Source organism: Oncorhynchus masou, chromosome 16 (genome assembly GCF_036934945.1).
Source record: "Oncorhynchus masou masou isolate Uvic2021 chromosome 16, UVic_Omas_1.1, whole genome shotgun sequence".
Classification (NCBI taxonomy): Eukaryota; Metazoa; Chordata; class Actinopteri; order Salmoniformes; family Salmonidae; genus Oncorhynchus; species Oncorhynchus masou.
This window is the reverse complement of record NC_088227.1, coordinates 22,831,577-22,900,904: the sequence shown is the minus strand read 5'-3', so window position 1 is coordinate 22,900,904 and position 69,328 is coordinate 22,831,577. Positions and strand designations below refer to the sequence as shown.

General features: G+C 41.2%; 2 protein-coding genes, 1 non-coding gene and 1 pseudogene across 5 annotated transcripts; 2 read left to right on the top strand and 2 right to left on the bottom strand.

The window, feature by feature from the left end:
- Positions 1-9,271: 9,271 nt before the first annotated feature.
- Positions 9,272-9,343, bottom strand: trnae-cuc (transfer RNA glutamic acid (anticodon CUC)). Its single transcript has one exon. It is a non-coding gene; the product is annotated as a tRNA-Glu (tRNA).
- Positions 9,344-11,609: 2,266 nt separating this feature from the next.
- On the top strand, positions 11,610-39,996 carry LOC135557692 (nuclear receptor coactivator 7-like). Of its 2 annotated transcripts, XM_064991210.1 has the most exons (17): positions 11,610-11,764; positions 14,858-15,004; positions 22,090-22,250; positions 31,222-31,283; positions 31,749-31,856; positions 31,931-32,032; positions 32,125-32,250; positions 32,331-32,515; positions 32,956-33,110; positions 33,290-33,925; positions 34,006-34,168; positions 34,284-34,434; positions 34,625-34,753; positions 34,884-35,036; positions 35,113-35,208; positions 35,336-35,409; positions 36,649-39,996. In XM_064991210.1, the coding sequence occupies exons 2-17, from the start codon at positions 14,967-14,969 to the stop codon at positions 36,782-36,784; spliced, it is 2,475 nt and encodes an 824-aa protein (XP_064847282.1). In that variant the 5' UTR covers positions 11,610-11,764; positions 14,858-14,966; the 3' UTR covers positions 36,785-39,996. The 2 variants fall into 2 exon arrangements, with proteins under 2 accessions (XP_064847282.1, XP_064847283.1); XM_064991211.1 differs by lacking the exons at positions 11,610-11,764; positions 14,858-15,004; positions 22,090-22,250; positions 31,222-31,283; positions 31,749-31,856 and having other exon boundaries at positions 31,931-32,250; positions 32,989-33,110.
- A 6,290-nt stretch (positions 39,997-46,286) lies between these two features.
- On the bottom strand, positions 46,287-47,650 carry LOC135557694 (ankyrin repeat and KH domain-containing protein 1-like; annotated as a pseudogene).
- A 7,569-nt stretch (positions 47,651-55,219) lies between these two features.
- On the top strand, positions 55,220-63,891 carry LOC135557212 (adenosine 5'-monophosphoramidase HINT3-like). Of its 2 annotated transcripts, none has more exons than XM_064990415.1 (5): positions 55,220-55,644; positions 62,431-62,548; positions 62,657-62,726; positions 62,868-62,984; positions 63,689-63,891. In XM_064990415.1, exons 1-5 carry the CDS (start codon positions 55,507-55,509, stop codon positions 63,741-63,743), a joined length of 498 nt encoding a protein of 165 aa, XP_064846487.1. In that variant the 5' UTR covers positions 55,220-55,506; the 3' UTR covers positions 63,744-63,891. The 2 variants fall into 2 exon arrangements, with proteins under 2 accessions (XP_064846487.1, XP_064846486.1); XM_064990414.1 differs by having other exon boundaries at positions 62,868-62,994.
- Positions 63,892-69,328: the final 5,437 nt, after the last annotated feature.

Here is a 69,328-nt window from a genome sequence, read left to right as displayed (position 1 = left end):
GGGTTAACAGGTGCAAGTTGCGAAGAGAGACGGGTAGTGGGAGGTTAAGGTGAAAGTGGCAAAATCTCACGTCATTGCTTGCAGGTGCAATCCTCCCCAAATACACACTTTCACACAAGGAGGTGCCTGCAATTAACAACTTATGCACTGTCCTTAATCTTTTCAGTGACTATCTCACAAGTCCTAATCACCTGAACACTGAACCAGTCTTCCACAAAGCCTCACAGTGTTTTCTGTCTCCCATCATTACACTCCTTTCTCCTCAGTGAAAGGAGTGAGAACATCAATCTCTCAGTCTCCCCATATGTTCAGGCCCAGCTCCGTCCGGGTCTTCGGGTCCGGGAGATGTTTTCGGAGATGGATCTGTCGGATGAGCGAACGGAGACAATGTTATCTGTGTGTTGTCCTCGATAAGGGGGAAGATTTGTAACGGTTGCCCTGGTACTGTATCAGTCCCTCTGACCTTTTCAGACAAACAGGGAGGAGGAAGAGAAGTGTGGCCTTGAACAGCTAGCCGGAGAGAGGGAGAGAATATACAGAGGGGGAGGCAGAAGGAGGGAGGGAAGGTCAAAATACAGAGTAAAAGAGAGGAAAGGCAGCAATTGATAAAGAAACAGAAAGGGGGTGGAGGTGGAAAGAGGTAACAGGGAGGTAGAGAGAGAGAGGGGGAGAGAGGGAAGGAGTTGTGTCTCAGAGCTGCTCATTTCCTCTTCTCCACCTCCACCTTGTTCTCTCTCACTCTCTTTGTCAGCGGCCACCGCGGCCTTGGGTGTAAATAATTGTAGAAGAAGTGAGAGAAAGAGAGGAGGGAACCATAGGAGAGGAAGCAAGGGAGGAGAGAAGAGGTGAACTGGAGGAGCAGAGTAGCCTCCTTTTCTTCTCTTGTTCTGTTTCTGACATTTTTCTAGGCGCAATTTCTACTGTATCTGTTGCGATGACTAGCAACAGACATCTAAAGGATCCGTTTAGATTTGACAGGGCTTGCATGGTATTGTATTTACACTTGCATTGCTTTAGTCTTCTTTTGCCCAAAATCTTCAAGTAGATGTTTCTAAACTCTACTTGGTATGCGTGGCATACGCGTGCATCACAAGAATAAAGATTAGTCACCTCTGAATCCACCACCCTCTAAGACCCTCTTTCTGCCTGTTGAAGTGCCCCCTCAATGCACTCTGTGTGATAGGATAAGCAGGGGCCTCATTAGGCTTTTTAATTGGTTGGTTTATTTAGAATGGGCTGTCTGTGGTCAGATCCCGGACCCCGGGCCTCACGCCAATCTAAAGTAAACTGACATTACGCAGGCCAACTAACAGATCACGGAGTACAACATCCAAACATCATAACCACTATAACAAAGGTGTGTGTGTGAGTGTGTGTGGTGCATGGTGTCTCTCTGAAATGTATAGTGGATTATGTAACATTGTCAAAGACATTCCTCTCTGAATGTGTCTTCTGGGCTACGAGGTGACTTGCAATATGTAATGTGTGTGTGTGTGTTTTAGCGGTCCGTGTGTGCCTGTGGGGCTGTGGCGTCTATAGCTTGCGGGGGGATCCATCATAGCTTATCATTGTAAGTAAACATGACAGGCTGGACAAAACATCTTGTAAGCCGGCAGACCTGCTATCTACCCACAAAGCATATCTGTGATGATAGAGTGATGTGGCGCTAGGATTGACTAGCCAGAGTCTGAGTTTGTGAGTGGGGGGGGGGTACACACAAACACACACGAACACAGACACACAAACACAAGGAGTTGACAGACATACGCACGTATACACACATGTAGACACTCAGACAAACAGTAAGTACACATTGTGTTACCTGTAAATTCTGACCTACTACTTTTACATTACATGGAAAGATTCATTATTGTACTGCAGTAAATTCAAAACCCAGTGATAATTCATTTTCTCTGCAGGGATTTATGACTGTGATTTACTAGCCAGCGGTTGACAAGTCTGCAGTTTTACACCTGAATTCAGATGTACAGGACTTTTTCTCCTGGAAAAATTCATTTTTTTAAAATGGGGGATGAGGTTACGCATCATTAGTGACATGCGGAGGTCTGGTAGCTTTAGATCATTCACATTAGCCAGATAGCTAGCGTGATCCTGAGGATGTCTGTACGGTTCGGGACATCAGAGTTTAGAGGCTGTATTTGTCACACTGGAAAATATGGTCTTTTCATAACCAGCTACTGAAAGAAAAATCATTGACCTGTAGGCAACTTAGTCCAGTCAAATATGAAACAAACCGAACAACACCATAGGCACACCACAGGTGTGTGTACATGCCTATGCGCTTGCGTGCACTGTGGTAAGTATGTGTGTGTGTGTATCCTGGGGTCAGAGTCTGTGTGTCATCTGCTTGTTACAACACCATTGATAAGCCGGGTAAACAGCATGGCTCTGATTGCTTCACCACCGTCATGTGACCAAGAACACAGAGGGACACGTCGAGACGCCTTGACACACATACAGAGACAATGGGTGTGTGAGAGTGTGTGCGTCTACCTATGGGTGCCTATTTTGTCTCTGTGTTTGGCTGGATATTTTCAAGTGCAGGCGGGGAATTGCCAGTTATCATACAAGACAAATACAAGACATGACTCAGCAAATAATACTAGAAGCGGAACCCAGAGTTAAACACAGCAGTCCACAATTCCGCCTCATATTGATGTTTTGTATTTGAGAGGGGGGAACCATCACAACAGTTCCTACAATATGTCTCACTCACCTGTGGTAGACTTCAAAGAACTACACTCTGGAAGGAATCTGTACAGCGTAGAATTCAATATACATGTAATATATTAATATTGTTTACTTCCTGGGTCAAAGGTCACATGCTGCAATGCTTCAGCTGATTGGCAGATTGACGTTTGGGGTCGTGTCACATGTCAGGATACAGTAGGCTTGTATCTGCATCTGTTATGATTAGGCATCTCTCTATCTATCTCTATCTTTTACCATGCACTCCGTCTATGCCATCCCTCTCTTTACCCACCTATATTTCCCACCTTGTTCTTCGCTCTATACATCTATGTGGGTAGTCTGACTGTCTGGTGGGAGGGGGGCCCAGGAGATGCCCCTCTTTATCAGTCAGAGGCACATCAGACAGGACACTCCCAGACCACCGGGGGAAAAAGACCACTATGGTCAATCACAGACTACCTCTCCCACTACTCTGACCCACCACAAACCACTGTGGCTCCCTACAGACCACTAAGGCCCACCACCCACCATGAGGGCTTCCACATGTGTCACTCAGGCCTGTGCTTCCACTATGTTTTATCTGCTCTATTCAAGCCATTTATCCCTCCCTCTCTTTCTAGCTCTAATGCCATATTTACTAGCAGTGTGTTCTCTCTTTCTCACTGAGGGTCTGCAATACTGTGTATTTGACTTCTTATCTCACTCCATCTCTCTCTATCACATCTCATTACCTCTGAACACACCGCTAGTAAATCTGTCACAGTTGTATGTTTATGTTGATAAGTGGGGCCACACAAACAGTCTTAATAGAAACCCTTGTCATTGGTTCTCCCTGATCCCCTCTTGACTAGGGTAGCGTGTTACCTAGGAGAAGTACAAGAAACAAAGTACACTAATTATACATATCAGTATGCCATTTTTTCATAGATTTATTTCACACAAACATAATTTCACAGCAATTCACAACATACTGATTGTAAGCATATTATGAAATATGCATAGACTAAATCATTTTACTACAATCTCTACTGGCAATGAGGTTATGAGTATGAATGATTATGGTAACATTGTGACCTCAGTCCTCTTTGTGACATGTCTTTTTGGTCTGTTTAGGTTTTTTTGGCCTCTTGTTGCCACAATGTACTTGAAGTTATCAGTGGCTGTAGTCTAAGCTCTGTGAGTGTGACGTCTGAGGAAAATTATTTTAAAGGTTTTCAAGGTTAACATTTCTGTCTGTCTTCCCTGGGTCAGACCTTGGTGTCTATAACATAATGCTTCGCATAAAGGTCATTTTCGGAATTGAGACTTAGATGTCAGGGGTAGTTTTCCACTGTCTCAAAACCATGTACAGCAGCACAGAAGCTTTGAAGTCTTCCTCTCTTCTCATCCTCTCCATCATTTATCTCTCTCTGTCTATCCTTTATTGAAGAAATGTGATGGTTTCATAATAAAATCCCCAAAGAACATTAATGTGCCTTTATATTATCACATGCCTCTATCAATCAACTATCATTCCGGATGATAAAAGAACATTATTTTCAGTTCTAAAAAGATGCTACGTTTGCCCTTTTGTCCCCCTGTCTCCCCTTACTCAACTCCACTCCTCTCCTGCAACATAAATTCCTGTGTGTGTATGTATGGCTTTGATCTCATACTGTATTCCCTTCGAAGCAATAATCCTAAAACGCTAGCTCTGTAATGGTACCAAGCTGTTTGTGAGCCCTGGTGGGATGGTACCGTAAAATTCAAATATCAGAGCCCACAACAGGACCAGCTGTATGTATACTGTTCTTATGACCCGTGTATAGACATGTGTAGACTAGGGAGGCAGAGAGAGATTATAGGGGAGATGGGCTTGGACTATTGAACGGAATACAGATGTAGGATCTTAATTTGATCACTCTTTTGTTGATGAGAATTTTTCTGCTCAGCAGGAAATTAAAAATTGTAGTGTATTCAAGGTTTAAAAAGTCTTGTAAGTTTGTAATTTCCCCTTAAAAATGTCAGACTTGATCATATCCATTAATTATAGTCCACATAATGATTAACATTTCCTGTTGTTGCAGGATTCTTTCATGCTTTAGCAAATTGGGTCAAATTAAGATCCTACATCTGTACTGTAGGGGCCACATCTTGAAGGCATTACTCAGCAAAGAGTCAAAAGTTTACAGGAGCTCATCCTTGTCTTTTTAGTACTGTTTGCTTACAATGCAGTTGGGCTATGTTCTGGTCTGGCTTTCGCTCTCTCTTTCTCCCTACTTCTCATCTTTATCTCCATGCAGACAAACTATGGTTCAATTGCCTCTTGGGTGCTCAAATGTTTGGAGCCATGAGACAAACAGCAAGAGAGAGAGCATTGTTGACAAGGTGGCAGGGAGAGAGAGGTTTTGGGGGTGTGGTGTGTGTGGGTGGCGGGTGGCAGTGGTGGGGTTATTGTAGGGTGTGGACAGGCAAGGGAGGTAGGGGTGTATGGTATGATTTTTGAAGAGAAAGTCCAAGAGCCCTAGGGTCTTGCCAACACAAACCCTGCTCCCTACCACAATCCCCCACAATCCTCTGCTGCAGTCAGGGGGCCGGCCGTCTGAGCGGTAAGGGGAAGGGACACACCGGCGCCATGGCGATTCCTTAGACAGCTTATCTCCCCCCCACCCCCCTCTGTGATAGTGCTGTCAAAATAACTGCCAAGATACATAGCAGTCAGGAACTGGTTAAAACCTACATGGCCAGCCGACTGTCTGTCTCCGTCTCTCTCCAGAATCTGAGGGCTCTGAGACCCAAGTTCCACAAACACAGGGAATCTCTGTCTCAAGGCTACTCTCTCACTGACTGTGGCCTAGGTCTCTCTCTCTCTCTCTCTCTCTCTCTCTCTCTCTCCCTCTCTCTCTCTCTCTCTCTCTCTCTCTCTAATGAAGACACTGCTGCTGTGGCAATGATTTCAAACTCAGAGATTGAAGTGATTTAGGAGTTTGTCATTGTTTGACTTTTTAACTAATTTCATGCAATTCTAATAATTTTGCCATGGGGCGGAGAGAAAAATGTCAAGTTGTACAGCTTTTTTCCTGCACTTCTACAAATCTTGCCAAAGGGTGGAGGGAAATATTTGAAGTTTTTTAAATTACTGACCCAATGTTGTTAACTGCTAGGCTACCAGCTGCTCTATACTGGTCGTAGCGCTGGTAAATTGACACCGCTCTGATATCCAATAGTCTTTACTGTGTATGTGTATGTAATAACACTTAAGATTTTCTGGGATAACAATGTAATAAATAATACACTAAAAAACAAAATACTGCAAAGTTTCCTAAGGACTAGAAGCAAGGCAGCCCTCTTTGTCGGCCCCATTTTATCTTGTTGAGAGTGACTAACAAATTCAGTGGACCCCACAAAGTTCGGTAATTCGATCATGATACAAGTTTAGATAGCTGGCTAGACTGACTTACCAATCTAAAAAAATGTAGCTGACATGGCTAATTGTGTGACTGGCAGTGACTGACGTAACAAGATAAAAACTGCTGATGCACAAACACATTTTGAAATCACACCTTTTGTATTGTACTATTGTAACTCTCAACAGTAAGTTGAGACACCAACTCAGTTCCCCAAAAATGACAATATACATACATATATATATATATATATATATATATATATATATATATATATATATATATATATATATATATTACCAATCAAATGTTTGGACACACCTACTCATTCAAAGGTTTTTCTTTATTTGTACTATTTTCTACATAGTAGATTACAGTTTTTCTCAATTGCTAAAACACCATTTCTGAAACCTTGCTCCATTTCCTGAAAACATTAAACACAAAACCTCATCTTCAAGCACTATTTACATAACCTCTGACTGACAGTTTTACCTGTGTTCAAAATCAAACACTGCTCTCAAATCATAAACAAAGTGATCAAAATGATATACACTCTCAAGCAGTCAGTAAACAATACACCGAAAAATAGAAAACACATTGTTCAAAACATACAATTCTCAGGGAGAAGTAAATTTTTAATCAAAAAGAATATTCACATGTTTCCCTCATTGCCCTTTGATGAACGGAAACATGTTCTATCATAGTAGCTCAAAATTGATCAGAAATTACTACTCTGCTTTGCTCTTTGCAATTTAGTTTTTTGTTCTTCATCCTCCTTGTACCCCTATTTTTACAGTACTGTACCCTGCATCTCACAAACTTGTCCTTTGTCTCTGTGATACTGTAATTCTTGTTCTTTGTTGATATGAACCTGCAACCAGTCAAAATCTATTGAGCAGTCAGTACTGTTAGTAAAAGAACAATGTTCAGGGTCATACAATTCATCCATTGTACAGTATACAGCCTACAATGCACTGTACTACAGTATCCATTCTCAGACTTTCTCCTTCCCACCTTCAACAACCTGTTTGCTCTCTGAACTGGCTTATATTGGTTGTGTTGCATCATTTGAAACAGGTTAGATCAATTTTGAGTGGTTGTGTTCAATCAATGACATATGTTCTCTATTTGTATTTGATTGTTGCCACTTGTGTTTACCAGTATGGATGACATGTTCATTAGAGTGCAGAATGTGTTTTGAGAATGAGAATGTGTTTAGAGTTTTGCTAAAAAGTCTAAGTGAGATCTGCAAATTGTGTTTTATCATGTGCAATTGTTTAAAGTATTGACAACAGACTGCATAATTAGCTAAATGAGTCCAGGCAACTGAGAACTTTGTTCAGCTAATGGGTTTTAGTGTTTTAGCAATTGAGAAAAACTGTAATAGTTAAGACATCACAACTAAGAAATAACACATATGGAATCATGTGGTAACCAAAAAAGTGTTCAAATCAAATCCACCCTTTGCCTTGATGACAGCTTTGTACACTGTTAAAATTCTCTCAACCAGCTTCACGAGGTAGTCACCTGGAATACATTTCAATTAACAGGTGTGCCTTGTTAAAAGTTCATGCATTTGAGCCAGCCAGTGGTGTTGTGAAAAGGTCGGGGTGGTATACAGAACATAGACCAAGCCCATATTATGGTAAGAGCAACTCAAATAAGCAAAGAGATACAACAGTCCATCATTACTTTAGGACATGAAGGTCAGTCAAATGTCAAGAACTTTGAAAGTTTCATCAAGTGTTGTCGCAAAAACCATCAAGTGCTACGATGAAACTCTAGGAAGACCCAGAGTTACCTCTGCTGCAGAGGATAAGTTCATTAGAGTTACCAGCCTCAGAAATTGCAGCCCAAATAAATGCTTCACAGCTAACAGACAAATCTCAACATCAACTGTTCAGAGGAGTCTGCGTGAATCAGGCCTTCATGGTCGAATTGCTGTCAAGAAACCACTACTAAAGGACACCAATAAGAATAAGAGACTTGCATGGGCCAAGAAACACAAGCAATGGACATTAGACCGGTGGAAATCTGTCCTTTGGTCTGATGAGTCCAAATTTGAGATTTTTGGTTCCAACTGCCAGGTCTTTGTGAGACGCAGAGAACTGTAGGTGAACAGATGATCTACGCATGTGTGGTTCCCACTGTGAAGCATGGAGGAGGAGGTGTAATGGTGTGGGCGTGCTTTGCTTGTGACACTGTCAGTGATTTACTTAGAATTCAAGGAACACTTAACCAGCATGGCTACCACAGCATTCTGCAGCAATACGCCATCCCATCTGGTTTGCTGGCCTCCATAAGCACCTGACCTCAACCAAATTGAGATGGATTGGGATGAGATGAGTGAGTGAAGGAAAAGCAGCCATCAAGTGCTTAGAATATGTGGCAACTCCTTCAAGACTGTTGGAAAAGCATTCCAGGTGCAGCTTGTTGAGAGAATTCCAAGAGCGTGCAAAGCTGTCATCAAGGCAAAGGATGGCTACTTTGAAGAATCTCAAATATAAAATATATTTTGATATGTTTAACACTTTGTTGGTTACAACATGAATCCATATGGGTTATTTCATAGTTGTGATGTCTTCACTATTATTCTACACTGTAGAAAATAGTCAAAATAAAGGAAAACACTGGAATGAGTAGGTGTTTCCAAACTTCTGGCTGGTACTTTATATGTATTATAATAAAAAAGAAAATTGGGGTCGGGGGCGATTGATCATTCGGCCTTAAAAGGGGACTTGCAGACTGCTGGCTGCCAGTTGCCCATCCCTGTACTAGATATTCAAGGTCTTTAAAATCAACAATCCAATGTAAAATCATGGCGCTCATTGTCATCAAAAGCTGGGACATACTTCATATTATATCAACTGTGCAACGTTCTGTTTGTGAATAACAGCAAGGGGACATTTATAATGACTGAATTCATGAGCTCATCAAGCGCCACGCCTTTTGATTTCAGCCGAGTAGCAATTGCTGTGATTAGACCGCCATCTAACGGTGAAATCTGAAAAGGAGACAAAAAAATGAACCCAAATCCATCGCTGGGTAAAGGGGATCGTACGCGTTTTTCAATGTTCAAGTATGTGTTAGTTAGCACTGTCTAGCACTGTCAAAAGTACTGTCAAAAGATAAGATGAGAAATTCTACAATAAACAGCACTACCAAAACGCATATTCCCTGACCGGGAATCGAACCCGGGCCGCGGCGGTGAGAGCGCCGAATCCTAACCACTAGACCACCAGGGAAGGATACTTACGGCTACAACTTTAGATTACTTAAATAGTGGTGTTAATGATTATTATAAGTGTACATTGAATCCTTGGACAATACAACTTTTACATTACCCTATAGTTAACCCATAAAATGGGCTGATGGTGACGTAGACATACTTTGTATTCATATCAAAAAATCACAACTCCTGATGATTCGTTTTTCAAATTATTTGAGCAAAAATATTTAGCTTTATCTGGGACGCTTAAACCAGACAAAATAAAACGTGCCTATCTATATAATGAATATGAATTGGGTGGGTTGAGATTATTAAATATAAAAGCACTAAACCTCTCTCTAAAAGCTTCATTCATTCAAAAGTTTAATTTGAACCCTAAATGGTTCTCAAGTAGATTACTAAGAAAAGCTAAACCATTGTTTAAATTTGGCCTTTTTGCCTTTGTGCAGATTGCCACGTCTCATTTTCGATTAATTGAAAATGATACTTTGATACTCTCTTTTTCAAGCAAGCATTGCAGAGCTGGCTACAATTTCAATTTCATCCCCCTGAAAAGATAGAACAAATGTTATGGCTGAACTCAAATGTGCAGGTTGATAAAATACCTGTATTTATGGGAAAGATGTTTGAAAAGGGTATTTTGTTCTTAAATGATACTGTAAATTGGCATGGTAGAGTTATGTCCTTCATGGAGTTATCAGAAGTGTACGGAAAGGACTGCTCAATCCAAGAGTACAACCAATTGATTACAGCATTGCCCCCAAAATAGAGGAGGTGGGTGGTAGCGTGAGGAGGTAGGGAACTGGTCTGTCTGCCCAATATAAAGGATCAAAACTGGCGGAGGAATGAAGATAGCATAAATAGGAAAGTATACCAGTTTAATTTGAGGACCAGGAATTTGAGGGAAGAGATTTTTGATGTACCGATTCCATTGTACAGGGTGTATGCGTTGATAAATAAAACACAAGATTCAAGACTTTGTGCTTTTCAGCTAAAATTATTATATAGAATTCTTGCCACCAACAAAATGTTGAATATTTGGGGCATAAAATCATCAAAGCGCTGCAGATTTTGTTGTGAGGATACAGAATCAATAGACCATTTATTTTGGTATTGTCCTCAGGTAGCCTGTTTCTGGTCTCAGGTTCAGGAATGGCTGAAAATGCATAGCATTGATCTAAAATTGACCCTAGAAATAGTACTGTTAGATCTGGAGAGACCGGGTCAGTCAATTACTAATATACTAATACTTTTAGTAAAATTATTTATCTTCAACTCGCAATCTGTGGATTCAATTCGATTAGATAGATTGAAATGTATGTTAAACTTCACAGCATAGTTGAAAGATCTCGAATGATTGAGGGACAGCTATTGGTTCACGGGTTTTGGCCTGGTGGTATATTGGTCAACATGCCCTTGAGCAGGGCATTGACCCTGGATGCTTGTGTGTCGCTCTGAATGGGAATCTGTTGGGTGACTGGTATGATGTAGTTATTGAGTGGCTTCACTGCAAGTATATTGTATGTTTTTCGAATATTCAATAAATAATAAATAAATACATGTAAAAAAGTAGTGGTGTCCCATCCTTTCAGGCTGTTGGCCTGAAGTAGGCCTAAATAGATTAAAATAGTGGAGTATGATATGTATTATAACTTGAGTGTAGTGTTAGATGATTGGGTAATGGCTGTGTTTTTTTATATGTTTTTTTTTAATAGAAAAAGCAAAGTATAAGTGAGTTATAATCCAGTCTAGTAGGTGGCGATAATACATGTTTTGGATGCCAACCGCGGTTAAACTTCATCGAAGAGGGTTTGTACCCCAAAAAATGTAATTGCACATTTTCTACGTGAGCCTCATTTGGTTAGGTTGTTACTAATGCGGTGACATAAGTGGATGCACGTGGCATTTCGGCAAATATGGAGAAGGAAAAGAAACGACTAAATCGAAGTTGTAACACACATCGACCATCTTATTGGCTAGCATGGGCTCACCTGTCTCCCATCTGAGGACCTGCGTTTCCTTTGTTATAGAACATATTTGTCAGGACTGGTCGTATTTGCGTTATTTAGAATTATGAAAATGCATGGTTGCACATAGCTAGCTTAGATAATATATTTTAATGGCGTTATGCATGTCCACTATTTGCAAGTCGTAACTAACGTTAAAAAAGGAAACATTGTCAACCACGCTACTGAATCCATATTTTTTTCTCCGCCTTTGTCACTATAAACAAACTGTCTGTAATGACATCAGCTGTGAGTGTTGTCTTGTGTGGACCTTGTCCCGTCTGCGTAGATAACTCTCCAGTTTTGCAGACAGCATACGTTCATGCAGACAAGACAACAGACTCCGGTTGCATCCATAGTCATCGGGAAATCTCAGTTTTGCTGCATCACTGCCAGGAACAAGTTAAGCAAGAAAAGCAGGATTCAGAAAGGTGGGTAACGTTAAGTAGCTCGCTTTAGCATGACTGAACTAACTACGAAATAGATTGACTAGCTACACAACTAGCTCTCATTATAAACCCAACAAGCTAGCTAACGGTTAATTGAAAGGTAGATTGGAGCTAAATTAGCTAGCTCATATTTTTTTTTGTCGTGTTGCTGTTTAACTTTGTCTAACGTTAGATCTCTTTTGTCTACCGATATTGAAAGGCTCAATGTTGGCTGTTTAAATTCTGCTGCACCTGTTACAGACATCGATATGCAGTTATTGTAAAGTCCCTAACGTTAACTAGTTTTGGCCGGTGTTGACCGTCATTGTAAATGATAATTTGTTCTTAACTGACTTGCCTAGTTAAATAACATAAAAGTTCAAGGTTTTCAGAGATTCCCTGGTTGCCTTCTCTGTTAATCTAATCTGTTCTTCAAATCAAATTTTATTTGTCACATACACATGGTGAGCAGATGTTAATGCGAGTGTAGCGAAATGCTTGTGCTTCTAGTTCCGACAATGCAGTAATAACCAACGAGTAATTCCACAACTAGAAATGCCACCCTTGTGGGTCCCCCAGTGTTGAGGATCAGCGGGTTGGAGATGTTGTTACCTACCCTCACCACCTGGGGGCGGCCCGTCAGGAAGTCCAGTACCCAGTTGATGAGGTGTAACGGCAGTTGGCATCCAATAAATGTTGCATTACCGCCACCTACTAGACTGGAGTATACCTCCCTTATACTTTTTCCCCCCTCAAAAAAAAAGAGTTAATAAACAAACACCCCATCACCTAACCCTACACTTACTTAAAAACTCCACCACCCTACTCCACTATTTCAATCGGTCTAGTCCTACCTCAGTTCAAAAGCCTGAAAGGACAGACACACCCACTCAACACACCCTATAACTCTTTTGACCTCAAGTCTCCTACACCCAAATACCTCTCTGCAGTTGCCACCACAACCTCAATTTTCTGCGACCTAAGTTCCATCCCTGCAGTACAGTTGATAACCATTGCTATAAACACTAAAACTCACATCTTACTGTAGCATACGACAACTTCTGCACTACTCTAACCCTGGAAACCCCAACCTGCCGCTCTTGTACGGACGCCATGGGCACGCCTACAAATAACACATACCACTACTTTCCCCAATGCTACACATTCCTTTGTCTCATGCCCTTCTGCACACTTCTCACACCTAGGAACCTCCCTCATACACACTGCTGCCACATGCCCATGTGCTTGACACCTGTAACAACGAAATGTATTCTGCGCAAAAGCTTGTATAGGGTAACATATACAGTACCAGTCAAAGTTTGGACACTCCTACTCATTCCAGGGTTTTTCTCTCTTTGTACTATTTTCTAAATTGTGGAATAATAGTGAAGACATCAAACTATGAAATAACACATATGGAATCATGTAGTAACCAAAAAAGTGTTAAACAAATCTAAATATATCTTATATTTGAGATTCTTCAAAGTAGCCACCCTTTGCCTTGACAGCTTTGCAGTCAAAACATTACTTTTGTCAGGCAAAGACTCAACATCAAAACTCAAAAGAACAGACAATGACTTCTGTTTCACCGCTCACGCCACCCTGTCTGCGTGTTGCACCAAACGACGAGCATCACAAACAGAGAATCTTCCCCTTCAGTTGGTCAACTTTCACATTTACTGCTACCCCAGTAATCACACTTTTTTTTTTTTTCTTCTTGAGAGCAAAACAATTCACATCTCTTACCCCATTTGTTTTAACACGGAGAATCTGCTCCATCTGACCAGCAGAAACACAAACAATGATCACAAGACCACTTCTGGTTATTTTCACCGATTCCACAGCACCCAACTCTGGTTTCACCCACACTGAAACCTCAAATGGATCAGCCAAAAGGCAAGAGTCCACTTCACTCCTATTGTCACAGACTCGTCTTTATCTCAAATACATTTTTATTGGTCACATAGCAATGTTAATGCGAGTGTAGCGAAATGCTTGTGATCAATGGTCGGTGCAACCCTTGGGCTTCGAGAACTTCACTACACCTACCACCTCTGACACTTCGCCCTCACTCACTCATGTTTCCTCCTGTCTTTGATCCGGTGTACAGCTCACTCTGCTTACACTTTCAGACATTTCTTCTTTATTACACAATCTCCCTTTTTTCTGCCATTTTTTTACCGATTCAAGCTCACCCTCTTCCTCCCTCTGACCTCCTGTCTTTCTCCCTCCATTCCTCCTCCTTAATCCAAGTACATGTCTCCTTATGATAATACTACAATTCTACTGACTTGCATCTTGTCTTGCCCTCTCAAGGGATGCCATTTTCCATCAACCCCTTTGATTTTCTCAGTTGCTATTCTGTTAACGTTACATGCCACTCCTTACCTTTGACATAAGGAGTGGATTGTTGGTTACAGACTAATTCAGTTTCCGTTTTAGAAATGCAGTTGCTCAGTTACTACAAGCCATTTGCCAAGGTTGTAATTGTGAGCTGTTGCAGTGATACACCCAAGTTATTTTATTTTACTAGGCAAGTCAGTTAAGAACAAATTCTTATTTTCAATGATTGCCTAGGAACAGTGGGTTAACTGCCGTTTTCAGGAGCAGAACGACAGATGTTTTACCTTGTCAGCTTGGGGATTTGATCTTGCAACCTTTCGGTTACTAGTCCAACGCTCAAACCACTAGGCTACTTGCTGCCCGTACCTAAACTCCTCCATGGAATAGAGCGCAGACCCGTTTTTGAAATAAACCTCTGACTCCAAGTCACTACGCAGGCGATGCTTAAAAAAATTCTTAAACACTTATCGTGTACTTGTTTGTACGCTTTTTGTCTGCTGAAATCCATACTTTATAAGTATTTGGATATGTAGGCCTACGTAATCAGAGATTCAATTGGCACATGCGCTCATTTGCCAAATGCTCATTCGATATGCTTTCAGCGCTACACTTAAGCTGATGAACTTGTGGCATTAGCTATCACTCAGCTTGTTCTAACAGTCTGGTGGAGTCGTTTGCTTGCTATTTGGTACACTGCTGCAGCCAACGCAGTTACTCCGATAATTCTCTTCATTCATTTCTCTCCTCCCTTAGGATAAGGAAGAGTGCAGTGCGAAGAGGAAAGGAGCGGAGAAGGGTTAGTCTTCACGTTCTGCTCAGTGTGTATGTGTTGAGGTGCATGAAGCTGTAGACCACTGCACTGATGGAGAAGAGGGAGAAGAAGCCTGGCTACTTTTCCAGGTAAGTGAAAGTTGTTTCTGTGTTTAGGCCAAATTCTTTTAGCGTTGTGTTTTCCGAGACGGCCTGTGTTACCAGGATGCTGCAACTATGTTTTCCTTCACTGTGTGTACAGCGTGACAGCACTGACTGACCTCCCACTACGCCATTGTTTGTCACGTTGTGTTCAATTACATTTGTATTAGTCGCAAACACATTTAGCATATGTTTTTTGCGGGTGTAGAGAAATGTTTGTGTTCCTAGCTCCAACAGTGCAGTTATATCTATCAGTTATATCTATCTATATCATAACAGTACACACGCCTAAAAGTAAAATAATTGAATTAAGGAATATATAAATATTAGGATGAGCAATGTCAGAGTCCGGTGTCTAACTGTATGTATTTAATGGGAGGTATACATATTCTATCCACATACTGTCTATATCTTAAGAATATGTAGGATAGAATAGTATAAGTACAGAAATAGTTGATTAGGATAGGCCTATAATACAGTATATAAATATGAAATGGGTAAAACAGTATGTAACCATTATTAAAGTGACCAGTGTTCCATATCTATGTACATAGGGCAGTATATCTGTAAAATACATAGAATTGTGTGTGTATTATACACTGCTCAAAAAAATAAAGGGAACACTAAAATAACACATCCTAGATCTGAATGAATTAAATATTCTTATTAAATACTTTTTTCTTTACATAGTTGAATGTGCTGACAACAAAATTATCAATTGAAATCAAATTTATCAACCCATGAAGGTCTGGATTTGGAGTCACACTCAAAATTAAAGTGGAAAACTACACTACAGGCTGATCCAACTTCGATGTAATGTCCTTAAAACAAGTCAAAATGAGGCTCAGTAGTGTGTGTGGCCTCCACGTGCCTGTATGACCTCCCTACAACACCTGGGCATGCTCCTGATGAGGTGGCGATGGTCTCCTGAGGGATCTCCTCCCAAACCTGGAGTAAAGCATCCGCCAACTCCTGGACAGTCTGTGGTGCAATGTGGCGTTGGTGGATGGAGCAAGACATGATGATGTCCCAGATGTGCTCAATTGGATTCAGGTCTGGGGAACGGGCGGGCCAATCCATAGCATCAATGCCTTCCTCTTGCAGGAACTGCTGACACACTCCAGCCACATGAGGTCTTGCATTAGGAGGAACCCAGGGCCAACAGCACCAGCATATGGTCTCACAAGGGGTCTGAGGATCTCATCTCGGTACCTAATGGCAGTCAGGCTACCTCTGGCTAGCACATGGAGGGCTGTGCGGCCCCCCCAAAGAAATACCACCCCACACCATGACTAACCTACCACCAAACCGGTCATGCTGGAGGATGTTGCAGGCAGCAGAACGTTCTCCACGGCGTCTCCAGACTCTGTCACATGTGCTCAGTGTGAACCTGCTTTCATCTGTGAAGAGCACAGGGCGCCAGTGGCGAATTTGCCAATCTTGGTGTTCTCTGGCAAATGCCAAACGTCCTGCACGGTGTTGGGCTGTAAGCACAACCCCCACCTGTGGACGTCGGGCCCTCATACCACCCTCATGGAGTCTGTTTCTGACCGTTTGAGCAGACACATGCACATTTGTGGCCTGCTGGAGGTCATTTTGCAGGGCTCTGGCAGTGCTCCTCCTGCTCATCCTTGCACAAAGGTGGAGGTAGTGGTCCTGCTGCTAGGTTGTTGCCCTCCTACGGTCTCCTCCACGTCTCCTGATGTACTGGCCTGTCTCCTGGTAACGCCTCCATGCTCTGGACACTACGCTGACAGACACAGCAAACCTGCTTGCCACAGCTCGCATTGATGTGCCATCCTGGATGACCTGCACTACCTGAGCCACTTGTGTGGGTTGTAGACTCCCGTCTCATGCTACCACTAGAGTGAAAGCACCGCCAGCATTCAAAAGTGACCAAAATATCAGCCACGAAGCATAGGAACTGAGAAGTGGTCTGCGGTCACCACCTGCAGAACCACTCCTTTATTGGGGGTGTCTTGCTAATTGCCTATAATTTCCACCTGTTGTCTATTCCATTTGCACAACAGCATGTGAAATGTATTGTCAATCAGTGTTGCTTCCTTAGTGGACAGTTTGATTTCACAGAAGTGTGATTGACTTGGAGTTACATTGTGTTGTTTAAGTGTTCCCTTTATTTTCTTGAGCAGTGTATATATTATTACACATAGTACCAGTCAAATGTTTGGACACCTACCCATTCAAGGGTTTTCTTTATCTGTACTATTTTCTACATTGTAGAATAATAGTGATGACAGCAACACTATGAAATGGACAGAATATATTTATTATTTGAAGTAGCCACTCTTTGCCTTGACAGCTTTGCACATTCTTGGCATTTAAACCAGCTTCACCTGGAATGCTTTTCCAACAGTCTTAAAGGAGTTTCAACATATGCTGAGCACTTGTTGGCTGCTTTTCCTTCACTCTGCTGTCCAACGCATCCCGAACCATCTCAATTGGGTTGAGGTCTGGTGATTATGGAGGCCAGGTCATCTAATGCAGCACTTCATCACTTTCATTCTTGGTCAAATAGCCCTTACATAGCCTGGGGGTGTGTTGAGTCATGTTCCTGTTGTAAAACAAATGATAGTCCCACTAAGCGCAAACCAGGTGGAATGGCATATCGCTGCAGAATGCTGTGGTTACAATGCTGGTTAAGTGTGCCTTAAATTCTAAATCAATCACCAACAGTGTCACGGGCAAAGCACCATCACACCTCCTCCATGCTTCACGGTGGGAACCACACATGCGGAGATCATCCGTTCACCTGCTCTCCGTCTCACAAAGACAGAGCGGTTGGAACCAAACATCTCATTTGGACCAAAAAGACAGACCAAAAGACAGATTAACACCGGTCTAATGTCCATTGCTTGTGTTTCTTGGCCCAAGCAAGTTTCTTATTATCGGTGTCCTTTAGTAGTGGTTTCTTTGCAGCAATTCGACCATGAAGGCCTGATTGACGCAGTCTCCTCTGAACAGTTGATGTTGAGATGTCTGTTATTTGAACTCTGTGAAGAATTTATTTGGGCTGCAATTTCGGAAGCTGGTAACTCTAATGAATTTATCCTCTGCAGCAGAGGTAACTCTGGGTCTTCCTATCCTGTGGCGGCCCTCATGAGAGCCAGTTTCATCATAGTGCATGATTGCGGCTGCACTTAAAACTTTCAAAGTTCTTGAAATGTTCCGGATTGTATTAAAGTAATGATGGACTGTCATTTCTCTTTGCTTATTTGAGCTGTTTTTGCCATTATATGGACTTGGTATTTTCCCAAATAGGGCTATTTTCTGTATTCCACTTCTACCTTGTCACAACACAACTGATTCGCTCAAACGCATTTTGAAGGAAAGAAATTCCACAAATGAACTTATAACAAGGCACACCTGTTAATTGACATGTATTCCAGGTGACTACCTCATGAATCTGGTTGAGCGAATGCCAAGTGTGCAAAGCTGTCAAGGCTACTTTGGCTACTTTGAAGAATCTAAAATATATTTTGATGTGTTTAACACTATTTGTGGTTACTACACCATTCCATATGTGTTTTTTCATAGTTTTGATGTCGTCACTATTATTCTACAATGTAGAAAATAGTAAAAATAATGAGTGAATGAGTGTGTCCAAACCTTTGACTGGTACTGTACAAACACTAGAGGTCAACCGATTAATCGGAATGGCCGAATAATTAGGGCCAATTTCAAGTTTTCATAACAACCGGAAATCAGACCTCTCCTTATCTTGCGCACTGTCTACTTGTTCTCTGTCTCCATACTCTGACTGACGTTGTGAACACGGAGTAATGCTCTGTAGCCATCTGGCACTCATTACACTGGGTACACTTGATACTGATGCAGTGGAGTCATCCGTCAACGCTCACACACAGACAAGCGGACTGGGATGCTGTGCACATTCAAATTGGATTTCTGAATCATAGTGAAATATGACACCCATACACACAGTTGAAGTCGGCGGTTTACATACACTTAGGTTGGAGTCATTAACTCGGTTTTTCAACCCCTCCACAAGTTTCTTGTTAACAAACTATAGTTTTGGCAAGTGAGTTAGGACATCTACTTTGTGCATGATACAAGTAATTTTTACAACAATTGTTTACAGACAGACTGCTCCATTTTCACTTAGGGGTGTACTCAATTTTGTTGCCAGCGGATTTAGACATTAATGGCTGTGTTGAGTTATTTTGAGAGGACAGCAAATTTACCCTTATACAAGCTGTACACTCACTACTTTTTACAATGTAGCAAAGTGTCATTTCTTCAGTGTTGTCACATGAAAAAAATCTACTCATATATTTACAAAAATGTGAGGGGTGTACTCACTTTTGTGATATACTGTATATATTATTAAACCTGCATATTTAGTTAAAAGAAATCCAGGTTAGCAGGCAATATTAAATTGGGTAAATTGTCACTTCTCTTGCGTTCATTGCACGCAGAGTCAGGGTATATGCAACAGTTTGGGCCGCCTGGCTCATTGCGAACTAATTTGTCAGAATTTTACGTAATTATGACATAACATTGAAGGTTGTGCAATGTAACAGGAATATTTAGACTTATGTATGCCACCCGTTAGATAAAATATGGAACCGTTCCGTATTTCACTGAAAGAATAAACGTTTTGTTTTCGAAATGATAGTTTCCGGATTTGACCATATTAATGACCTAAGACTCGTATTTCTATGTTATATTATAATTAAGTATATGATTTGATAGAGCAGTCTGACTGAGCAGTGGTAGGCAGCACCAGGCTCTTAAGCATTCATTCAAACAGCACTTTCGTGCGTTTGCCAGCATCTCTTCGCTGTGCATTGAGCTGTTTATGACTTCAAGCCTATCAACTCCCGAGCTAGTTAGCGGGGTGCGCGCTAAAAGCGTTTCAATCGGTGACGTCACTCGTTCTGAGACCTTGAAGTAGTTGTTCCCCTTGCTCTGCAATGGCCGCTGCTTTTGTGGAGCGATGGATGACGATGCTTCGAGGGTAGCTGTTATCGATGTGTTCCTGGTTCGAGCCCAGGTAGGGGCGAGGAGAGGGACAGAAGCGATACTGTTACACTGGCAGTACTAAAGTGCCTATAAGAATAGTCAAAGGTATATGAAATAGTACTATAATTCCTATAATAACTACAACCTAAAACTTACCTGGGAATATTGAAGACTCATGTTAAAAGGAACCACCAGCTTTCTGATGTTCTGAGCAAGGAACTCAAACGTTAGCTGTTTTACATGGCACATATTGCACTTTTACTTATCAACACTTTGTTTTTGCATTATTTAAACCAAATTGAGCATGTTTGATTATTTATTTGAGGCTAAATTTATTTTATTGATTTATTATGTTAAACTATAAGTGTTCATTCAGTATTGTTGTAATTGTCATTATTACAAATAAATAAATACATGTAAAAATATCGGCTGATTTAATCGGTATCGGCTTTTTTTGGCCCTTCAATAATCCGTATCGGCGTTGAAAAATCATAATCGGTCGACCTCTAATGTAAACGTCTGACCCACAGGGAATGTGATGAAATAAATAAAAGCTGAAATAAATTATTCTCTCTACTATTATTCTGACATTTCACATTCTTAATAACGTGGTGATCCTAACTGACCTAAGACGGAGAATTTTCACTCAGATTAAACGTCAGGAATTTTGTAACTGGGTTTAAATGTATTTGGCTAAGGTGTGTATGTATATATGTGTGTGTATGTATGTATGTATGTATGTATGTATGTATGTATGTATGTATGTATGTATGTGTGTGTGTGTGTGTGTGTGTGTGTGTGTGTGTGTGTGTATATGTATATATATATATATGACTTCAACTGTACATAGTCTCAAGTGCAGGCTGACAACACGTTGATAGGTGCACTCGTTACATCCCTCTGCTGTGTCTCTGAGATGCATCCCATACCTTTTAGACTAGAGCTAATAACCTCAGTATTGCATGGAGAGGAGACTGTATAGCCTGAGGAGCGGGAACATGGAGGGAGGAAGGACCTCTTGTTTCTTTTGACCACACCGCTTCAGCTAGCATCTCCTGCTCTTCCTGTCCACTGAGCAGGGTGCAAAGGCCATTCAGGATTGCGGAGTGTTTGCGATCGTATGAGACACTGTGAAATGGCTGCCTGTTATGTCACCAAATTCTGTCATATGGCCTCCAGGACTTGGACAGTCACATGATGGCCCAAGAGCCAGTCCCGGTTGATTTGACATTATTACTATTGTTTCTAATGTTTTTTTTTTTTTTATCCCTGTAAGTAGCTGAAGCATGAGGAATCCAGTAGTAATGATGGAAGCATGAGAGCCTGGCTCTGTCTGTCCTTTTGCTGTTGTATTTGGAAGAGTTGTTAGTTTTGCATTATCTGTGGTTGTGCTTTAGTGGGTACACAGGCAGGCCAAACATTTCTCTGTAACCAGGATAGAGAAAAAGCAAGAGTGGGACAAAATGGTAGAGCGCTGAAGGAAATCTATACATTCCGCTTGTGGAAATGTCTCTGTGTGAAACAGGATGGTGGTCTGGCATTTTGCTGGTGAAATCCTGAAACGTTTACAAATGTCGGTTGCTCTGCCGTATCCGTAAGTGCAGAGAAGCTATTAAAAGACCAGCGCTGTATCCTTTTGTCTCGTGTCTCCAAATGTATTGATCCACTGCCCAGTGCTCCTCCATCTCTCAGCGTCTTCATTTTCACACATCCTTTGTCTGTACAGCATTGGTTTTCCTTGAATGTTGACTTCCCTATCTCATCTCTCTCTTTCCAACTTTCTATACTGTGCCTACACTGCCTGGGCCTTGTTTACTACCTGTTTTAGTCAGTCTCATAGGCCTAGCACTATCCCTGTGTACACTGGGTGACTAGCTTTGTTCTAGCTTCCCCTGTTAATGAACCTAGGCGGGGGTGGAAGATGCCATGACGTCATCGCCTGACCTATCAATGGTTAATCAGGGAAAAGGGGAGCAGGGAGAGGGAGGTAGGGTGAGAAAGTGAGCAAGCAAAGGAAATCAAATGTTTACAAGCATGAGGAAACAAATTGCCCTCTTTGTCCATAACCTCAGGCTGAAGAGGCGGAGACAGCTCAAGCAGAGCCAATCAGGGAAGGCAGTGGCTGAGCAGAACCGGTTGGATTTGTCCGCAAAGATGCCCGTCATCTCCTGCCCAGACCCTGCTTTTTCTGAACCTCTGGAGAGGATTAAACCTAACCTGCCTGGAGGCTCAGGTAAAACTCAGTCACACATAGGAACCTTCCCTAGGCACTGAGGCACATGACCCCCTGTTATGAACAGAGGGTCAGAATGATCATCTTATCAAGGAGGTTTCATAACTGACTAGATTCTCTTCTGTTTTTAGTTTTGGCAGCTTTTAGGACAATGTGATGAATATCCTCAGCTTTCCCTTCAGATTCCTGTGGTTGGATGGAGGAATAGCCAGTTGGCAGGTGGAATTTTGCAATATGGCATACCACATTATCATGATAACATTAGAAGTGTGCTGCATAAGAAGGAGTAACTAATATACATCAATAATTTGTGAACCTATATTACTGTCACAAGTAGCCTAATAAGTGTCTTTTATTCAACACTAATATATCTAATCGAATGTTTTAATCTAACAGTATTTCTGTCAGTGTTTTTTTAACTAAAATGGCAGTCTCCTTCAATGGCCAACAGGTCTTATATAGATAGTCTAGGCCTTGACCTATAACATTTTTGCCACTTGTTAGCCACAGTTTAAAAAAGCGTAAAAAAAACAACTGAAAGCTCAAGTCACTAGTCAAAAAATAAATAAATCATATGATGCAAGGAACCACTTTACAATGCATTACGATAATTTTTACCATAGAGAATCAGACCAACATGTAGGCTCCACTCTTTGCATATTCAAGCCTGTCTCAAAATATAACACTGCCCCTTTAAAGCGATCCTGAAGGATGGCTGGCCACTCTTGGTAGCCTGTAAAATATTACAATTACAACCAAATACTTTTTTTGTATTTTCATAAAATAATGAAGGGCGTAAAAAATATCTAGGACGGTTCAAAACACATAGACTGCATATACATAGACTGCATATACAGTGGGGCAAGTTCTCCCACTTAAAAAGATGAGAGGCCTGTAATTTTCATCATATGTACACTTCAACTATAACAGACAAACTGAGAAGAAAAAATCCAGAAAATCACATTGTAGGATTTTTAATGAATTTATTTGCAAATTATGGTGGAAAATAAGTATTAAGAACTTGCACAATTGGTGGCTGACTAAATACTTTTTTGCCCCACTGTATATAGTTGAAGTCGGAAGTTTACATACACTTAGGTCGGAGTCATTAAAACTCGGTTTTCAACCACTCCACAAATTTCTTGTTAACAAACTATAGTTTTGGCAAGTCGGTTCGGACATCTTCTTTGTGCATGATACAGTCACATGACACAAGTCATTTTTCCAACAATTGTTTACAGACACAGTGAATTATCTATCACAATTCCAGTGGGTCAGAAGTTTCCATACACTAAGTTGACTGTGCCTTTTAACAGCTTGGAAAATTCCAGAAAATTATGTCTTTAGAAGCTTCTGATATGTCAATTAGCCTAATATGAGTCAATTGGAGGTGTACCTGTGGATGTATTTCAAGGCCTACCTTCCTACTCAGTGTCTCTTTGCTTGACATCATGGGAATATCAAAAGAAATCAGGCAAGGCCTCAGGGGGGGAAAAATGTAGACCTCCACAGGTCTGGTTCATCCTTGGGAGGAATTTCCAAATGCCTGAAGGTACCACGTTCATCTGTACAAACAATAGTACGCAAGTATAAACACCATGGGACCACGCAGCCGTCATACCACTCAGGAAGCAGACTCATTCTGTCTCCTAGAGATGAACATACTTTGGTGCGAAAAGTGCAAATCCATCCCAGAACAACAGCATAGGACCTTGTGAAGATGCTGGAGGAAACGGGTACAAAAGTATCTATATCCACAGTAAAACGAGTCCTGTATTGACACAACCTGAAAGTCTGTTCAGCAAGAAAGAAGCCACTGCTCCAAAACCGCCATAAAAAAGCCAGACTACGGTTTGCAACTGCACATGGGGACAAAGATCGTACTTTTTGGCGATAAGTCCTTTGGTCTGATGAAACAAAAATGGAACTGTTTACCCATTATGACCATCGTTATGTTCGGAGGAAAAAAGGGGAGGCTTGCAAGCAGAAGAACACCATCCCAACTGTGAAGCACAGGGCTGGCAGCATCATGTTGTGGTGGTGCTTTGCTGCAGGAGGGACTGGTGCATATCACAAAATAGATGGCATCATGAGGGTGGAAAATGATGTGGATAATATTGAAGCAACATCTCAAGACATCAGCCAGGAAGTTAAAGCTTGGTCGCAAATGGGTCTTCCAAATGGACAATGACCCCAAGCATACTTCCAAAGTGGCGGCACAATGGCTTAAGGACAAGAAAGTCAAGTTATTGGAGTGGCCAGCACAAAGCCCTGACCTCAACCCTATAGAACATTTGTGGGTAGAACTGAAAAAGCGTGTGTGAGCAAGGAGGCCTATAAACCTGATTCAGTTACACCAGCTCTGTCAGGAGGAATGAGCCAAAATTTGCCCAACTTGTTGTGGGAAGCTTGTGGAAGGCTACCCAAAAAGTTTGATCCAAGTTAAACAATTTAAGGCAATGTTACCAAATACTAATTGAGTGTGTGTGAACTTCTGACCCACTGGGTATGCGATGAAAGAAATAAAAGCTGAAATCATTCTCTCTCCTTTTGTTTGACATTTCACATTCTTAAAATAAGTTGATGATCCTAACTTACCTAAGACAGGGAATTTTTACTAGGATTCAATGTCAGGAATTGTGAAACCAGAGTTTAAATGTATTTGACTAAGGTGTATGTAAACTTCAACTGTATATATTGTATAAATCAAATCAAATTTATTTGTCACATACACATGGTTAGCAGATGTTAATGAGAGTGTAGCGAAATGCTTGTGCTTCTAGTTCCGACAATGCAGTAATAACCAACAAGTAATCTAACTAACAATTCCTAAACTACTATCTTATACACAGTGTAAGGGGATAAAGAATATGTACATAAGGATATATGAATGAGTGATGGTACAGAGCAGCATAGGCAAGATACAGTAGATGGTATCGAGTACAGTATATACGTATGAGATGAGTATGTTAACAAAGTGGCATAGTTAAAGTGGCTAGTGATACATGTATTACATAAGGATGCAGTCGATGATATAGAGTACAGTATATACGTATGTATATGAGATGAATAATGTAGGGTAAGTAACATTATATAAGGTAGCAAGTAACATTATATAAGGTAGCATTGTTTAAAGTGGCTAGTGATATATTTACATTTCCCATCAATTCCCATTATTAAAGTGGCTGGAGTTGTGTCAGTGTGTTGGCAGCAGCCACTCAATGTTAGTGGTGGCTGTTTAACAGTCTGATGGCCTTGAGATAGAAGCTGTTTTTCAGTCTCTCGGTCCCAGCTTTGATGCACCTGTACTGACCTCGCCTTCTGGATGATAGCGGGGTGAACAGGCAGTGGCTCGGGTGGTTGATGTCATTGATGATCTTTATGGCCTTCCTGTAACATCGGGTGGTGTAGGTGTCCTGGAGGGCAGGTAGTTTGCCCCCGGTGATGCGTTGTGCAGACCTCACTACCCTCTGGAGAGCCTTACGGTTGAGGGCAGAGCAGTTGCCGTACCAGGCGGTGATACAGCCCGCCAGGATGCTCTCGATTGTGTATCTGTAGAAGTTTGTGAGTGCTTTTGGTGACAAGCCGAATTTCTTCAGCCTCCTGAGGTTGAAGAGGCGCTGCTGCGCCTTCTTCACGATGCTGTCTGTGTGAGTGGACCAATTCAGTTTGTCTGTGATGTGTATGCCGAGGAACTTAAAACTTGCTACTCTCTCCACTACTGTTCCATCGATGTGGTTAGGGGGGTGTTCCCTCTGCTGTTTCCTGAAGTCCACAATCATCTCCTTAGTTTTGTTGACGTTGAGTGTGAGGTTATTTTCCTGACACCACACTCCGAGGGCCCTCACCTCCTCCCTGTAGGCAGTCTCGTCGTTGTTGGTAATCAAGCCTACCACTGTTGTGTCGTCCGCAAACTTGATGATTGAGTTGGAGGCGTGCGTGGCCACGCAGTCGTGGGTGAACAGGGAGTACAGGAGAGGGCTCAGAACGCACCCTTGTGGGGCCCCAGTGTTGAGGATCAGCGGGGAGGAGATGTTGATACCTACCCTCACCACCTGGGGGCGGCCCGTCAGGAAGTCCAGTACCCAGTTGCACAGGGCGGGGTCGAGACCCAGGGTCTCGAGCTTGATGACGAGCTTGGAGGGTACTATGGTGTTGAATGCCGAGCTGTAGTCGATGAACAGCATTCTCACATAGGTATTCCTCTTGTCCAGATGGGTTAGGGCAGTGTGGTTGAGATTGCATCGTCTGTGGACCTATTTGAGCGGTAAGCAAATTGGAGTGGGTCTAGGGTGTCAGGTAGGGTGGAGGTGATATGGTCCTTGACTAGTCTCTCAAAGCACTTCATGATGACGGAAGTGAGTGCTACGGGGCGGTAGTCGTTTAGCTCAGTTACCTTTCTTGGGAACAGGAACAATGGTGGCCCTCTTGAAGCATGTGGGAACAGCAGACTGGTATAGGGATTGATTGAATATGTCCGTAAACACACCAGCCAGCTGGTCTGCGCATGCTCTGAGGGCGCGGCTGGGGATGCCGTCTGGGCCTGCAGCCTTGCGAGGGTTAACACGTTTAAATGTTTTACTCACTTCGGCTGCAGCGAAGGAGAGACCGCATTTTTCCGTTGCAGGCAGTGTCAGTGGCACTGTATTGTCCTCAAAGCGGGCAAAAAAATAAGCAGTGAGTCTGATGCAACCGATCAGACCTTTTTAGCTACATGCAAATGTTCCAAAATGCAATTAGCGGTTAAACACTGTTCTCAAAAGCGCACCACTTGTGCAAGTGGTTTCACATGACAGAGATGAAAATATCCGTTAGAAATGTAAGAAAGGGGGAGATCTGAAGATGCATCAACTAGCATGGGATACTAATATGACTAGGATTGTGTCTATGGCTTCTAGATGACAATGTTGATTTGAAAACCAAAAGAACATGAGGATAATGCTTGTTTTAATGGCATATGAAAGGCTTATAAAATAATTCCCTAAACATTTCTATGGTTATATTTTGGCTAGGATACTTTGAAAAATCTAAGACATTCAGGTTTTAAACATTTTTGTTTATGGTTAAACAATTTTGTTACTGCTGACCATCTCTGCTCAGATTCAAGGTGGGTGATGTGTTGGCAGATTAATTAGGGACGATTTCAAGTTTTCATAACAATCTGAAATCCGTATTTTTGGACACAGATTTGGCCGATTTTTATTTTATTTTTTTACAACTTTATTTAACTAGGCAAGTCAGTTAAGAACACATTCTTATTTTCAATGACAGCCTAGGAACGGTGGGTTTACTGCCTTGTTCAGGGGCAGAACAACAGATTTTTACCTTGTCAGCTCCGGGATTCAGTCTTGCAACCTTATTTAACTAGTCCAACGCTCTAACCACCTTCCCCTCATTGCACCCCACGAGGAGACTGCCTGTTACGCGAATGCAGTAAGAAGGTAAGTTGCAAGCTAGCATTAAACTTATCTTATAAAAAACAATCAATCAATCATAATCACTAGTTAACTACACATGGTTGATGATATTACTAGTTTATCTAGTGTGTCCTGCGTTGCATATAATCGATGCAATGCAGTGGGAGGATTTAACAAAAGAGCATTTGCGAAAAAAGCACAATCGTTGCACGACTGTACCTAACCATAAACATCAATGCCTTTCTTAAAATCAATACACAGAAGTATATATTTAGCTAAAAGAAATCCAGGTTAGCAGGCAATATTAACCAGGTGAAATTGTGTCACTTCTTTTGCTTTCATTGCACGCAGAGTCAGGGTATATGCAACAGTTTGGGCCGCCTGGCTCATTGCGAACTAATTTGCCAAAATGTTACGCAATTATGACATAACATGAAGGTTGTGCAACGTAACAGGAATATGTAGACTTATGGATGCCACCCGTTAGATAAAATACGGAACGGTTCCGTATTTCACTGAAATAATAAAGTTTCCGGATTCGCGCTATTAGCGTTTCAAATGTCACTCCCTCTGAGACTTGGAGTAGTTGTTCCCCTTGCTCTGCATGGGTAACGCTGCTTCGAGGGTAGCTGTTGTCGATGTGTTCCTGGTTCGAGCCCAGGTAGGAGCGAGGAGAGGGACGGAAGCTATACTGTTACACTGGCAATACAAAAGTGCCTATAAGAACATCCAATAGTCAAAGGTTAATGAAATACACATGGCATAGAGAGAAATAGTCCTATAAATACTATGTTAACTACAACCTAAAACCTCTTACCTTGGAATATTGATGTCTCGTATTGAAAGGAACCAACTTTCATATGTTCATGTTCTGAGCAAGGAACTTAAATATTAGCTTTTTTACATGGCACATATTGCACTTTTACTTTTGTTTTTGCATTATTTAAACCAAATTGAACATGTTTCATTATTTATTTGAGGCTAAATAGATTTTTATTGATGTATTATATTAAGTTAAAATAAGTGTTCATTCAGTATTGTTCTAATTGTCATTATTACAAATAAAAAAATAAACATATTTTTTAAATCAGCCGATTTAATCGGTATCAGCTCTTTTTGGTTCTCCAATAATCGGTATCGGCGTTGAGAAATCATATTCGGTTGACCTCTAGTGATGTGCGGTGCGCAACAGGCACTGTCCTCTCCGGTCTTGTGACAATTTCATCTGAACAAGCCAGTGTCTCGTATGTTGACAGACTCAAACCTTTAGACATGAATGTTAATTATACTTCCTTTTTTTTGTCAAACATTACTGGAGTTTAGCCTATTTAATGCATTGGGAAAGTATTCAGACCCCTTCACTTTTTCCACACTTTGTTACGTTACAGCCTTATTCTAAAATGGATTAATAAAAACATGTCTTCATCAATCTACACACACTACCCCATAATGATTGCACATTTTATTAAAACATATTTACATAAGTATTCAATCTCTTTGCTATGGGACTCGAAATTGAGCTCAAGTGCATCCTGTTTCCATTGATCATCCTTGTTAATTCTACATCTTTGATTGGAGTCCACCCGTTGTAAATTCAATTGATTGGACATCATTTGGAAAGGCACACACCTGTCTATATAAGGTCCCACAGTTGACAGAGATTGTCAGAGCAATAACTAAGCCATGAGGTCGACAGAATTGTCTGTAGAGCTCCGAGACAGGATCCTGTCGTGGCACAGATCGGGGGAAGGGTACCAAAACATTTCTGCAGCATGGAAGGTCCCAAAGAACAGTGGCCTCCATCATTCTTAAATGGAAGAGGTTTGGACGACTCTTCCTAGAGCTGGCCGCCTGGCCAAACTGAGCACTCTGGAGAGAAGAGCCAGGGCCAGGGAGGTGACCAAGAATCCTAAGATCACTCTGACAGAGCTCCAGGGTTCCTCTGTGGAGATGGTTGTCCTTCTGGAAGGTTCTCCCATCTCTGCAGCACTCCACCAATCAGGCCTTTATGGTAGTGGCCCAGACTGAAGCCACTCTAAATTAAAAGGCACATGGCAGCCCGCTTGGAGTTTGCCAAAAGGCACCTTGAGTGGCCCAGCCAGAGCCAGAACTTGATCCCAATCGAACATCTCTGGAGAGACCTGAAAATGGCTTTGGAGCGATGCTTCCCATCCAACCTGACAGAGCTTGAGTCGATCTACAGAGAAAAATGGGAGAAACTCCCCAAATACAGGTGTGCCATGCTTGCAGCGTCAAACCCAAGAAGACTCGAGGCTAATCGCTGACAATGGTGGTTCAACAAAGTACTAAGTAAATGGTCTGAATGCATATGTAAATGTGATATTTTAGTTGTGTTTTTTTGTTGAATAAATTTGCTGTTTTATTGTGTGGGGGGTAGTCAATTTTACATTACAACCGTATTTAACAAAGTGGGAAAAGTGAAGGTCTGAATACTTACCAAATGCACTCTATTGATGTAATTAAAAGTCTCATTAAAGTTTGACTACATATACTTCACCTTCCTCATGTCATGTCATCGGTTTGGACATGAGGCTGTAGCCAATATGCATATCACCTACACTTTGACATGTAGGACTTTTTTTATTTGTGTACATGAAAAACAGATTTTAATATTACGCCAATGTCGATCCAATTCTGTTTGATATAGTTTTTCGGACAATTTACTGTAAATCTATTTTTGTCAGAACAATTTTTTTTCTTGTCCCAGACGAGCGTTGTTGTCGAGGCCTGTAGTCTGTAAAGCTTCGACCTTTCATTAACCCCGTGTTAATCTACTAGCCACAGTACTGTCAGTACCAGGCCAGCTGTGTAACCTGCTGTCAGTAATCTAATTAAACAAGGTAATTTTTCTCTCCAGCCCAGTGTGGGCATCTAGACAAAAGAACCCACATAACCCTGACAGACAACTCACTGAAGGACAGACAGATATCTGTGTTATTGCTGTGTCTGTCTGTCTTCTCCAGGCCTGGTTATAAAGGATTCAAGCTAAGGCCTTTTACCATGTGCAGCCTTTTTAATTTAGAGGTTGTTGCATATTGGCTTTACAAACAACAATGAAATTCAATCAGAACAGATATCCCCATAATCCTAGGTATGCAGTTACTGACCAATGAGTCTATTCAGTCCTATAGTCCTATACGTCATTCACTCAGAGCTACAACAGGACACAGAAAGAAAACAAACACATCTTATGACTATTTCTTGATCTGATAAAGCTACCAGTCACTATGCAGTAGTGAATAAGTGACAGCTCTGTACCAAAGGTGATCTCTGAAGGTACAGTGACCCACGGCTGGACTCCTCACAGCTGTACAAGGCTGAGTCATCCTCCACTGTTTCTGTAGGAGCTGGAGTAGAGGACATAGTGGGAGGGTGTTTTTAATAAACTGGCTCTGGCAATTAGTGCGAGATTCCAATATAGCTCCATTTTAAAGCCCTATTGTGTTTGTGCATACATGCTTTTGTTTCTGATTGAGCTGCTCTAAGGCGGTCATCTCTCTATACCGTGTCAATGACCTGTGGCTGTCTTTCAGATGGCAACAGGAGCAGCCAGGCCAAGAGAGAGAAGAGGCCCCCCGGGACAGTGGAGTATACCGTTAGTACAGGCTGCCTCCGTGATGCCTCACTAACTCCACTCTCTCACACTACAACTCCCCTAAACCCATGGGGTTCTGACTTCAAAGACTCTAGCTTAGTAAAGCAATGTGGACAATAAACCTCAAACATTTTCTTCAGAAAATACAGGGGTGTATTCATTACGTCTAGCAATGGAAACCGTTTTTATTTTTTAAGAACCAAATGGAAGCAAACTGAGTGAACGAACAGAGGGACCTACCTGAATTTGTCCAATAGAAAGTCATTTTCATGGCAAAATGTTTTCCGTTTGGGAGTAAACGGTTTCTGTTGCAAAACGTTTTACGGCAAAATCGGCTTAATGAAGACACCCCAGTTGTATGCTTTGCAAGATTTCTGTAGATTTAGTCTCATGCTCCATTTTGCTTTGGGTAGGTTGATACTTTTGGTAATCAAAAATAACCAAGGATTTAACTTCATGTTACAGGTGGGACTCCAGGAATCTCTAAGCAGCATTGCTCTGAAGTTTAACATCACCCCGAACAAACTGGTGCAGCTCAACCGTCTCTTCTGCCGTAGTATCTATCCTGGACAGGTGAGGTTTTAGCACATTACACACCCCTTCATGCTGTAAATCCTGGCTAACATGCCTGTATTTCACCCTTGCAGAAGCTGTTTGTTCCTGACGTGGGCCAATCGGGTGCCGACTCTCAGTCTGTGGGTTCTTCTGACCCCGCCTTCCCCAGCGGCCTATCAGAGAAGGTGTTACAGGTAAGTCAGTTCTCCTTTTTAAGATGACCCACACTAAAGTAATCTTTGATCCTGGTTCTGTGCTTGTCCCTGCTGCCTGTGATATGTTTCAGGATGGAGACTCCAGCGGCAGGTCAGTAAGACCATTAGGACGGGTGCTGTCGCCACCGTCCGAGGACGAGAGCCTCGCCACGGTCAAGTTCATTAAGATGAGCTGCAACTACTTTACTGACGGGATGGTAAGTGGCCAAACCATAGGCCATTTTGCATTAAAGACCACCACAGCAGACTCCAACTGATGTATTTTATTTTCTCCCAGGGTGTGGTGGGAGGGGTGATGATCGTGACGCCCAACAACATCATGTTTGACCCTCACAAGTCGGATCCCCTGGTGATTGAGCACGGCTGTGAGGAGTACGGCCTGCTCTGCCCCATGGAGGAGGTGGTGTCTGTGGCCCTCTACGACGACATCTCCCACATGAAGCTCAAGGACGCGTTGCCGTTGTAAGAACCCACCCTGCCATCTTGAGAAGCTCTTTCACACTGTCCATCTTTCCCTATTTAAACTAGCCCTTTTAGCTCTTTCTTGGTCTTATCTTAACCTTGCTTTTCTTACTGACTCTTCAAGCGTCACACTTTTTCTTGTTATTTCTACCTCTTTCTGCACTCCTCTCACTTGTTCTTTCTCCTCCCTCTCTGAGGTGGAAACTGATTTCCGGTACCAGATTCTAAGGGCAGACGACTCGGATTCGTTTTTGTCTTTAGTTTTTGAATAATCTATTATATTTTATTTTGAACTGGTTCATTGTCTCGGTTACTATTATTTTGCCTTTTGAAACCCCTTTTTATTTCTGTTCTGTTTTTCAGTTGCATTTTCTTTTTGTTTATTTAATTATTTTTATTTTCCCATCCTGCTTTGTGGTGTGCCCCCTGACACTATACAGAGACCCACCCCAGGATCTGTGTCCTCTGTACAGGCCCGGGGAGTGGGAGGAGCTGCCCTCAGAGCGCGACCTTCACCCCTTTAGCCGCTACGAGGCGCTGGACCCCAAACGACCCATCGTCCTGGACGACATCAACTCTGCCCTGTCAGAGACTGGTATGACTGGGAGATAACACATAATGACTTGTATTGGATCAGGGTGAATCATGGCAAATCAAAATGAATCATTATACACGTCAAGTTAAAAACAAATTAGCTTGTGCATAATCATAATTTAGCAATATTTTGATCCATGTGGTCAATTTAATAAAACAGCATGGTTTCTTATATCCCAGTCATAGCGAGAGCAGAGTGTGATCCAGCGGACAAGTCTCCATCAGATGAGTGTTTCACAGAGCTGGAGCTTCCATTGAAATGGAGCGCAGAGGAACCGAAGAGCGGATCCAGACCACCTGCCAGTGCTACAAGCTCGAACCAGCAAGGAGAGCCTCCTGGATCTAATACCCCTAAACGGGCAAAGTCCCAGGACCATTCCCCCTCTGACTCAGTCCCACTGACCTCGCAGAGAGGGGAGGAGGAGGATGAAGGACTGGTACAGAACAGATCCATTGAGGACATGACAGAATCACTGCCCGTCTCATCAGAGACTGAGAAAGATGGTGAACTCTTGAAGGAGAAGCCTGCTAGCCTAGCCACAGGCCAAGGCCAAGACGACAACTCTACAGGGCAACTAGTGAACGGAGTTAGCATTAGAGAACAATCAGAATCCGCAATGGACCAAAACAGGAAGCTGAGCTTCAGTGAGACCGCTGAGGCCCTGGGAAAATGTATTTCTTGGGAACCCAGCCCTGCAGGCGAGCTGCAGAACGGACCAATGATAGAGGGGCTGAGTGAAGAAGAGAAGCGGAAGAGGAGCAACAAAGCGGAGGTGAAGTCCTGGCTGCTGGAGCGGATGCAGGCGCCCATCCAAAGTGAGTGTTCACAAACACTTCAAGCATTTTGTGTCGTTTCTTGTATTGCATTGTTTCAGATTTTTCAAAAATCTCTGCAGACATGCTTCTGTCCACGGAGAGGAAGAGTAAGACCCCTCCCATGTTCCTTTGCCTCAAGGTGGGCAAGCCCATGAGGAAGTCCTTCGTCTTTAGCCGGTCATCCAGCCCCGCTCACACGAGAGGAAAGCAGCCGGAATACTGGTTTGCTGTGCCCCAGGAGAGGTGAGAGGTCAACCAATGAGACCACAGCCAGAACCTCGATGACAACTGGTTTGTGTTCACAATTTTATAAACTTTCAATAAATATTCTGAAACATTAAAGTGTGGTGTGTTTCAGGGTGGACCACCTATATGCGTTTTTTGTCCAATGGTCTCCTGACGTGTACGGTAAGGTGGCCAGGGAGCAGGGCTTCGTGGTCGTGGAGAAGGACGAGCTCAACATGATCGATAACTTCTTTAGTGACCCCGTGACCCCTCACAGCTGGGAGGTGAGTTCAAACGGCATGATCCCTCGGATGAGTGCATTTTGACTGTGATGTTATGTTAACATTGTGGTCAAGTATTTTGTGGGTGTGTGCGGACCAAGCTGTCTTCAATGTTTGGACTATGAGTTTTATCGGTTAAGTATGTTTTGACTGTACGATTAAGGTATCTAACAGTACATGGTTGTGTTCGTAGATCATCACCATCAACGAGGCGACGCGCAGGCAGACTTTTGGCAGTTACGAAGGGGAGGAGCCTTTGGGGGATCTACTGCCCATGCTCAGTGACCCTAGCACTCTGTTACAGGACACACACATAGAGAAGGTACACACACGCCATGACTCACAACACTTTCAATCAAGAAAACAAACATGTGACTTCACCTACACAACCTATGCAGAAATGCACATCGACACACACACTTCCCAGAATTTGTTTTTCTCTCTCCCCACAGCTTGCGTGTCGGCTGCCGGCGCGGGTGCAGGGGTATCCATGGAGACTGGCTTACAGTACGGCAGAACACGGGACCAGCTTAAAGACACTGTACAGGAGCCTATTGGATGTGGACAGCCCTGTGCTACTGGTCATCAAAGACATGGACAACCAGGTACACAAACACTGACAATGGTACCCAATTTGTATTGGAACCTTGAGTTTTTTTAAATTCTCTCCCCCCCCATTAGTTGTTTGGGGGATACTCTACCCATCCTTTCAGAGTAAGTGAGCATTGCTATGGCACGGGAGAGACCTTCCTCTTCAGCTTCTGCCCTGAGATCAAGGTCAGACATAGTCATATTATACTCTGTGTGTTATCCTTATAGCCATGTTCAAGTGTAATGCTTTATATGAGCTGAATGCCATTGCTTTGCTCCCTGACTTCCAATGTGTTGCTTTTCCTTTGCTCAGATGTACCGCTGGACTGGGGAGAACTCCTACTTTGTTAAAGGCAACATAGATTCTCTTCAAATGGGAGGAGGAGGGTGAGTGTATTTGAATATATGTGATTGAGCAATGTGAGGAAGCGTGCAACTGGCATGCTGACTGCAGAAATGTCCACCAGACTGTTGGCAGATAATTCAATGTTCATTTCATTACCATAAGCCACCTCATTTGTTTTTGAGAATTTGGCAGTACGTCCAACCGGCCTCACAACTGCTGACCACATGTTTGGCTTCGTGTGGGCGAGCGGTCTGCAGTGACCCATGGTAGCGGTGGGGTTACGGTATGGGCAGGAGTAAGCTACGGTAAACGAACACAATTGCAATTTGAATGCACAGAGATACCATGACGAGATCCTGAGGCCCATTGTCATGCCGTTCATCCGCTGCCGTCACATATTTTGACGTAAACAACAGCGTGTTGCAGTTCCTGTCAATATCCAGAAACTCAATATCCAGAAACTCAATATCCAGAAACTTCGTACAGCCATTGAAGAGGAGTGGGACAACATTCCACAGGCCATAATCAACAGCCTGATCAACTCTATCTGAAGGAGATGCTGCATGAGGCAAATGGGGGTCATACCAGATACTGACTGGTGTTCTGATCCACGCCCCTACCTTTTTAGAAACAAAAAAATGCATCTGTGACTAACAGATACATATGTTTTCCTAGTCATGTGCAATCCATCGATTAGGGCCTAATCAATTGACTGATTTCCTTAGATGAATTGTAATTCAGTAAAATCTTTGGAATTGTTGCGTTTTATTTTTGTTCATACAAAACTCGTTTTTGACTGCACTGGGCCTAATAAGAATGACAACAAATGGCAGATAATATACACAAAAGCCCTGGTGATCAGGTTAGGAAATGGCATGACAGATATTTTGATGCCTGTGTATCACCTGAAATAGCTAGCCTATTAAATTATAGGCTGTGGCTACGAAGTTTTAGCCCCCGCCCCTACGGAAACCTCTTTCTGAAAGCTAAGGATCCAGATCATGTTCTGCGCATGTGTTATTTTATGCACACTATGTAGCTACTGCTCACACTCCACCTCCCTTTACGTTTCCCTCTTTACTCACCCTCTTCTGAACCATGATGATGTAGCCCATCTCTGCCTCATATTTCTGTATGCAGCGTTGTACCCTCGCTGTCATGCTTTGCTTGACAAAAAGCCATGTAAGCATCTTTGTGTGACCTGCTCTCTGTTGAAGTCAACTTGTCGTTGCCATGTAGTTATGAGTTTGTCTGACCTTTTTTCCTGTCTCTCTCCCTAGAGGTCAGATAGGGCTGTGGGTGGACGCTGACCTGTACCACGGCACCACCTCCAGCTGTGCCACCTTCCACAACCAGCCCCTCGCCACCCAGAAGGACTTCACCATCCACAGTGTGGAGGTCTGGGCCTTCGAGTAGCCTCCCTCCACCTCCAGTCTCCGGCAAACCCCACCCACACTTGTGGGAACCTAGACCGAGCTTCGACGCCCACCCCTTTATCAGAATGCGGAGCTGACGATTTCAGATGGTGTATGTCATGGTTTATGCCAGCCGGTTTGATGTGGTTGGAACCTGGTTTGTCCTGAGTGTGGTGGAGGTGTGAAAAGCTGTGGCTGGTGTATTTCCCTTTCTCTCTATTTGCTGCCTTAAGGTTCTCGCATGCTTCCTAGTCGAAATGTGGCACGCTGGTTTACTCATTTATTATGACAAGATTTTGTGATGTTTTTGTTAGTTTTGGTGTTTGGCAGGTTTTTTTCCAGCTGTTCACACACATTTGAGAGAAGTTTTGAGAGAAGTTTAAGTTCACTAGCCGAAGTCTACTCGCCTTTGTCAGTGATTGGTCAAAAGTAGGGATTCTTCAATGAAGTGTTTGTCATTCAACGAGAGACGACAACTTTTCATGCACATTTATTCACTTAAAATACTGCACCAAACATCTTAGCTAGCTGTAAAATTGCGTGACGAAGACCTCGGCAAAAACTAAAAATAACTACACATTTGTTAATTTCTCTGATTTATTCAAACTATTTTGAGGAAGTGTATATTGACTATGTTGCTAGGGCATCTCAAGAGGGACAAAACATAATATTGCCGCTTTAGTTCTTCGTTTTCAAGCAGTCATTTAAGGGAGTATGTGAGGCACAGATGTTCGTCTAGCTGAGTTCTGCTAGGAGCAAACCGAATCAAGCACCTTTTTATGCCTGCCTGCAGAACTCAACTTCTACCCACTCGGAGGGGGAGAAGTAGAGCGACTCAAGTTCCTGGAGGATGAGAGGCGATTCTGATGCAATTGTCCTTGCGAATGAAATCCGTCATAGGTGACTGTAAACAACAATACGAAAACAATTCATTGTGAGATTTTTGTAATTAGGGAAGTGTCTAATAGTGGGCATCTGGTGAAGTGAATAAACAACCATCAATTCTCGCCAATCAGATTGCTCCTTTTTGTTATCAACCAGAATAATCTGATTTCCCTGAGATATTAGGAACTGATGTGAAAAGAGAAAGCAGGTGAAAGGGAAGAAGTTTTAGGTAGTGCTTTTGAGACTCATTTCTCTAACACACACATTCGCCCCAAACCCACTTTAAATATAGGAGTAATTGTTTACAAAGAGAAGAGGTTTGCATTCACTGAAGGTTGTATTGTTATCATGTCTCCAGTCCTATATAGACTGAATGAGTGTTGCATTTCATGACCCTCTCTTTCCAAAACAACTGCCCACTAAGGGAACATACAGTGCATTCGGAAAGTATTCAGTCCCCTTCTCTTTTTCCACATTTTGTTATGTTAGAGCCTTGTTCTAAAATGGATTCAACTTTTTTTTTTATTCCCCATCAATCTACACTCAATACCCCATAATGACAAGGCAAAAACGGATTTAGACATATTTGCAAATGTGTATATATTAAAAAAAAACTATGGAACTATGGCATTTATGTAAGTATTCAGACCCTTTACTCAGTACTGTGTTGAAACACAGGGTCGCTACATAGCTATTTTCAGGTCTCTCCAGAGATGTTGAAGTCCAGGCTCGTTCTGTTGGAAGGTGAACCCCAGTCTGAGGTTCTGAGCACTATGGAGCAGGTTTTCAACAAGGTTCTCTCAGTACTTTGCATTCAGGCCAAAGAGTTCAGTCTTAGTTTCACCAGACCAGAGAATCTTGTTTCTCATGGTCTGAGAATCCTTTGGGTGCCTTTTGGCAAATTTCAAGCGGGATGTCATGTGCTTCCGTCTGGCCACTCTACCATAAAGGCCTGATTGTGCTGCAGAGATGGTTGTTTCTGGAAGGTTCTCCCATCTCCACAGAGGAACTCCAGAGCTCTGTTAGTGACCATCACCTCCCTGACCAAGGCCCTTCAGTTTCGCTGGGCAGCCAGCTCTAGGAAGAGTATTGGTGGTTCCAATTTTCTTCTATTTAAGAATGATGGAGGCTATTGTGTTCATGGGGACCTTCAATGCTGCAGAAATGTTTTGTTACCTTTCCTCAGATTTGTGCCTCAACACAATCCTGTCTCGGAGCGCTACGGACAATTCCTTCAACCTCATGGCTTTGTTTTTGCTCTGACATGCACGGTTATCTGTAGGACCTTATATAGACAGGTGTGTGTCTGAATGAGTAAGGTATTTCAGTTGTTTTTATTGTAATACATTTGCAAACATTTTTGAATCTGTTTTCGCTTTGTTATTATGGTGTGTGTGTGTGGATGAGGAAAAACATTAATTGAATCAATTTTAGAGTAAGGCTGTAATGTAACTACATGTGGAAAAAGGAAGGGTCTGAATACTTTCAGAATGTACTGTAATGAGGGAGTTTTTGTCATGAACAAATGTTTTATTATACTTTTATCTGTTTTGTTTGTTTCATCATATAGAATTGTATGTTTTTTTGTTTTGCGTTTCAATTTTCTGTTTTGTTTTAAAGGAAGTCCCATCATCGGCCACAAGGTTGATAAATCCCAAGCAGGAAATAGATTGAAGGTTCTCAAGGCAGTATTAGTCTGTCATATCTCTGACCAACTGTACCTTCTCTTTGTTTTGTATGCGTTTCGGTAAGTAGGGTGATTTGCTACAGAGTGTGAGGGTTTAGTCCATTGAGACAAGGGAAGTAGGGAGGGATGTCATTTTGCACTGCAGGCTTGTGGGACAGTTCAATAACTCGAGGTGATTGGTCTTGTCTGTGGAATTAACATCAATCACTTTCTACCACTACGACAGGGAAGGATGGGTCACCACTGGTATTTTATTTGGGAAAGAAAGGGATGTACCTTTTTTCTCAACACGTTCTGTTGATCTCGTGCAACTTAGGGTTCCTTTTTTATTTTCCAAACCAATGTCGATAAAGTGAGTTGATTTCTGTCTCTAGTTACTGTAAGATGACTAGGCCTACTGCATGATATGACTACTGTTGAACCTGTTCCTGCGTTCCCACTATCCACAATCCTTACAGGTATGGCTTTGTTTTATGTATTTTTGTCATATAGATGTTGCGAGTTCTTCTCATTGTGAATGTTTCCAGTGTTTTTTATTTTCTGTGAATCCAAAAATCATAGTATCATATGTGAATACTACCAAGGATGTATTTATTCTATTGTTGCCACGTTTAAAACTAAATAAACAAATAATAGCGTTACATGCTGAGAATTATTTTCCCCCCACTTGCTTACTTGTCCAAGGTTGGCTTGCTTACTTCCTGTCTTATGTGGGCTACATAGGCAAATGCAACTTGTGTATTTATCCCATAGGCTAGTAAGTAAAGCTGACTCAATTTTGACAAGTAGTTTAGGAGTTAACTGAGTAAATTGCTCAACATCTACGGTCATGACTAGAAGGGATCCAGCATTTGGCAAGTTAACATCAGAAGTAGAAACATTTAGCATTTTAGCTAACCCTTTTCCTGACCTTAACCTAATTATCCTAACCTGCAACAAAAAGTAAAATCTGACATTAATTTGACAAAAGATGGATCCCTTCTAGCCATGACCAGGGCATTTGCGCTCAAATTGCGGCCAGGGATGAATTCATGCAGGCGTTTACCGGGGCTGAAGCCACTGGGCCTAGGCCAGTGGGAAGAAAAAAATAATCATAGAAGGAAATGTGTACTGTGTATATATAATACTGTTAGGTTCTAATTTCGGAAAGTAAAAACTCAATGGACATTATGAAAGTTTAACCAAATTTATTCTTCCCAGAGGATCAATACAGCTGCATTAGACAAAAACATTTTCACACAAGCACTGATATTTAACCGTTCCTCCTAGGCTGAGTCTCCTCCTACCCATCTGTACAAACATTGCTCTTTACTGCAAGGCAGGACACTAGTGATACGGGCCATACACTTTTATTTCTCCCTTAACTTCTTGGTGACACGGGGGCAGTATTGAGTAGCTTGGATGAATAAGGTGCCCAGAGTAAACTGCCTGCTACTCTGTCCCAGATGCTAATATATGCATATTATTAGTAGTATTGGATAGAAAACACTGAAGTTTCTAAAACTGTTGGAATGATGTCTGTGAGTATAACCGAACTCATATGGCAGGCGAAAACCTGAGACAAATCCAACCAGGAAGTGGGAAATCTGAGGTTTGTAGTTTCATTTAAGTGATTGCCTATCCGATATGCTGTGTCTATGGGGCCAGGTTGCACTTCCCAAGGCTTCCAGCAGATGTCAACAGTCTTTAGAAAGTTGCTTGAGGCTTCTATTGTGAAAGGGTGTCAAATAAGAGCTGTTTCAACAAATGGACTAGGCTGAGGCCAATCAGTTGTTTACGGCGCGGTCACGCCATTCCTTCTTTTTCCTCTGTAATGAATACGCTATTGTCCGGTTGGAATATTATTGAAGATTTATTATAAAATACCCTAAGGATTGATTGTAAACATTGTTTGACATGTTTCTACAAACTGTAATGAAACTCTTGACTTTTCGTCAGGATTTTGCACTTGCACATTGTGCCTTTGGAATAGTGAACAAAACAGAGGTATTTGGACATAGTTTTGTTCGATTACGTCCATATTTAACATTTCTTGTGGGAGTCCTGGGAGTGCATTCCGACGAAGATCAGCAAAGGTAAGTGAAGATTTATAATGCTATTTATGACTTTTGTTGACTCCACAATTTGGCGGTTAACTGTATGGCTTACTTTTGTGGCTGAACGCTGTTCTCAGATTATTGAATATTGTGCTTTTGCCATAAAGCTTTTTCTAGAAATCTGACACAGCGGTTGCATTAAGAACAAGTTTATATTTAATTCTATGTAAAACGCATCTTTCATCAAAGTTTATGATGAGTATTTATGTTATTTGATGTGGCGCTCTGCAATTTCTCTGGGTGTTTTGGAGGCATTTCTGAACATGGCGCCAATGTAAACTGAGGTTTTTGGATATATATATATGAACTTAATCGAACAAAACATGCATGTATTGTGTAACATTGAGTCCTGGGAGTGTCATCTGATGAAGATCGTCAAAGGTTAGTGATTAATTTGATTTATATTTCTGCTTTTTGTGACACCTCTCTTTGGTTGGAAAATGGCTGAAATGCTTTCAGTGACTAGTTGCTGACCTAACATAATGACATGTTCTGCTTTCGTCAAAAAGCCTTTTTGAAATCGGACACTGTGGTTGGATTAACGAGAAGTGTATCTTTAAAATGGTGTAAAATACTTGTATGGTTGAGGAATTTTAATTATGAGACTTCTGTTGTTTTGAATTTGGCGCCCTGCAATTTTACTGGCTTTTGGCGAGGTGGGATGCTAGTGTCCCGAATGATCCCAGAGAGGTTAAGGTGACCCTGACCTGACCTCAACCCCGCTCAATCACTAACCTATGGCTCTCTCCCCTTATCAATGCCTGCCACATGTAATCGCTCTCCTTCACATTCCAACCTTAATTGCACCCACTACATACCTTCCTTCTATAACCATTAACTTCTAGAGTGTAGACCCTCTAAACCTCAGCACTCCATCCATGACATGAACAAGTATATTTTCATATTCTCAGAACCCAAAAATTTGTAGTGTTGTATTATTACTAATTTTTAAAAACTGCAACCGCCAACCACTGGGGGACACAGGAGCCCTCTCTCAATGAGTGGGTGATTCCGCTCTGCTAATCATCAGATGAGGGGAGGACGTAGGGGACCCACGTGGGTAACTGAGGAGCCCTGCCTTGATTGGGTAATTGATTAATAAATTTAAAAAGTATTATAAATAATTGTACCTGGTCAATTGTGAGTCGGGCTGGGCTGTGTGTGTGTGTGTATATATAGATATATTTTTTGTTAGACCACGGGCCCACTCTCAATGTTCAAAAATATATCCGAGCATAATTTAGCCACAGGATCAATAGTTTATTAAAAAAAATAACTGGATTAAGTTTAATCACAAGCACAAGCACAAGTAAACACCAACAGCGTCTTAAAAGGGTGTTGGGCCACCACGAGCTGCCAGAATAGCTTCAATGCACCTTGGCATAGATTATACATGTGGGCCAGGAAAATGCACCCCACACCATAACGTATCCCTTGTTTACTCAAGGGTTTTCTTTATTTTGGCAGTTAACTGCAGCCATACCGTTTGGGCAGCATGCACACAAATATACCCCTTGTTGCATTGTGGCCATAGACACATAGCCAAATCTTTTAAAATATTATTTTGTAAATATTTTTTTTCCACAAAAGTAATGCACTGGGCCTTTACTAGTATTAACAGACCAATATAGGTATCTGGAGCAAAAGCAAAATAAATATTTCAGTTGAACAGTGTTTCCAACACATTGGGGCGGCTGGCTTCCGGGTTAAGGGAGCGTGTGTTAAGAAGCGCGGCTTGGCGGGTCATTTTTTGGAGGACGCATGACTCGACCTCCGCCTCTCCCTAGCTCGTAGGGGAGTTGCGGCGATGAAACAGGATCATATTCACAAAATTGGGGGAAAATTGGGTAAAAATCAAAAGTTGCAAAGGCACAACATCCACATCAAGTTAAATATTTTTCTTGAAAAACCACATTTTGTGCAGTATTAATTTACCATCCTTACAAACCACAATGTAAAATGTATATAATGGTATTGTACAGAGGCTAGTCATCTAGGTTTGTACCTGTAGATTTTCCATCACCATGAAGATAATGACCTATACAGTAACTTAGTACATGGAGACAGCAAGTGGTTTGTGATGTGGCTCAGTTGGTAGAGCATTGCACTTGCAATGGGTTTACAAAAAAAATATTGTATCAAAAAGTAAAAAGAAATGCACATAACAATAACGAGACTATATACAGGGGGTACCGGTACCGAGTCGGTGTGTGAGGGTACAGGTAAAGTATTTAAAGAAACTGGAAAACATATCAAGCAAGTATTTTTACATTCCACAAGTATTTTCAGATTAAGCTGTTTTGTACAGATAATTATCAGACTCATGTTACAAATGATGGTAATAACAAATACATCTAGTTGACATTTTTTCACAAAAGCAGTGCACTGGGCTTTACTAGTCCTGTATTAGCAGACTGATATACCGAACAAAAAAGAAACTTACCATGCAACGATTTTACTGAGTTACAGTTCATATAAGGAAATCAGTCAATTTTAAATAAGTTCATGAGGCGCAGAGTTATCAATGTTCCAAAAACTTATTGGAAAAAGGACCTTTTGGGTCAAACAAAATAACTGTTTTTCCCACGGGAAATCCAAGAGAGGACCATGGGAAGATGTCTCATGAAATCTTTGACTTTCAAGAAAGTGTTCTTGAAGGATGGCATAACTGTGGGAGAACTGTATACACAGTACAAACATTTGGTGTGTTGAGATTTTACCTCATCGCCAAGGAGCTGAAACAGGAAGTTGTTCATGATGCAGAATGAGTTACAGAAACAGTAGCTATCACTTTAACCTACACTGAAGGGATGTTCGCTGTCTCTCAGACCTACAGTTGAAGTTGGAAGTTTACATAAACAAGTTTTAATGACTCAAACCTAAGTGTTTCAACCACTCCACACATTTCCTGTTAACAAACTATAGTTTTGGCAAGTCGGTGAGGATTTATACTTTGCATGACACAAGCAATTTTGCCAACAATTGTTTAGACAGATTATTTCACTTATTCACAGTATCAGTGGGTCAGAAGTTTACATACACTAAGTTGACTGTGCCTTTAAACAGCTTGGAAAATTCCAGAAAATTATGTCATGGCTTTAGAAGCTTCTGATAGGCTAATTGACATAATTTGAGTCAATTGGAGGTGTACCTGTGGATGTATTTCAAGTCCTACCTTCAAACTCGGTGCCTCTTTGCTTGACATCATGGGATAATCAAAAGGAATCAGCCAAGACCTCAGAAAAAGAATTGTAGACCTCCAAGTCTGGTTCATCCTTGGGGGCAATTTTCAAATGCCTGAATGTACCACGTTCATCTGTACAAACAATAGTACGCAAGTATAAACACCTTGGGACCACGCAGCCGTCATACCGCTCAGGAAGGAGACACGTTCTGTCTCCTAGAGATGAACGTATTTTGGTACGAAAGTGCTAATAAATCCCAGAACAACAGCATAGGACCTTGTGAAGATGCTGGAGGAAACAGGTACAAAAGTATCTATATCCACAGTAAAACGAGTCCTATGTCGACATAACCTAAAAGGCCGCTCAGCAAGGAAGAAGCCACTGCTCCAAAACCCCCATTTAAAAACCCAGACTACAGTTTGCAACTGCACAAAGATCGTAATTTTTGGAGAAATGTCCTCTCGTCTGATGAAACAAAAATAGAACTGTTTTGCTGTAATGACCAATTATGTTTGGAGGAAAAAGCGGAGACTTGCCAGCCAAAGAACATCATCCCAACCGTGAAACACAGGGGTGGCAGCATCATGTTGTGGGGGTGCTTTGCTGCAGGAGGGACTGGTGCACGTCACAAAATAGATGGCATCATGAGGGTGGAAAATGAAGTGGATATATTGAAGCAACATCTGAAGACATCAGTCAAGAAGTTAAATCTTGGTCTCAAATGGGTTTTCCAAATGGACAATGACCCCAAACATACTTCTAAAGTTGTGGCAAAATGGCTTAAAGACAACAAAGTCAAGATATTGGAGTGGCCATCACAAAGCCCTGACCTCAATCCCATAGAAAATTTGTGGGCAGAACTGAAAAAGCGTGTGCAAGAAAGTAGGCCTACAAACCTGACTCAGTTACACCAGCTCTGTCAGGAGGAATGGGCCAAAATTCGCCCAACTTATTGTTGGAAGCTTGTGGAAGGCTACCCAAAATGTTTGACCCAAGTTAAACAATTTAAAAGGCAATGCTACGAAATACTAATTGAGTGTATATAAACTTCTGACCACTGGGAATGTGATGAAAAATAAAAGCTGAAATCATTCCACTATTATTCTGACATTTTACATTCTTAAAATAAAGTGGTGATCCTAACTGACCTAAAACAGGGATTTTTTTACTAGGATTAAATGTCAGGAATTGTGAAAAACTGAGTTAAATATATTTGTCTAAGGTGTATATAATCTTCCGACTTCAGCTGTATCAGTTAGTTTGTGCCACACATTGGAGAACCCCTTCCGTATCAGCTGGATGACATACTGGTATTTGTATATAGCCAACAGAATGAGCTACACAACCTAGACCCCTTACAGTACCTGATCGCTTTTATAATTGATACTCCTCCAGACAACATGTCACACCACATGTCCTACAGAAGTCACATCAGAAACCCCTCCAGATGTCAGTCACTCCACAACCCTTCCGGATGTTAGATTTCACACCACATCCGCTCTAAACATCGGTGTTCATTCCACAACCCCTCCAGACAGCCTTCACGCCACAATCCCTCCAGACATTGAAGTTCACACCACAATAATATGATAATGTGTTGGATGCTGCAAGAGAAGTGCTGTCACAAACACTCTATAGAGGAAAAAGGATAAGCCGGCACCTAGAAAACTGTTAGTTACTGCAAGCATCCCCACAAAATCAGGCAGAGATTCAGAATTTCCGATATTTCCAGCTATATATTAGAGGGTTGGATGAGGTTGGACTCAGGAAGATAATGAGATTCATGACGGGTGCTGATGTAAAAGTCTAGTTCACCTCTTAGGATGGTCTGTTGAGACGCCATGTCACACACACTATAGTGCTTGTCCAGCAGCACCAGCCCCACCACAGCTTAGCCGCCCGATGCAGCCTCCATGAGAGGAGTCAGACCAATCTAAAAGAGAGAACATATGGGTCAGTGACATACTGCAACACACAGACACCACACTGTCTAACACCAAACATAATTTCTGATGCCTTTGACTCAAGCCCAGATAACATGACCTGCCAAGTTCAGCTGATGGTGGCTGCTCTCAACTTGGAGCGGTGCTCCATGTTGTCAGTGCTGCGTTGCGCTTGGTCTCGTCGGGAGTGTGGATGTCTGAGCCCATGTCCAGCAGCAGCTTGACCACAAGGACGTGACCATTCATGGCAGCCAGCATCAGCAGAGAGCTATCCAATGTACTTCTAGTCCTGACAGGAAACAAACACACAGTGAGAGAGGAACAGACAGAGGTGGAAACATGTGGACAGAGAAGATATTACACATAGTTCAGAGTGGTAAAAATATTTGACTGACAGGGATGGTTGTGTGTTTCAGAGGTTGATAAACTGTCATCTGGAGTTGATTTCAGCACCAGCATTCATGAGGATATTGATATTGATGCAGCCCCCTGAGGCGGCCAGGCTGAGAGGAGTAATCTGAAATGCTACACTGCTCCTTGTTGGCCCCACGCAGCAGCAACAGTTTTGTCACCTGGAAGGAATGGACCACAGGTTATAAATTGAGAATTTCCACTAGTGTTTTATCAAAAAGGTAACAATCAACTAATCTAATGTTCAGGGAAAAATGTGTTTTAGTGAATCGCAACACCTCTTGTCTTCCTACAGAGCAGGCCAGGGAGAGAGGTGTGTTTTTGATTCTCTCAGACTGGGCTTCGATGTACTCTCCTTTATCCAGTAGGATCACCACCACGGCAATGTGATCCACTGTAGCAGCCAGGATTAGAGGAGTGAAAGCAGGGTACAGAGAGATTACTCTCTAACACCTATATACAGACTCCCACTTCTACACAGAAACTATACATTTCCCAGAAAAATGTACATATAAATATAAGAATCTAGCTAGGTGGTGTGATGTAGATGTGCATCGATGTCCAGAGGGGGAGCATGGGGGGGTGGGGACACTGAATTGATGGGCATCTGTGCTGTGGGTATGGGCGAGGTTGTAGTGTTCAACATAGACACTACTGCTCACTGCTACTGTAACAGAGGGAGAGAGAACAATTAATAAAAGAGCATTCAACCTATAACTAAATCAAATTAGATTTTGTTTAGAAGCAGTTGGGAATTATGTTGAATGTATTGAAACCATGTTCAGCATTAAGGAAAAGGATGGGGGACAGAACACTCACCTTACTACTTGTTATTAGAAGAAGAAAGAAAGTGAAGAACTGCTTCTACAGTAACTGCTCACATAACTGCCATGATGTCTACCAGCGTGTCAGTGACGGTCTGTGGGGAAGGCCACTGCGTCTGTCGGAGGCCTGAGTGAGAAGGCCCGGGTTCCAGGCCTGTCAACTATTGTCCCAACATCTACTGCTGGCTCACCATCAGCCTCTGTAGGGCAGGGTAGGTGATGTTGGGGTAGTCTGCTGTACTAAAGTCTAGAATGCTGAGTGGCCAAGGTAAGAAGCTGGTCTACAGAGGTAGGTGGCTACCCTGGGGTCACCCTTCAGGCCTTTGGCATTCACGCACTCTTTGGTGAACTTCTTCTTGAGGATCCTCTTCTTCTGCAGCTCAGCCTTCTCTATGGCTGAGATACTTTGGCTGAACTCATTCAGTTTGCTATCCGTCTCTTCCACAATGCACTCCAGGGGCTGGTACAAGTAGAAGAGGGGCAGCAGATCTGTCTGGACTGTCTGCAGCAAGTGGGTTACCCTGGAAGGGGCTCGGCCTCTACTTGAAGCCGTCTGAGACAGCTACACAAGACAAGACAACCAGTTAGCTACAAGGTTGTACCATACAATATTACAGCAATCCTTATAACGCTTTGATGCCTTGAGCACTCAACTATTGTCTCGTTGTCTTCTTGGTCAGGGAATTAAAGTTAGATCTGTATTTACTATTGGACTGACATTTTGTTAATTTAATATTTTTTTCTCACCTTTTTATTTAACCAGGTAGGCAATTTGAGAACAAGTTCTCATTCACAATTGCGACCTGGCCAAGATAAAGCAAAGCAGTTTGACACATACAACAACAGAGTTACACATGGTGTAAAAAAAAACAGTCAATAATAGAGTAGAAAAATAAATCTATATAAAATGTGAGCAAATGAGGTGAGATAAGGGAGGTAAAGGCAACAAGAAAAAGGCCATGGTGGCGAAGTAAATGCAAAATAGCAAGTAAAACACTGGAATGGTAGATTTGCAGTGGAAGAATGTGCAAGGTAGAGAGAAATAATGGGGTGCAAAGGAGCAAAATAAATACAGTAGGGGGAGAGGTAGTTGTTTGAGCTAAATTATAGATGGGCTATGTACCGGTGCATTAATCTGTGAGCTGCTTTGACAGCTGGTGCTTAAAGCTAGTGAGGGAGATGTGTTTCCAGTTTCAGAGATTTTTGTAGTTCATTCCAGTCATTGGCAGCAGTGAACTGGAAGGAGAGGCGGCCAAAGAAAGAATTGGTTTTGGGGGTGACCAGAGAGATATACCTGCTGGAGCGCGTGCTACAGGTGGGTGATGACAGATGGAGGTGTTGTGATGTTGGAGGGTACTCTGTCTCTTGTGGGGGCACTAACATGGCCAGGTTTTGGAATGGAAGTCGTGGAGCCTGTTTGGGTTAGGTCAGATATTACAAAAGTATTTGGAATCAACTTATAAAAGTGATTTTAATACAAATACATATCTCTAGTAGTACAGTAGTTTGTTTATTGGTAAACCAGCAGTCCCTACCTGAGAGGTGTCATGGGAGGGGGATGAGAGCTGAGATGCAGTAGGTTTGGCACAGGGACCAAAAGGATGGGGTAGTCAAGGAGGTAGGACACCACGATGGTGTGACCATCCTTAGTTCCTCTTTGCTCTCCTTTCCTCCCTTCTCCTACTCGTCGCTGCTTCCGATTTTCTAAGATCTTGCTGTTCGTTTTGGTGATAGCCAAGTGAATTTCCATAATGGTATGAAGCGAGGATGAGCCAATCTCAAATAGTTTGGTTTGGGAGAACCAAACAGAGAGGCTGTCCAGTTAGGAGAGTTTCTGCTCACCTGCAGCCAGCAGGTATTTGACTAGCTCCAAGTGTCCCTCTATGAGAAGTGTTGAGCAGCCCAGCTTGAAGTTGGCCCCGGCAGGGCCGTCTCCTGGATCCCCTCGAGTGTTGATTTTGGTACCTGCAGACAAGAGACAAACACTCTTAGTACAAAAAAGGTGCTATCTAGAACCTAAAAGGGTTCTTTGGTTGTTCCCATAGGAGAACCCTTTGAATTAGAATTCGACCGGTTAATCGGAATGGCCGATTAATTGGGGCCGATTTCAAGTTTTCATAACAATCGGAAATCTGTATTTTTGGGCACCGATTTTTTATTTTTTTAGTTGAACCTTTTTAACTAGGCAAGTCAGTTATTAAAGAACACATTCTTATTTTCAATGACGGCCTAGGAACGATGGGTTTACTGCCTCGTTCAGGGGCAGAACGACAGATTTTCATCTTGTCAGCTCGGGGATCCAATCTTGCAACCTTACAGTTAACTAGTCCAACGCATTAACGACCTGCCTCTCCCTCATTGCACTCCACAAGGAGACTGCCTGTTATGCGAATGCAGTAAGCCAAGGTAAGTTGCTAGCTAGCATTAAACTTATCTTATAAAAAACAATCATAATCACTAGTTAACTACACATGGTTGATGATATTACTAGATATTATCTAGCGTGTCCTGCGTTGCATATAATCTGACTGAGCATACAAGTATCTAAGTATCTGACTGAGTGGTGGTAAGCAGAAGCAGGCGCGTAAACATTCATTCAAACAGCACTTTTGTGCTTTTTGCCAGCAGCTCTTCGTTGTGCGTCAAGAATTGCGCTGTTTATGACTTCAAGCCTATCAAATCCCGAGATGAGGCTGGTTTAACCAAAGTGAAATGGCTAGCTAGTTAGCGCGCGCTAATAGCATTTAATAGCATTTATCTAGTAGTTGTTCCCCTTGCTCTGCATGGGTAATGCTGCTTTGATGGTGGCTGTTGTCGATGTGTTGCTGGTTCGAGCCCAGGGAGGAGTGAGGAGGGACAGAAGCTATACTATTACACTGGCAATACTAAAGTGCCTATAAGAACATCCAATAGTCAAAGGTTTATGAAATACAAATGGTATAGAGGGAAATAGTCCTATAATTCCTATAATAACTACAACCGAAAACTTCTTACCTGGGAATATTGAAGACTCATGTTAAAAGGAACCACCAGCTTTCGTGTGTTCTCATGTTCTTAGCAAGGAACTGAAACGTTAGCTTTCTTACATAGCACATATTGCACTTCGCCAACACTTTGTTTTTGCATTATTTAAACCAAATTGAACATGTTTCATTATTTACTTGAGGCTAAATTGATTTTATTGATGTATTATATTAAGTAATAATAAGTGTTCATTCAGTATTGTTGTAATTGTCATTATTACAAATAAATAAAAATAAATTTAAAAAAAATTGGCCGATTTAATCGGTATCAGCTTTTTTGGTCCTCCAATAATCGGTATTAGCGTTGAAAAATCATAATCAGTCGACCTCTACTTTGAATATTCTTTTTGGTTCCATGTAGAACCCTTTCCACAACTCAGTAAGATAATGAGCTTAAAACTTAATATAATCACTTGATAATTTTGTTTCCAAAAGAGAGGTTTCGTATTTTGCCTCAACAATGAGCTTGGGCGGTCAATATGATTGTGAAATCTCTAAACAGAATAACTAGTTTAATTCAAACCCAGAGAGAGAGAGAGCCCATACCTTGTGCCAAAAATAGCGCCACCATGTCCTCTTGCCCCTCTCATGCAGCCTCTATGAGTGGGGTGTATCCCTCATTATTGACCTCCTCCAGGTTGGCGCCCCTCTCAATCAGCAGGGCAGCCACCTCGGTCTGTCCCCTTCAGCGTCAGGATAACAGAGTTCATCCCTAGTTCTGGTGCTAGCTGGACTGTGTTACAGATGAGCTAGCATGTAAGCCCATAAGAACAAATACAATTCGATAGCTTCATTGGAAGTAGTGGGTAGAGGCAAATTTGTTCTCTGCCATTGCAAGGCATGAAATGTCAAAAACAGTCTCATGACAATGGTATGGACCTCTGAAAGCATTCCTCTCTACAAGCCTGTATTTGTTGTTGAGAGAGTCCTTTCAGGTGATCCCTGGCCCCATACAGCTGTGGAAGGCTGTACTTAAGCAGTGGACAGCCATGCAGAGCTACAGCGTATCTGCAGGGGTGGATTCTGAGTGCTCGAGGTGAACAACATGCTGCAATTCTTCCTATAAGATAAAAAACAAGTACAATAATTTGGATTATATTTCATTAAAATGTACATTTCCTGCCTTAGTTATGGGTAAACTGTGATGGTTAGTTGTGAACTCAACCTATAATTTTGACATGAGTATAGCTCTGCAGATACTAGAATCTGAAGAATCTCAAATATAAAATATATTTTGATTTGTTTAACACTTTTTTGGGTACTACATGATTCCATGTGTTATTTCATAGTTTTGATGTCTTCACTATTATTCTACAATGTAGAAAATAGTACAAATAAAGAAATGCCCTGGAATGAGTAGGTGTGTCCAAACTTTTGACGGGTTCAGTTATTCTATCATTCCCTTGCCAAACAATATTAATGTTATGTGGTAATACAACATTTTGTGGGTGGCTTTGCCACCCAGGCCTCTATGGTTGCCATGAAGGCATGTCTAGATCCACAACACGCTAGGTAACGGGCTCTGGTAAAGCTAGGTGGACCAATCATCTGCTTAGTGGATTCTACCATTTACAGATACATTAACAAAGAAACTACAGAGTGAATGACCTGTTTCTCAAAAAGCAAAAGGGTTGCAAATGTCAATTTCCTGTATCCCTAATAATTTGTATAATTAATTATTTGCATGATTGTTTTCAAGAAAAATTCCCAAAAGATTGTCTAGGATCAGCATTGAGGGCATTCTTCTGTGACCAAGACAAAGGCTGCATTCCAAACACTTAAAATACACACCCTCTACCCTTAGCCCTCAAATTAAGTGGACACTTCTGATGATGTCTGACAAGTTTACACTTGCAGGGTGAGGGAGGAAGGAATGAATTTTAAATGGGCTGCCCTGGAAATTCGTCACTCGTTCCTCCCGCAATGATAATTATTTCAGGCACTGGTAGCTTGTGCGTGCGTTATATGCTCTACAGTCAATTATGATTGCATGTCTACTTATATTAACTATATAATTATTAATATGCCTACTGTATGATAGCTATCAAATGAATTTGCTAACTAACGTTAGCCTGCCTAGCTGGAACTTCTGAAAAATTTCCAAAAGCTAACCAAGCAAAAATACTTTTACGAAATGTTTGTGCATTAGTAGCATCATTTCTAACTTATTTACATTTATTTTTACTTACTCCTCTTGACTCCATATAGATTTTGAGGTTAAGTTTTGGCGGACTTTTCTTAGCGGATGTGTAATTATCGTGAATTGAATTATGGTGCGTTTCAAGCCCCGAAGTGAACATTAATTGTACACTCGTAAACACCATTAAAAAAAGAGGGCCGAGGGGCTTACTTTGCAAACTTCCATTGCTTGGCAGCGGGGATTCCCTCAAGGGCAAAGGTGAGGGTAAATGGAGGAGGGTGTCCACGGTCCAAACACTTAAAAGACACACCCTATCCCTTTCAGCCCTCAAATTAAGTGGACACTTCTGATGATGTATCATGACGTTTGACGAGTATACACTTGCAGGGCGAGGGAGGAAGGAATGATTTTTAAAAGGACCACCCTTGGCCGGAAATTCGTCACTCGTTCCTCCCGCAATGATTGTGTTTCAGCCACCTGTAGCTTGTGGATGCTTTATATGCGTAAATTCTGAGTATGTCTACTTATATTAAATATATCATTAATATACTCCTACTGTATGATGGCTATCAAATGAATTAGCTAACTAACGTTAGCTCCCTTAGTTCCTTTTTGCAAGAGCAAAAACATTGCTTGTGTTTTCTCACCCTCCTCAACCCATTTTGCTCTAGATCTAATAAAGGCCCCTTTAACTAAATCAATGTACATTTGATCTAGTTCTATTCGAAATGTATACAAATCTGTTTCTACCTCGGCTGACAGGGTATCCTTTTCTAAAAGAACATTCAATTTATTCATAATCTCATCTTCTTTCAAACATTTCTGCTTCTTTAGTTCCTTACTGCGTGTAATGGCGAAAGATCTTACCTTGAATTTAAATATTTCCCAGTTACTTCCATGCTTTGGTTCTAAATCATTTGAGTTAAACGAGTTTGTGCTCTTGTTAAAGACAGGATCATTTAGGAGTGAATTATTACGTTTCCAGTATCCTCGAATGCCACTGGAATTTCAGCACATTCTAACTTCAATAATATAAATTTATGATCAGTCAATGGAGCATGTTTCATACTGTAAAGGTGGGGGAGAAATGAGAAAGAGATCAATTCTGGATCTCCATGTATTGATCACTGTCAGTTTACTGCAAAATGATGTGATGTCACTATTCTGAGATCTTTGCGCTATTCTAGGTGGACATCTATCTGAAGAGTTATCAGGTGTTTCATTAAAGTCTCCAGCTACTATGAGCCATACTTGTTTTGCAGCTCGGTAAGCGTATCAGCAAGATCCAAAAATAAAGTCGTATTTGAGGTGTAAGTGTTGTACCCATATACATTGCATATAATAAAACAAGCATGATCTAGTTTTGAGATCAATATAACCCTTCTCCCATCTTTGGAAAAACAAGACTGAAATATCACCTCTAAACTTATAAAGCAATATTATTTAACCAGCTGAGTGGTTACACCATGACTATAATAAACAGTATTTCCCTATTGTGATTTCCAAAAACTAGAATTTGAATTGCAGGAGTGAGTCTTGGAGTAAAATGAAATCTGCATTTACTGTTTACAAAAGAAAAAAAATAGCTTTTTCTTTTAGTTATGTTTCGTAAACCCCTGGTATTTAGAGATACAGTATTTTGTGCATTGAATTCAAAACGTTGCATAACCTGATAAAAATAAGAAGACAAATACAGTGTCGTGATATGAATATCTGGTTAACTAGTAAGCTAGGTTTCGTCCCCTTGCCTGCAATTGTCAACTCGTCAGACGTCTTTATACGTCATCAGAACTTAATTTGAGGGCTGAGGGGAGAGGGTGTCTTTTACGTGTTTGGAATGCAGGCCGTATTTTGGCTAATGTAATACGACATCTGGGAATTTTTGGCATACTAACCATATACATACTGTGACCAATAAGCATACTAAATACTCAATGTACGTTAGTATGAGTATACGAACACAGATCTCGTTTTCCCCCCCGAGTTCCAAGTTGTCTTGAAAGCACAACTGTATACACTACAGTATCACCATGATATATGGGAGCTATAGAAAGCAGACGGACCGTTGGAGCTACTACGTCAACATATCCACAGATTTGTATAACTAAACCAAGATAGACCACATCCTTTCGTTTCCATTGCGAACAAATGTGTCATAGTGTGCAGAACAAATAAGGAGGTGGGCAGAGTCAAGCACGAGCTAGCAAGATCATATTTGCCTGTTCGAGCATTCATCTCCATATTTCCGCGAATTCGTATTTTCACTCCTGAACAACATGATTTAAAAAATATTTTGGCAAATGGCAAAGTCTACAAAACTCTGTCCACAGATTTTAGTTCTGGGAACAGAAAACTGTATTGAGATCAAATGTTTCATCGATGAGAAAATGAGCAGAAGCGGATGCTTCACATTTATACATCAAGTAAAATATATATCTCATTGTTCTATCTGTGACATTCCTGTTACGGAAGCGGTAAATCAAAAACGGCTGCCATCAGGAAATAGATATCGGGAACCGGACCGGCTAAATGGAGAACAGCGCAGGGGACACTGTACAACAACGCCACGATGATACACAAAGTAATTTATCCAGCGACATGGATGACACCTGCGTGTTCTGTATGATTTCTGAAAACCAAGACAAAGACACAGAAATTGTTAAACAGGTAATAATATATCGTGGGGATGGGCTCGTACGCAAGCATTTCGCGGTCAAGTCAGGGTTCGGGTCTAAAAGCACTGTTTCGGCTGCTGCTACAGTTTTGCTTCGGTACTGTAGTTATCTGACGCAATTTCCATAAACGTCCACATAGAGATGTGAAAGTTCTTAATAAGACACACGAGATATCATCTTTGTGCACAAAACGATAATTTAATTATTCACATAACTTTTTCATCACACATGGCCGAAGATAATAACAATTTAAATGTTATATACATCCAACCGAGTACCACAGTAGGAATCATAATACTGTAACGACCCTGGGTTTATAATCGCGGAAAACGACTCTGCAGCACGAGCATGTTTTTGCGGCACAGTCGATAGCGCGCCGGATCTCGGGCTCGAAGATCGAGGGTTCGAGCCCTGCTCCCTTGTGTTTCATTACAAGACATAAAACTTAGAGGTCAAACAAGGAAATGGTTCCCATTGTTTCTCCACCATTCATTTTTGCCACAGACCTCGTTTTAAAATGATGGAAAGAACAATTGGAACCGTTATTCTGTCTGTGTCTTTATCTGTCTATGTTTTGTGGGTATTATGAGTGTTTTTGGATGACGTGATGACATTGTCACTGAACCCTGTGTGATGTTGGTCAGTATCAGAGTGACTTTTAGGAAAATGTGGCCCACTGTGCTCAGAATGGCAGAAATCACATTTAGTTTATGGTAATTTATCTTAACAGAACACTCAACTCTGATGTAATCACCACCTTCCGGAGACACCTGAAACCCCACCTCTTCAAGGAATACCTAGGATAGGATAAAGCAATCCTTCTCACCCCCCCCCCCCCCCTTAAATGATTTAGATGCACTATTGTAAAGTGGCTGTTCCACTGATGTCAGAAGGTGAATTCACCAATTTGTAAGTCGCTCTGGATAAGAGCGTCTGCTAAATGACTTAAATGTAAATGTAAATGTAACAGTATTCCTCATTCTTACTGAATTCCGATGAGCAATTTGAAGATGTTAGAATACATAGGCGATGCGCCGATACCGGTTATTGGAGAACCAAAAAAAGCCAATACCGATTAATCGGCATATATATTTATTTATCAGTTGAAGTTGAAAGTTTACATACACCTTAGCCAAATACATTTAAACTCAGTTTTTCACAATTCCTGACATTTAATCTTAGTACAAATTCCCTGTCTTAGGTCATTTAGGATCACCATGTTTTTTTTTAAGAATGTGAAATGTCAGAATAATAGTAGAGAATGATTTCATTCAGCTTTTATTTCTTTCATCACATTCCCAGTGGGTCAGAAGTTTACATACACTCAACTTAAATTGTTTAACTTGGGTCAAACGTTTCGGGTAGCCTTCCACAAGCTTCCCACAATAAGTTGGGTGAATTTTGTCCCATTCCTCCTGACAGAGCTGGTGTAACTGAATCAGGTTTGTAGGCCTCCTTGCTCACACACACTTTTTCAGTTCTGCCCACAAATTTTCTATGGGATTGAGGTCAGGGCTTTGTGATGGCCATTCCAATACCTTGACTTTGTTGTCCTTAAGCCATTTTGCCACAACTTTGGAAGTATGCTTGGGGTCATTGTCCATTTGGAAGACCCATTTGCGACCCAGCTTTAACTTCCTGACTGATGTCTTGAGATGTTGCTTCAATATATCCACATCATTTTCCTCTATTTTGTGATGTGCACCAGTCCCTCCTGCAGCAAAGCACCCCCACAACATGATGCTGCCATCCCTGTGCTTCACAGTTGGGATGGTGTTCTTCGGCTTGCAAGCATCCCCCTTTTTCCTCCGAACATAAGGATGGTCATTATGGCCAAACAGTTCTATTTTTGTTTCATCAGACCAGTGGACATTTCTCCAAGAAGTACGATCTTTGTCCCCATGTGCAGTTGCAAACCGTAGTCTGGCTTTTTATGGCGGTTTTGGAGCAGTGGCTTCTTCCTTGCTGAGCGGCCTTTCAGGTTATGTCGACATAGGACTCGTTTTACTGTGGATATAGATACTTTTGTACCTGTTTCCTCCAGCATCTTCACAAGGTCCTATGCTGCTGTTCTGGGATTGATTTGCACTTTTTGTACCAAAATACATTCATCACTAGGAGACAGAACGCGTCTCCTTCCTGAGCGGTATGATGGCTGCGTGGTCCAATGGTGTTTATACTTGCGTACTGTTGTTTGTACAGATTAACGTGGTACATTCAGGCATTTGGAAATTGCTCCCAAGGATGAACCAGACTTGTGGAGGTCTACAACTCTTTTTCTGAGGTCTTGGCTGGTTTCTTTTGATATTCCCATGATGTCAAGCAAAGAGGCACTGAGTTTGAAAGTAGGCCTTGAAATACATCCACATGTACACCTCCAATTGACTCAAATGATGTCAATTAGCCTATCAGAAGCTTCTAAAGCCATGACATCATTTTCTGGAATTTTCCAAGCTGTTTAAAGGCACAGTGAACTTCTGACCCATTGAAATTGTGATACAGTGAAATAATCTGTCTGTAAACAATTGTTAGAAAAATGAATTGTGTCATGCACAAAGTAGATGTCTTAACCGACTTGCCAAAACTATAGTTTGTGAACAAGAAATTTGTGGAGTGGTTGAAAAACGAGTTTTAATGACTTCAACCTAAGTGTATGTAAACTTCCGACTTCAACTGTATGTATATATATATGTGTTATATTTATTTGTAATAATGACAATTACAACAATACTGAATGAACAAAGAACACTTATTTTAATGTAATACATAAATAAAATCTATTTAGTCTCTTATAAATAATGAAACATGCTCAATTTGGTTTAAATAATGCAAAAACCGTGTTGGAGAAGAAAGTAAAAGTGCAATATGTGCCATTAAAAAAGCTAACGTTTAAGTTCCTTGCTCAGAACATGAGAACATATGAAAGCTGGTGGTTCAATATTCCCAGTTCTTCAATATTCCCAGTTGTAGTTATTACAGGAATTATGACGCGTCAACGATTTCTCTGTATACCATTTGTATTTAATTTACCTTTGACTATTGGATGTTCTCGTAGGCACTTTAGTATTGCCAGCTTAATCTCAGGAGTTGATAGGCTTGAAGTCATAACCAGTGCTGTGAATCAAGCATTGCTAAGAGCTGCTGGCAAACGGCAGTAAAGTTTGAATGAATGCTTACAAGCCTGTTGCCGCCTACCACCGCTCAGTCAGACTGCTCTATCAAATATGAAATCGTAGACTTAATTCTATTATAATAAACACAGAAATACAAGCCTTTGGTCATTAATTTGGTAAAATCTGGAAACGATCATTTGGAAAACAAAACGTTTATTATTTCAGTGAAATACGGAACCGTTCCGTATTTTATCAAACGGGTGGCAACCCGAAGTCAAAATATTGCTGTTACATTGCACAACCTTCAATGTTATGTCATAATTATATAAGATTCTGGCAAATTAGTTCGCAATGAGCCAGGCGGCCTAAACTGTTGCATATAACCTGAATCTGTGTGCAATGAACGCAAGAGAAGTGGCACGATTTCCCTAGTTAATATTGCCTGCTAACATTCATTTCTTTTAACTAAATATGCAGGTTTAAAAATATATACTTCTGTGATTTTAAGAAAGGCATCGATGTTTATGGTTAGGTACATTCGTGCAGCGATTGTGTTTTTTTTTGCGAATGAGCTTTACTTAAATCATCCCCCGTTTGGCGAAGTAGGCTGTGATTTGATGAAAAATTTACAGGCACCGCATTGATTATATGCAACGCAGGACAAGCTAGTTAACTACACATGGTTGATGATATTACTAGGTTAACTAGTGATTATGTGAAGATTGATTGTTTTTTATAAGAAAAGTTTAATGCAAGCTGGCAACTTAACTTGGCTCCTTGCTGCACTCGCGTAACAGGTGGTCAGCCTGCCACGCAGTTTCATCGTGGGATGCAATGTAATCGGCCATAATCGGCATCCAAAAATACCGATTACTGATTGTTATGAAAACTATAAATCTGCCCTAATTATTTGTCTATGCCAATTAATCGATCGACCTCTAGTCTATACAGAAATAAATACAATCATTAAAAATAGGCTAATACACCAGAAAGCATGATTTGTAGTAATGATGATCATTAGCTTCTTTTTTTTCTTTTTTACTGTGGATTGATTTAAATTCGGATTGCTCCTACGGTCGGAAGGGGCAATTTGTGCAAAGCGCATGGCAAATAACAAATAGATTATTGTTGAGTTGTGACTGTCAGTGAAAAGCAGAGAGACCCAGCAAGGCTCATCTCAATATTTAAAAATACAATCACGTGAAAAACATTTGGAAAGCGAAAAGGCTATTGCTGTAGCTAGAAGACGATGTAAAGGCCCCAATCTGTCTTTTTAATTATAAAAATTCTCAACATAATTGAGCTAAAAGTAGCCTATCATATTGGCACCCACGGACAATATCTGCCATATCCCCGTTGTGTGTGCATATTGATTGTCTTTATCATTGGGTAAGTCAGTGCCACTTCTGTTAGTTTTTGGACAATATTTTCCCCCTCCAGATTAGATGGACGTCATATTGTATTTGCGTCTTCCCTTTTAATAGGCTCAGAGTAGACTACCCTGTAATGTTTGTTGCATAAAAAAACATTCTGCTAATGTTTCTAGTCATATAAAATGTAATAGAATTGCATGAAATGTGTTTTCCTGTGATATAGTCAAGGCCTTCTCTACGCCACTACATCCTGCATTGAACAATATTGTTTTGCAAACACTGATTGAGTTATATTATTAACCTAAATTCTGATTGGATAATCTAGTCATCACATGATGAATAATAGGCCATCTTACATAAGTCTGAAAAGGTGGGGATGCATGGAATGCTTTATTGTGAAGGTGTTACGGCTTTCTAGGTGGGAAGGAGAGTCGGACCAAAATGCGGCATGTCGATTGCGATCCATGTTTAATAAACAAACGTAAACCACGAATCAATTACAAACACTACAAAACAAAGAACGTAACGAAAACCAAAACAGCCTATACTGGTGTAAATAAACACAGAACAAGGACACTAAGGACAATCACCCACCAAACACTCAAAGAATATGGCTGCCTAAATATGGTTCCCAATCAGAGACAACGATAAACACCTGCCTCTGATTGAGAACCACTTCAGACAGCCATAGACTTAACTAGAACACCCCACTAAGCTACATCCCAATACAAACACAACACATACAAAAACCCATGCCACACCCTGGCCTGACCAAATAAATGAAGACATACACAAAATACTTCGACCAGGGCGTGACAGAAGGTGCATTTTTATGGTGAAAATGAGCTTCCCCAAACTTGAAACCCATGCACCGCATATGTCCACATTGACTTTTCCTCAGCCAACAAGACAAGTAATGAACAGAAAAATCACTAGGCTATGTCAATCTACTATCCCCCATTGTAGAAAAGTTGACCTATTCTATTGGTCAACTTGTCGTTTTGTGCAAGAAATAAATGGCCTTTTCCAATTCCAAGCAGACTCTGGGACAGTTGTGGGATGATAGACCCCAAATTCATACAACCAGTAAGCCTAGGCTACCCCCCCCCCCTCAAAAAAACAACAATAACTTAAAAAGCAATGGTGATCATGCAACAGATCAGAATGTTTAGCTTAAAATGTTGATATTATTTATTCACATTACAATCACAGCAATGCACACAAGGCAGTAGGCTATGCAAGAATGTTCGTTCCATACTGCAATTAGCAGGAAAACACCATTGTGATAAGTGCACTGCACATTGCGAGCGGTTTCATGTGACAGAGATGAAAATATCTGTTAGAAAGAGTGGAGATTTGAAGATTCAAAAACTAGCATGGGTTGCTAATATGACTAGGATTGTGCCTTTGGCTACTGGACCGTGAAGGACAGTTGAAAACCAATAGAACATGAGAGAAATGGGCTTCTGGTTTTAATGGCATATGGAAGTCTTTATAAAAGAATTGCCTCCACGTTTCTATGGTCAGATTTTGGCTACGCTACTTTGATGCGGGTAAGACTTGCCTCATCATATGATGTAAAACGTTCAGATTTCAACAGTTACGTAGGCCTATATGTTTTATAAATGCATACTGCCTCCTGTTCATTGAAAAGTGGTGTGTGATGTGCTGATGCCTGCCTACCGTTGCCTGTGCACTTGGCGAATGGGAAGGGCGCTTCTATTACCATTTGAGAAATAAAAATAGTAGTTATTTTAATCGTGGCCATCAAGACTGTTTTTAATAAACGATTGCGTTTAGAATTGTTGTGCAATGATTAGGATTATAAAATATGTTTCAAACCAGAAGCAACAAATAAGCTTTTTGAGGAGATGTAGCAGCAGCTCTTGTGCTGTCTGGTAGATTTTCTGCTCAAAGTAGGCTCTATCTGTATGCTGTGTGCGTGTGATATATAAGATGCATAACGACAAACAAAAATACACACGCCCCAATTTAATTCCCCTAAATTATGCAAATTAACCTGTAGACCGATAAGCATGACCGGTCAAATGCATTTATATTGACTGGTGTTTACATCAATGAAGAGGCTAAAAAAGCCTGGGATTTCTTTTCCTTCTCGCTGACAATTCACCGGTACCAATTGTATTTATTGGCTTTTCATTTTTTGGAGGAGGGGCAAAAGCTATTACCTGGCTAACGGAAAACCTGACCCAAAATTTAGAACAGTGTTTAGTGGTAACTTCTTCTTACTCCATTGAAGGTCTCCATTTCTTTTGTTAATCTTCTTTACAGGATTCTGAACTAGTCTGCTTTCGGGACATTAACCCCGCTGCACCACATCACTACCTGGTTGTGCCAAAAAAACATATAGTGAGCTGCTTTTCTCTCTTTAAGGAGCACGTAAAGCTAGGTGAGGAATGATTAATCCAATAACTAATGTTACATGAAATACTGTTCATTTTTGATATGCATATACACAGTTGAATGTTAATTGATTATTTATTTGTTTATGTGGCAGTTGAGAGGATGGCTGAGATGGGAAGGGCTGTGTTGCAGGAAAATGGCATTGTCAATCCAAATGACATCAGGTATAAAGTATCCTGTGTTTGCACGTGTGTGTGTGTGTGTGTGTGAAAGAGAGAGACCGATCACGTGAACATGTATGTTCATGCTTGTATTTGTATGCCGCTGGTCTGGTAGGTTCAGTGATCTTGTCTGTCCATCTACAGGATGGGGTTCCACAGACCTCCATATATCTCTGTACCTCACCTCCACCTCCATGTCCTCGCCCCGACAAGTGAGATCACTGACGACATGGCACACAAGTTCACACCAGGCACAATGAGGTTCGTCACAGTGAGTGCAAATTTTGACACACTCAGAGCAGATACAGTAGGATATACACACACAGTGACATACAGTATATACTGAACAAATATATAGACGCAACATTCAATAATTTCAACAATTTTACTGAGTTACAGTTCATATAAGGAAATCAGTCAATTAAAATAAATTCATTAGGCACTAATCAATCAATGGGTTTCACATGACTGAGCAGGGGCGCAGCCATGGGTGGCCCTGGCAGTGCATAGGCTCACCCACTCGGGAGCCACGCACACCCATTGGTGAACCAGGCCCAGCCAATCTGAACGAGTCTTTCCCAACAAAAGGGCGTTATTACAGACAGAAGTACTCCTCAGTTTCATTAGATGTCCGGGTGTCAGATCTCAGACGATCCCGCAAGTAACAGAGCCGGATGTGGAGTTCCTGGGTTGGCATGGTTACAAGTTGTTTGCATTTGTGAGGCTGGTTGTACGTACTGCTAAATTCTCTAAAACAACATTGGAGGAAGCTTATGATAGAGAAATGAACAAGCTTTTTGTGAGTATGGAACATTTCTGGGATCTTTTATTTCAGCTCATGAAAAATGGGACCAACACATGTTGTGTTTATATTTTTGTTCAGTATAGTTGCAGAACACACTTTCATATACAGGTACACATACATAATGTGTCTTCAATTAGTGTAAAATGTACATTTCCTGCAGGAGGATTTATTGCGCAGGACCCTGGTCAGTGGAGTGGATCCAGATCATTATCTGATGCTGACATGCATCAGTGGGAGAGGGCTCTCTGAATGAAAACAGACTATACTATCAAAGAATATCAATACCTTTGTATATTAAGACATCTGCTCCATTTATTTTTTTACTCTGAAATTCACAAAATAATTAATAAACCTGATCAGTTCACTTCATAATGAATACTGTGATTTATACAAGTTAAAGCCCCAGTGCAGTTGAAAATTGGATTTTCCTGTGTTTTATATATTTCCACACTGAGGTTGGAATAATACTGTGTAATTGTGAAAATTATGATAGTGCCATTTTTGTGTAAGAGATGTTTGAAAAGACCCCCTGAAATGTCAGCCTGTTTTGGTGAGATGGATTTTTGGCCTGCCTGGTGTTAAATTAGTTAAAAGACCAATAAGAAAAAGAGTTCCAAACCTCTCTTCCAATAATAGCTAATATTCAGTTTTCCCCTTTCCGATCAGAACACCCCTAGACAGTACTAGAGGTACTTAACTGATTTGATATTGAGATAAAAACAGCGACATTAGACCTTTAAGGATAGGGCCACTAGAGTTGACTGCACCAACCAGTTTATCTACACAGGTTGACAAAATACCAGGTAGGTTAAAGGTCCCGGACAGACATCCTGATTTCCATATAAAATAGCCTTTTGTTTGGTTAAGGTAACAGCATCAATATATACAAAATGCTTTTATAATTTAGCTAGTGAGCTAAAAGGGAATTGTCATTACTGTTTAATCAATGCTAGCTAGTTAATTTTGGACAATTTCAAAAAATATATATATATTTACGGCCAGACTATGTTCATAAACCAAATATATATTTATATATTTTATATACTGTATACAACTTCCATTTAGCATGTCTCTTCTGTTGCATTTACAGCAGCACTGACAGATGTGTTGACAGGACAAGTTCAACTGCGTCTGAGTTTTAAAGGACCCATCCCCCCTTTCGTTCCATCCTAGCTAGCCAGTAACTAGCTAACATTGGAGTAAACCCATTCGAATTCAATCACTTTGTGACAGCATCTGTTTTGATTTAAACAAAAAACTTTTCATACCTGTTTGCCCATGGAAGAACTGCTCAGAAAGGGACTTTTTGGATCTGAATGCAGAATATTCAGGAGATAAAGGTGCTCATACTTGATCAATTTATTAAATAGTTTGACAACCCTGTTTGTAATCTTTCACATATCAATCTTAACTGTTTATCTTCTTCAGTGATGAAGACATGGATGTCTCATGGTAAGGTGGGTTAGGCAAAATAGGTCAACGTTGAACACCTTTATCTCTTGAATGTTTTGGCATTCAGGTCCAAAAAGTCACTTTCTGAGCACTTCTATAATGGGCAAATATGGATGGAAGTTTTTGTTCAAATCAAAAGGGGTGCTGTAAAAGAAAATTTGAATTCACCCTGCATTTACAGACACACATACATTTACAGACACAGAGGAAAAGAGAAACCCATAAGTGTCTTTGCCATAGATGAATAGGGGAAACATCTAATTATATTTGCTGACACCCTGCAGTCAAATTTTGGCACCAGTAGACTAGCTAGCTATGTAAATGGTAAAGAACAGGGGGGCGGCAGTTCGCCTAGTGGTTAAGAGCATTTGGCCAGTAACCGAAAGATTGCTTGTTTGAAGTCGGCAAGGTGTAAAAATTCTGCCCTTGTGCAAGGCAGTCAACCCTGGGCACCGTGGATGTCAATTAAGGCAGTCCGCCGCACCTCTCTTCAGAAGGGTTGGGTTAAATGTGGAAGATATTTAAGACAGTTCAATGCATTCAGTTGTGCAACTGACTACATATCCCCTTTCCCTAAAGGAACTGGGTGCACAAAATTGACATCTGGGGAGGTGATCACATTAAATAAAAATGTGTAGCAATGTTTACTACTGAATAATAGAACCAGTGAGGAGGAGGCATAGGCTAGCTTCCAGTCAATAATATTTATTTTATAAAGCCTTTTTTACATTAGCAGTTGTCCCAAAGTGCTTGAAAGATACCCAGCCTAAAACCCCAAGGAACAAGTGTAACTGACATAAGGCTGATTGCTTAGTGAGTACCATTTCCTCCTGATTCTGCTCTTACGAGGCTCGCACCCAGGAGTAAGTTTCCCCCCCCCCAAACTTCCTCTACACCGAACCCAGCGTTGTGCTGAGTTTGTAATGGATGTCACGCTGCTTGCTTAGCGAGTACCATTTCCTCCTGATTCTGCTCTTACTGAGGATCGAAACCCAGGACCTCTGCCTTGCCACCACGTGACCTCCCTCCTGAAGCATCTTACCAGTCGACACCACTGAAAAGTGAACAATTCAGAGGACAAGTAGCAACACTTCAGGCTGAGGATTAAGTTTCACACATCTCCATGTGCTACACAAGCAATGTAAAAGCAGAAGCACGTGGTCAGGAAAAATTTGCCTGATCCAAGAGACCGCTCTCGTTCTGCTGTGTAGCCAAACATATTTATGTAAGCTTGCGAGATCCGGAATCATAGTACGAGGCTAAGGAAAAACTCCCTACAAGGGAGGAACCTAGCTGAACTAGGCTCACTCTCAGAGGAGTGGCCAGTCCCCTGGCTGTACTGGTAGGTGGTGGGTCGAAGCCTTTAAACTTTAAGTTGATCGATCCCTGTTGAGGGAGGAGCTGATTTTTGTTAACGACATTAAAACATTATGGTGACTAACAGTTGTTGGCACCTTCAATTCTTAGAAAGAAGTAGAATGTGCTCAAACAACGTGAGTAGAGGTGCAACCTAAAGATGTGTAGACATCATTGGACAGGAAAAGGCGCAAAGCTCACTCGCCATTAAAAATGCATAGTTTTATTTGACAAGTTTAAAAGATTGACATTTTGGCCTTCAAAATAATCACAGAGGGAATGGACAAGTTCATATAGGGCATGGGGAAGACAATTAGGGAGAAAACACTCTTCAGTTGGTGGTGCTAATGAGAGAATGTGGTCGACCATACAGGTTGGTACTCGATGTGGTGTGCTCAATGTATCCACCTAGTGTTGAAATACAGAAGTGAAACCAGTAAACAACAATTAGAAAACTGGACAAGCTTTTTTTTCAACTACAGTAGGTGTAATTAATATACATGTTGGATATTGAAAAAATTAACAGGGCTAAGCAAAGCTAGGGATAACAACAACAACAAAAAACATAAAAAGCTTAGGCAAAAAGGTCTAACAACGGGTTTATTTTTTAAAATAAATGCCTGGATTTTTTTCAATTTTGTTAATTCTCTTAAAAAATGGGTAAAGAATATGTATAGTAACCCCAGGTGTTAAATATTAAATAACGGCTACTTCTCAGAGTTTTGAATTGTCAAGAGGAGTTAAACAAGGGTGTCCTCTGTCACCATATCTATTTGTTATGGCTATTGAAATGCTAGCTATTAAAATCAGATCCAATAGCATTAGAGGATTAGAAATCCAAGGCTTATAAATAAAGGTGTCCATGTATGTCGATGAATCAAGTTTTATATTAATTCCACAAGATAGATCCCTGGAATGTCTCATTGAAGATCTATATAACTTTTCTGTACTCTCTGGACTAAAACCTAATTATGATAAGTATACAATATTACGTATTGGATCTTTTAAAAAAAACTACTTTTACATTACCCTGCAGTTTGCCTATAAAATGGGCTGATGGTGAAGTAGACATACTTGGTATTCATATCATAAAATATATAAATAAGCTCCACACAATGAATTTCAATAGAAAACTTGTTAAAATAGACAAGATCCTGCAACCATGGAGAGGTAAATACCTGTCTATTTATGGAAGAATTGCCCTGATTAACTCCTTAGTCATATCTCAGTTTACTCACTTACATATGGCGCTGCCTATTCCTGATGATTCGTTTTTCAAATCATTTGAGCAAAAAATATTTCGCTTTATCTGTGACGCTAAACCAGACAAAATAAAACGGGCCTATCTATATAATGAATGTGAATTGGGTGGGTTGAGATGATTAAATTTAAAAGCACTAAACCTCTCTCTAAAAGCTTCACTCATTCAAAAGTTTTATTTTAGTCCTAAATGGTTCTCAAGTAGATTACTAAAAAAAAGCTCATCCATTGTTTAAAAATGGCCCTTGTGCAGATTGCCATGTCTCATTTTCGATTAATTGAAAATTATACTTTTTTCAAAGGATCTCTTTTTTTCAAACAAGCATTGCAGAGCTGGCTACAATTTCAATTTCATCCCCCTGAAAGGATATAACAAATATTATGGCTGAACTCAATTGTGCTGGTTGATAAAATACCTGTATTTATGGGAAAGATGTTTGAAAATTGTAATTTGTTCTTAAATTATATTGTAAATTCACCTCGTTATGTCCTTCATGGAGTTATCAGAATTGTACGGGAAGGTCTGCCCAATCCAAGATTACAACTAATTGATTACAGCATTGCCCCAAAAATGGACGAGTCAGGTGGCAGCGGGAGGAGGTAGGGAACTGGTCTGTCGGCCCAATATAAAGGATCAAATCTGGCAGAGGAATAAAAATATCATAAATAGGAAAGTATACCAGTTTCATTTGAGGACCAGGATGAAGACAAATGTGCCATACAGATTGCAAAATATTTGGGAAGAGATTTTTGATGTACCAATTCCATGGCACAGGGTGTATAAGTTGATATATAAAACAACGCAAGATTCATGACTTTGTGCTTTTCAGCTAAAATTATTATAAAGAATTCTTGCCACCAACAAAATGTTGAATATTTGGGGTATAAAATCATCGAAGCTCTGAAGATTTTGTTGTGAGGATACAGAATCAATAAACTATTTATGTTGGTATTGCCCACAGGTAGCCTGTTTCTGGTCTCAGGTTCAGGAATGGCTGAAAATGCATAGCATTGATCTAAAATTGACCCGAGAAATAGTACTGTTAGATCTGGAGAGACCGGGTCAGTCAATTACTAATATACTAATACTCTTAGTAAAAGTATTTTTCTTCAACTCACAATCTGTGGATTATATTTGATAGATTGAAATTGTATGTTAACTATCACAGCATATTTGAAAGATACAGTGGGGCGAAAAAGTATTTAGTCAGCCACCAATTGTGCAGGTTCTCCCACTTAAAAAGATGAGAGGCCTGTAATTTTCATCATAGGTACACTTCAACTATGACAGACAAAATAAGGGAAAAACATCCAGAAAATCACATTGTAGGATTTTTTATGAATTTATTTGCAAATTATGGTGGAAAATAAGTATTTGGTCACCTACAAACAAGCAAGATTTCTGGCTTTCACAGACCTGTAACTTCTTCTTTAAGAGGTCCCTCTGTCCTCCACTCGTTACCTGTATTAATGGCACCTGTTTGAACCTGTTATCAGTATAAAAGACACCTGTCCACAACCTCAAACAGTCACACTCCAAACTCCACTATGGCCAAGACCAAAGAGCTGTCAAAGGACACCAGAAACAAAATTGTAGACCTGCAGCAGGCTGGGAAGACTGAATCTGCAATAGGTAAGCAGCTTGGTTTGAAGAAATCAACTGTGGGAGCAATTATTAGGAAATGGAAGACATTCAAGACCACTGATAATCTCTCATTCGATCTGGGGCTCC

Excerpts from the sequence above, each read along its gene's own strand:
- LOC135557692 (XM_064991210.1), top strand. The coding sequence starts at position 14,967 with ATGGAGAAGAGGGAGAAGAAGCCTGGCTACTTTTCCAG. Across the intron at positions 31,284-31,748 it reads CCGGGACAGTGGAGTATACC|GTGGGACTCCAGGAATCTCT; the intron begins GTTAGTACAGGC and ends TTCATGTTACAG. Across the intron at positions 32,516-32,955 it reads CTCAAGGACGCGTTGCCGTT|AGACCCACCCCAGGATCTGT; the intron begins GTAAGAACCCAC and ends GACACTATACAG.
- LOC135557212 (XM_064990414.1), top strand. The coding sequence starts at position 55,507 with ATGGAGAACAGCGCAGGGGACACTGTACAACAACGCCACGATGATACA. Across the intron at positions 55,645-62,430 it reads ACACAGAAATTGTTAAACAG|GATTCTGAACTAGTCTGCTT; the intron begins GTAATAATATAT and ends TCTTCTTTACAG. Across the intron at positions 62,549-62,656 it reads TAAGGAGCACGTAAAGCTAG|TTGAGAGGATGGCTGAGATG; the intron begins GTGAGGAATGAT and ends TTTATGTGGCAG.